Consider the following 72,089-nt stretch of genomic DNA (forward strand, 5'->3'; position numbering starts at 1 on the left):
CCTTGTAAGACTTGTATGTATACTTAAAATAATAATATTATTATTATTGCTATAACTATTCATAATAATGTCTAAAAATATATGTAGAATATGCGTACAAGTATATAATATATTCTTATTAATTTTTGTCTTAAAGAATCTATGTTTACCTGTGTTACTATTATTACCATCAATGTTAAAAGAAAAATTGTGTTATGTACTATTGTATTGATCTAGTATGCTGTGTCTTATATGGCAACCTATGTTTTAGGCAGCCCGCTTGATTTTTTTTTAATAAAGTTGCTTCTCTCTCTCTAATAATATTGTTTATTATTTTATTTTTTCAGATTTTTTCATAAGTGTTTGGCTGACGATCATTATATTTATTTGTAAGTATTATATGCACAATAATTATAAACGGTTTTTTAAATTATGTTTTACCTGAAAAACTCAATTATTTTCCAAGAAAATAAATATAATCAATACTTTTTAATAGCTACTACCATTAATGATTTAGACCATTCATTAAGCGCAAAACTTAATACGGTTATGCTAACAAAAAAAATAAATTGAAATTGAATGCATTGAAAAAATGTATTGTTGTTCAAGTTAGACCATAAACCAATAATTATTTCTTAATTTACAAACCTCAATGAGGATGGTATTATTTTTACTAAGTATCAACTAATTAAATAAAACTTATGTTAACTTAGATAAGATAATGAACGATTCTAATGGAAATAAATAAAGAATGGATATTGTTTTTATAAAACCATCTAGATTTTTGTATTAAGATTTTTTATATAAAAGTAAATAAACAGTACAAAAAATAAAAAAAAAAATACTATAGTTGCAAATTTTTAAATGTATTTTGTACTGTATTAATACTTGCATAATAATTTAATCATCTATTTAAATTATTATTAAGATAAATTATTTTTTAAATGTATCTTGTTAAGTTATCTAAATAGAACAATCAAGATAATGCCTAACACACAAAAGGTAGGTTATTCGGCTAAAAATAAAATACTACAAATAAACGTGAAAAAAAAAACAAACAAAATAATTACCAACGCTGTACTTTATATTTTTTTAACACGATATTTTCATGTTATTATTACTTTTTTTTTTGTACATACGATTCCGGGTTTAATTCGTTTATTTTGTAAAAAAAAAAACATTCTATTTAGGTACCTACATAATTATAATAATATAATGTAAAAAACATAGAACCCTGTTGGGTTTTTTAATTGTCCTCGGATTACTTTTCATAGTTATTACATAATCATATTACCATAAAATGAATTTTTTATAGTATGAACCTACGGTATACTATGTGCGTTAACTTCTACTATGCATGTACATTTTTATAATTATACCTATGCAATGTCCGCCATACCGTTTAATATTCTGATCGGTGGTTAATATTTTGCATAAAATATAATATTTATATGGACGTTTCGTGCTACAAACTGCAGTGCTGAGAAAGGGTTACATTCGCATTTGTTGTTGTTAAAGTCACATGATAGTAGGTATGCAGCGTTTTATTTTTTTCTTGTAAACCTTTTTTTTTACACACTGTAAGTACTGTGCTTGTATAAAATCGGTATAGCTTGCAACTAACATATGGCACACGATTAAACGGATATTGAACTCAATAAATGGATTTTTGTATTTGCGAGCTATTGATATTTTGTCCGTGATATTTATTGAGCATATTATAATCATCACTTGACTTAACATTTTAATGCGTATCATGGAGAGGTAACGTATCATTTTTACTTTCATGAAATTGGTACACAAATAAATGGCTGCCTTCCGGGTCGGGAAATTTTTCAATCTGAACAAGAATTCCATACATATTGAGCTCAGTGTCCGCATCATAAACTTATGAATTTATTATTCTAAGGTAGATAAATTAAACGATACCTACATATACTTATTATGAACAATAATATGAGTCTAGTGCATAACATCGGTGGTCGGCAGTGCGATAATTACATTACACCTATTATCGTTATTGTTGTTATTATTATAGCAACACATTTCATGTGCTATTTTGATGTTACACGAACTCGGTTGCTGCAGCAGGTATCATTTATTAGTATTATTATCATCATGGCCGGTGCAAAGCGGATATTATATTGTATTTGTGTACCTGCTATTTTGTGTGGAAATCACATTACCCGCGCTTTTTGCACCGTACAATCATGATTATCGTACTTAAACGTGTTATATTTTTGCCACCGTCATAACATACTGCATGTACGAGCATCGGCACAGGTACCCATCAAAAGCGCATTACAATTATTATTATAAGGTATTTTATTTCAACCCGACGACTTACACTACTAATACAGTGTTGTTGTGTCCTTGTTGTATGCGCGTGTACCGGATTAAATCGGACACATGGTAAGTGCATCACGATTATTAAACTGTATACAATAGTATATATTTTTTTTATCCGTGTAAACTACATAGGGGTTCGAACTGTGGCACAGTATGTTTTTATTTGTAAACAGCCGCCCCGTTTCGGTATTGATATACGAACGATATCGATTGCTAAGTGGTACACATTAATAAAAAAAGTTATACCAATAACTCGGCTTAGTACTATAGAAAATAACTTAAAAAATTCCTTTTTTTTTTTAAATAAAAAATCAGAAACGTTAAGCGCTTTTGTCCAATACAAAAATGACCATTTACTCTAGATTAGGTATCCCAATATTTGTACAGAACATATTTTAGCTACGATGCAAAACCCGGAAGGTATTACAATGTAGAGTTTTTTTTTCTTAAGGCTTGACCCATAACCACGTACAAAATCAATACTATAATATGGAACCGTTCAACGTAAGTAGACATTAATATAGCAAAAAAAGAAAACTTCACCCTTTCCTTTAAATATCGAAAAAAATACTCTGTTGAGAGAAAAACCTCCTAAATGAAAAACCAAATAAAACGATTATAAACATACTATTATGACCTAATCTATTAAATTATTATTATTTTTTTTTTTTTGTGTGTGAGTACATCGTTACCTGAACTTATAATCTATCCTCCACGGTCTCGCCGGTGCTTTTTTCGTTCAATTCAACGTATTTCGTAAAAATGTAAAATTAAAATTCTAGTTTCACAAACGATTCGACGTCTCCCTTAAGAGGATAGCGTTTTCCTTAGACACGGTGCGTTTGACGGCCGTTCAAAGCGTTCATTGTCGATATTTCAGATCACCGAACCGGCGGAGACGCGCCGCCACGACAACCCACTGGGAATCCGTCGAAGGTGGGTTTACATGTATATTATGTGCGTACAGGGTGATCCATCTGATGTAAGACATTAATTCGCTCGGAAATTATGAATACTTTGACATTTTTGTACCTTCAACCCTTATATTATGTACCTAAAACAATGGATGAATAATATAAATTCAAACGCTAAAAATTGTTCTCTACATACTTATGGAATTAAAAACATGTGTTCCCATTTGAAAAACACTAGGTCCATACTTGTTTGAAAATGTGTGCGTCTTAAATCAGATGGATCACCCTGTATGTATGTATAACACTTCCTATCCGCTTCCTATTTTCCCTTGGATTGGTTTATTTATTTTTTACTCCATCGACAACAACGTGTTTCGTTCCTGTACGTTTCACACGAGCTTATCACTGTATTAACATAATATTATTATGTATTTTTCATCTCGGACATAAAAATCTTAACCTAAGTCACGCTGTACGTTTGACGTGTCAAAAAAAAAAACACCGGATTGTTTGTTTTATCCAAAGCCACAGCGTTGGCGTGGACCGAATCAGTTAGAGGGGCATAAAAGAAAACAAACTTGTGTGTTAATACGTTCTTAACGCCACTTGTCGACTCGGCAACAAGGCGAACCCTCTGTTATATATTTATATCTTATATGTATTAATATAGTCGACCGCTGTCGCAGAGATCATAGCGAACCGTGTCGTTGATTATTTTTCCTGTGTATACAGCCGCAGTGTTTTCATTTTCCAAAATAATATCTAACTTTGACATGACAAAATTCGTTTTGGTTAGCCGTTTCTGTGACTTACACATTATTTTTGTTATGATAATATTGTAAAAATGTTTAAAAAAAATGTACAGCTAAATATACCTTATAACAATACTGTAATGTGTGTGATAGATCCTTGATAGAGTGTGATCTTCATGGGCTCATCGAGTTCACTGGGTAGTACTGAATACACGCGAAGCGGACGGGAAATCGTTAAACAATGCTTTATACTAAAATTCAACGCAAAAAGAATGTACACGCTTTTATTTGCTTTGCTTTTTTTATTACAAACAATACATGTGCGTTTCCTCGATATCGTGTACACGACATTTATCGATAACAATAACAACGCCATATTATGTAAAAATGTTTTTTGTTGTTATCATTTCAATGTAAATATTATTATGTTTTGTGAATGCGACCTGGCGGCGCCGTTTGAATTTTAAAAATTCATACCGCGTCACTATTAAATAATATAAGGGATATTAAGGAGATTTGCATTTAGTAGGTGTGCTTATTATTCAACAAGATGTAGAATATTTTATATGCATTACCATGCTAAACCGTTTAACTTCCGTGAAATTAACGGTTAAGGAAAAACTATAAAAATACCGAAAGTTTTTTAAAATCTTTTATACTATAAAATTGATAGTCTATATCAATATGATGATTACCCATTGCCCGGTATTGCGTTGTTGTAATGTTATGTGCATTGTACGACTGTTTTTTTTTCTTTAATAAGAATAAGTCATACAGAGTCGTTACAAACTATACTTGTATGATAGGAATTAAGAAAATACACAACGATTTCAGTTGAGGTAAACAAATATCCAAATAGACATTGTATAATGCGATGAATTTGAACACTAAATACGGGATTTTAAAAGCTTAAACTACTACGACGATTTTTTTGACCGATAATACTCTTAATACTTTGTTTAATACCCCGGACATAATATCTCTGCTTTTGAAAATACCCAAAAGTGGCCTTTACAATTCCACAAAGTACCCATGACCCTTCAAGGGACAAATATAAGGCGATTTCCTTCCTCGGCCTCCTTCGATGTTGTTAATTCTTTGCTATAATGTATATATATTGTGTCTTTTCATTTCAGATGTAATATCCGTTTTATTCTTTAAATCGCCGATACTTATTTTTCGACCCTCTTTGTGTATTATATGTGTAAACATACAATTTCCTCGTGAAACGCATTATAGTTTTCATTACATAATAATTATTGTAAGTACAACATAAATAATGGGAGTTAATATTTATTGTATGATGCAACCAATTGGTAAACATATTGGGTGATTGAGAAAAACGTGTGTCAATAATGGATGTAAGCATAGCGGAGGATAAGTTCGATTTCATTATTTGGAAACAGTAACGCAAAGAATGGTTGAATCGAAAAAGACAATGAGCAGCTTAAAGTGCGGTTGAATGAGGTGGAAATAGTGCCAAGAGAGGCGTTGAGTGACGGAAAAGTGCCCGGTCCTTTGCCTTGAAAGAAAAATTGTATAACGGTAATGAGAAGTAAGTGTTTTGTAATTGAACAAAAGTTATACAAGCAAATTGGAAGTAAGTAGCTGAAAAGAGGATAGTTGTGCGCTGAATAGGCCGAATAACAATAACAATAAGAAGATAAAACATGAATAATTAATTTCGACCAATTGTCTGGTAAGAACAGAGCGATTGCATGATTACAATTTGATTGGGTAAAATTTGTTATTTTCACAGTTGATGTTCATCACTCGAAGGGTACACCAGGTGTTATTTTACGGTTCATATATTTCTGTAACACTGCTCTCGGGGTGGTTGTATTGGACAGTGGAAATATATTTTTCAATCAGATATACTGTATATTACAAAGAACGGAACACGGTCGGATGAATTGCCTTTTTACGAGACTATGAAAATACTCATCTGCACTGCACGGTAAAAGAATTATTGCCATGGCGAGATGGAATGTGAGTCAATACAGACCGAATATACTTTGATTTAACATCCAGAAATATTTTGCATTCCGACGTTTTTCTCTTCTGTTCGTTGTGTTCAACAGAGTATTGTTAAAAAATTTCTTACGGACAAATAGGCTTTATTATTTTTATAACTACAACCGTTTATTTTTTTTTTTTTTTTGTGATATGACACCCCTTTGCCACTTAACGGAGATGATGGACAAAGTTTCAAAGTATGTCCATCGAGAAACGACCGTTATCTTTTGAAAATCTAAAGGAAATGGTTGCCAAAAATCATCCCTAGTAACTATATTCTATTACCAATATATTTTCTTATATGTGTATATAAGATTATTGGAATGTTGCCCGGTAAATGCATTGAATCTCTTCTCGTTCATCCGATAAATTTATTTCGCCAATTGCTTCCTTAATAAGATGAACTCTGACGTTTGAAAAGTTCTGTGAACTCCTTCAGGGACATCCCTTCGCTAAAACAATTCTGTGAAATCTCTTTGTGCGAGAAAAACGCTGAATATTTATCGGAAATGCCGAATTTTCGTTAGCCAAACGTGGCTGAATGTAATCCAGACCGAACGCAATAAGTCCTTTGGCCAAACAGAGGTGTGTCCCAATTAACATAAACGTTTTAAACATTCGCGAAACGTGTAAAACTTATGAGATGAAATATGGATATGAGTGTACAACATGAGACGATTTCTGCGAAGCATATTATACGTATCAAATAGCAATCTATCAGCATTCAACATAATAATATTTACGTGATAAGCACCTGAAAGCCTTATTGAGCAACGAACCAGTGCAGCGCACTGTTGGTACAATATAATGATATATTGTCGGAGGAAAACATTTTTTTTTTTCCATATTCAATGCACGTAGTACGAACCTTATGGTGTGCGGTTAGATATACTCGAATTTCCGACAAACCCAGGTCATCAAAATGTGTTCAACAACAACAACACAAGCGGTACTGTAATGTAAGAGCTCTTGGAAAGGAAAAAAATTGTTTTCCATTCGGTCATAATTCACACGAATCCGATTGGGACCGCCATATCCTGTATTCCACATGTGTGATCTCAAAATATGATTTATCATACTGGTATTTAATTTAGGAAATTCGCGGAAATTGAATTTGGACAGTGACTATACTAATATAGTGTGATAAAAAACGTTGTTCGACAAATTACTAGTTAAACTACGGTTACTAGACTATAAAAAACCAGCGTTAAGATGAACCTGAAATCGTTTATAGTTCTTCGTCCTTAATTAAATTATATACCTAATAACGAAGTACGCAACGTTGTGTACTGTTAAATAATAATACATTAAAAATAATACAACCGAGGAGAGAATTAAACAAAATATTAGAAAATATATATATCCAACGATTTTTAACCAGTCGACACACTAACAAAAATAATTATTGTGCATAGAACTACAATTTCACTATACTAATTTTAATTGGCTATTAGCAATTTCCAGTGGAAATCAGGCAAGATTATCAATCGAAACAAGATTAAGTATTGAGTTATACATGCAAACCGGCAAAACAGTCGAAGAAACAACGCGAATGTATTTTGTTGGCTAGATTTAAGAGACATAATGACTAATAGTTGAAAAACTCTACAAAGAGATAAGGACATACTCGATCAAACCTAATAAATGTAGAAGATAGAAAAAGTTTTTAAAAAGGGTATTGCAGAATATTTCGGAAAGTTTTTAATGGCTGCTTCGTGAAACATGTTAAACTCTCCAAATGGATTTAGTAGACACAAACAGGAAGACTTTGGCGCGATAATCCCGAAATCCTGGGAAGCCGCCTTTTTTTTTTTTTTACACCGTCGAAATAATTCATATACTTTCGAAACGAAAGAATTCTTCCAGAAATTTTAACGTTTCGCAAATTGAATTTTTATAATATTATTATTGTTATTGTCATGTTTAAGCGAAACCGTCGGTCGTTACACATGCCGACAATAACCGATAAATAATCGATAATAAATAATATGCACTTTGACAGAAATATAATTGAAAAACCGACATAAGCCAAATGGAATCGGTACCAATATCCTTTTAGCCACACCGCAATAGCGTATACGGCAAAATATCAAGATTTGTATTATTTTATTGCTTCGGACGGTCTATACGCCAGTAATATTTTATTTTATTAATACAATTTTAAATGAGCGATCGGTAATTTTGCAATTATAATCATGTCCAATTATCCGTTTAATATATTCAAAAGTTATCCCAACCGCAGTGTCATGTTTTACACGTTAAAATGTAAATACACGTTTTTTAAATTGATTTATTATACCTATAAATATTATGGTAAATGCGATTTCGGTTAACTATTTTATTTGCTACCGTTTCCATATAAAACTCCATAAATGATTTACTAAAGGCCAAAGGTCACATTTCGAATCTACTAACTTTTCTGTTGTATGGCCGACTCAACGCGAGATAAAAAATACTTGAAAAAAATTTAGCTTCCAGTTTCATATTCCAAAAAAGGATAAAAAAAAAACTTTGGGTATTGAATTACTAAGTGTACTCTTTTTTTTTTTTTTGTGCGCTCAACCGACATCACTACACGCCATTAATATTAAAAGCAATTTGTTTCCATTTTATGCATTTAGTTTTACTTCGGGTTATCCGAACAAGTCCATTTAGATGAGGGGGGGGATTACTGAAACTAATAAAAAGGTATTTTTAGAGGGTATGGTATAAAATATAGTAGGTACAACAATAATAATTTAGGGGCGGCTCGGCTCCAGTGTTAAGTTGCAAGCCTAACAATCTGTCTCTGAGCTTCAAAATCCTTTTGTCCTTAACGACGAAAGTCTAACGCTGAAAAAAACGAGCCAATTACCAACTTAATAATGGCTATAGACAATTTTCTGATACAGTTCTTAGTATTGCTATTTTATAATTGTTTAAGCTATTAAAAAAATTTGATCGAAAAAGCATTGGGTATTCGTTTATCAGGTGACCTATGGACACTTTCTAAGGTTTATATAGGATTTGCTTTGGTTCGATATGTGACCTACCGGAAATTATTTTCATTAGAATGTCCGTATCTTGTTTAGTCAGAACACTTATGTTAAGACAAAACTACCGTACCGACATATTATCACTCGCGGTACTCCGAAGACCATAATATTATTATTATATATAGATCATAATGTTCATTGATATATATATACCTTTTGCTAAATCCGGATAAGCCGCAATCCGCATGATTGTGATGTGCCCGGTATATAAAAGCAAGCTTGCCGGATATGATTATCCAAAAAAAAAAAGCGCGGGCGCGGTGACGATGAAATATAGTTTTTTTTTTTTTCAATTTTCATCCTAAATCGATCACGGGGCGAGTGACGAGGGCTAAGGGGGTAGGATATGGAGGGGTTGCGATAGGAATAAAGGGTTTCGACATAGTAATTGGCATGCGACGATTGAGAGAGAGAGACGAAGCCAAGATAAATGAACTTTTCCGGGACCTTTTAGCGCAGAACCGTGTATTTTTGCGGCTATATATATATATACAAAATAATTGTCCGAAATCACTTGGGCCGTCGTTCCACCATCAACCGTATATAATGTACACACACACACATACTTAGGGAAGAGAAGCGCCGTTTCATATTGACATAATGAAAATTGATGTGACTGCGGCCCACGTCCCTGGCGTCAGCGTTCAATTATTACTATTATTATAATTGTATATATATATAGAACTTTAGCGCCGTGCAAAGCAACGCGTCTAATTCGTATTCCGCATATTATTATAATCGAAATCCACCGCAAGATCAACAGCTTTTTTTCCCATTGTCACTATCCATACTGACGGTGGTTTTTTTTATTTTTACAAAAAAGCTGGAAAACAAACGTTGAAAAGAAATATAAATCATATCATTTCCATGGTCCCCGTGGTATTATGACGAATTTTAAAATAGGTTGGTACGTTCAAATATAGCTCAATTGATTGTGTATGATCGCGCGCACTTGTGTAGCCAATAGCCACAGCAATCGTTACCGCCAACAAGAGCTGTTTAATTACACATGTTTTGTGTGAATGATTAATTAATTCGATTTTCTTTTCATCTCCATTCGACAAAAACAGCCACGGGTTCGACGTTTTTCACCGTTGGGAACGCGGGCAACGTTGTGGAGATTAATCGTGATCGGATTAAACAAAATACCGCGGCGGTGTCCTGCCGCTCGCTGATTTTGTCGTTTGTTAAATATTTACTAATCCACTTGGGTTTGGTTTGCCATGACCGTTTTTAAACGTTGACTAATTGTCGTGCCGGTAATAGTGGTAATTATCCAGGACATCCAGGTATAATGTTGTCTCCTAAGCGGGGATTTGTTTTGAACGATTAAAAAATTTAACAATAACTATTACTCTCTCTTGTGGCAAATTAGCTTTTTAGTCCTCAATGTTGTTTTTCCATAAGGTTAGGAGTTAAATTTTTAACGAATTTCTTTACAACTTACCTATCTATTCAATTTCTGTCCCGGAAATAAAGTTTGTCTACATATTTAACATAAAAGAGCGTTTTCCTCTTAGACGCCCTAGAGGTTTAGGACCCTCGTTTTTGTCATACATTTTACATTGACCCTTTTAGACCCAAGATACAGAAATATATATTTCATAATATGACTGTTTAGACGTTCCGGTTGGTTTTGTACGAAAAATAACAGAAATGTTTGTCTCAAAATGCGGTGAAACCAAATGTTGTTCTCCAGTCGGGTTTTCTACAAAACACTAGTTTTACAGCCAACAAAAAAAAAAGGGTAGGTAAGTGTCAGTAGCCTTTACTAATATAATCGACTAATTAAAACCATAACAAAAATAATGCCCGGTAGATAGCTTAAATACTTTTTTTAGATTTCACCATTTAAATTTATAGGCGATTCTTGAAGTGTAGTGTAGTAAACAAAGTATTTATTACCCTAAAACTGTCTACTTGTAACAAAAAAAATAATACGATTAACTACAACGATACTTTTTTTTTTTTTAATGTTTAGACAATGAGGATTTGATTCGAAACGGTATTAGCTAAAACAATTATTTTTTATAGAAAAAAAAAATAGGTATTATCTATATCTACAATTCTGAATACTCAAATCACCGCACTTTTACTTATCCGGACTTACAATTTTCTCGTGTACACGTTTAATTTTGTAAAGATTTAAAAACGCAAAATACGAAAATCATAGAAAAAAATGTTTAGCTGGTGTTTGAACACAAAATCCAACTAAATCCAACCGGCGGTTGTTCTGCTTAGCTTCATCATACACCGTCGCTACTATGTATAACATATATTGAATACAGCGTGCATTGTACATAGTTATAATTATAGTTTTAATTAAATCTTGTCGTGTCAAACCTACGTTGTAACTGAACATATTGTAATAATATGTTAATACCTTAAACTATATTATGCGGTTGAAAATCACTATAGCCGCGCAACGTTTGCCTAATAAAATATTTAAAACCTATACGACCGACCGGTAGCGGCGATTTCCCTCAATTATCCTCCTCCTCCCCCCCCCCCACCACAATTTAAAACAATGACAGATCGATAGTCTGATTTTCAAACCAACTATTTTTTTTTTTTTTGCCGGATGGATATATGTACAATATTGTGGCTAATTTTATTGATATTTAATCTTTTTTCCCCATCTTCACGTTATTTGTTTGCGAGTGATTTTATCACTATCATTGCCCGCTGTGACTTCTCCGGCCCCTCGTTGTTTCGGGGGTTTTTTTTTTTTTTTAATTTTAATTTGACAATATTATAATATTATGATGTCTATTATTCGGCAAAATAATAAAAAAATGATTAACCATTTTTATCGACACACTGCCAAACTATGACTATCCCCATACAGACGGTTAGCAATTTAGGCATATTTTCGGTGTCGAGCGTTGGGTTGTTTAACGCACGCGGCGGGTACTTACTGGAAAATATTTGCTTCAATACCATTAATATGTTCAATAACTAGTGGTATAGAGGTCTAATAGTCTAAGGTGGTCTGATAGTCTAATAATGGAAATACTGTTTACCGTACAAACTATTGTTTTCTTTAATGCGATTTATGTTCGATTAGTATCGCTTAGGGGTACTTCATTTTCAGATAGGTGTAATAAAAGTAAGAACATCGTGTTTAATGACATTTGAGAGTTCCCTTATCTCTATAAGCTAAATAACATTATGTATAAAGTTTGTTTAAATTCTCGAAAAAATAATTAATCACAATTGAATCGCAAACAAAGTTTTGCCCTTTATTATGTCGTTATTTATTCTATATAAATTGTTGGGGCTTAAGAAAAACTCAAAGATTTCTGAAGGTATTAACCGAATACATTTTACAGTACTAATTTATTTTCATCCTCGCTTAAGCATCTCATATTTAAAACAAACATTCAAGGTCGTTTTAAATTAATTATTCAAAAATCTTTTATACATATATTTACACACATTTTTTATTCCTACCGGCAAATATTATTAATCTTATAATAAAATGTCTGTTATAAGTGAATTATAAGCAACGATTATTCGAAATTAAAATATATATCATACTATACATTAAGTATTATGGTTTTTAAAGCGACCACGATAACGATAGCTGTTAGAGTGTAAAATCGATGTTGGCCAAGTTCGACTGCACTATTTATTCTATTATAGAAGTATCTATAGTTATTGGTATTATAGTAGTAACCTAACCATATTGATTTTGTTAATTTTAATAGATGTGTTTTTGTATCGAGTGGGTTATCTCAACTTGGTTACTAGGATTTCAAACAAGCCATTTTCACGGGTATTATAAACAGAGTTGGACATAATTCAGATACAAATATCGTTCGAATAAATTAGTTATTAGAATAAAAAATGTGTAAAAAATTATTTAAGTCAATGTGTAAAACACTCTATGGTTGTACTAGAGGTTGTGCGTTGACTTGTGTGACTTATCGACGAAAAGGCGTTGGATACCTCAAATGTAAAACATAAATATATATATATTTGGACAACTAAACTGATTGTGTCCAAACGGGTCTCGCCGACAACACCACAGCTATTCTAATGATAAATTGCAAATTGTATACTATATAAGTACTTGCGTTGTTTGTGGAGTGGCATCGCGGTTAGGTAATTAGAATACCGAGGTTATCTCCTTTGAGTATTATTATATTTTGTTTTACTTTTGTACAGCGTCACTGACCATTATTCTCTCTGGACTTAACTACACTTATTTGACCAATCTCACATTTTATAGATGGTGGCACCGTATGATTACAATATTGGCATTGGGAGTTATTCGAACGACTTCAAAAAATTACCATCGTTCGGTATTTTATTCATTTATTCGCGATTAATTTATCTATTTATATTATTCTCAAATACAAGTTGAAAGCTGAATCATAATGAATGTATCCGTAAAAAAATGTTTTCAATGTACATGCAATTGAAAATACAGATATTGATAGTGAAAATTTTTTGTTTTTTACAAACTCGGCGAAACTAGTTAATCGTTAAATAACTTTCAATTAGACAGATGTTTCCGAACACTGATCTCGACGCAAATTCTATATAGTCCAAACTTATATGACATATATGCCATATAAACCACTTTTGCATAATATACATTGTATTACGGAATGAATTACTTAAAGGACATTTAATGACTTTTGTGTACCCACATGATGTTTTTCGGATCTTATCGTTTCGAAAAAACAGCTGTCGGGGGAAAAACATCATAACGAATCGTTGCTTCGAGTACGATTGGCTTCGGTCGCTTTCTGTGTATTTTATTTTTACATTGTCCGTACGGTATATTGTTATGTATAGCGACTGAGCTGCTCTGTGCACGTGGATTTCATGACGGTGCACTATCGTTTCGGTCCGGCGAGTCCAAGATTTATTGGCTTGTCCGGTAGGTCGACCTGGCACGGAGAAAAAAGTGTACAGGGTGATCCATCCGATGCGGGTTACTCATTTTGCCGGATAAACATGATAAATCAGATGGATCACACTGTACAACAATACATAAGCATACGTACATATAAGGTAATATTATATTATTATGGTCTAAGACCGTTGCCGGACATTGTTACACCGTTTGGCGGCCTCTTTTTGGCGCCAAAATACGTCTCCGGCGGGTCTTGGACGGCAGAGAGTGCATTTGGCGGGAAGAAACCTGCCCGTACATTAAGAACTTTGGCGTTTTACGTGCGATGGCGGTTTAGAAAAGGAAGGGGAAAAAAAAGAATAACCCCACACAGCATGATTTATGCACGCGAGATTGCCCACGGGCGTCGCCGCGCCGGTCAGCGGTATATAAAACGCAACGTTTTTCCCGGAACGTGTATAAAAATATAAAATATATATGCGTATATATTTTTTATTATTATTATTTTTTACGATCAGAGTATATATTTTTTGCCCAACAGCAGCGCCGGCCGTCGCCGTTAATGCGGTCGGTCTGGCAATAAATGCGCAGCTCGAATATTATTTTCGGTAAACGTTTTTATTACGAAGAAGAAGATACCCTAATTTTTTGATATTTTCATGCGACCCGAAGACGGCCAATAGTAATAATAATAATAATAATACCGCGATAAGAGTACTAGAGCAGTGTATGTTATGCTTGTACGCTTTTAATGGTTTTCCGGCCAATGTGAAAAACGATACACGATTCCATAAAACCAAAACGGCGCCAGAAGTTGGCCGTCATACTGTTCGGGTTTTCGGTTGTCTGTGTCGTTCCCCCAAAAAAAGAGTATGTAAATTTACTGGTTGGATTTAATTTGGTTGGGTTGGTTATAGTAATGTATACGACGTTTATCTTTTACAACCTGTGCCGACCATTGTAAGATAATCTCGGATTCGAAGAGTTCCTCTTAACTAAAAAGCAGGTACAGAAGATTGCAGGTTGCCGGGATTAAAAAACGAAGGAAGGGAAGGGATGTGAAGGGGGTGAGAGGACTGTCAGTGTATGGTCAAGCGACAGGAAATACGTGATGCTATATATATACATACCCAAGTACTAAAATAAGTATAAAAGTAGTTTTTATTTTATAATAAGGCGCATAGTGTATGCAAAACAGGTACAGGAATGAATTTTTGATTTGTCATTTGTCTAACTCGTTATTAAAACATTCCACTGTTAGAGCAGTCTGTGTAATAATATAATAACAATAATATACACCCGTTGTACCTACTATTTTTGTGTATAATATTAATAATAGTGAAAAGTTGTAAAATAGCTGTTTACGGCCGGTCAATAAGAGCCGAGGACACGGTGTATGGCATTAAAAAAAAAAAAAAAATAGTACATTTATAATATGAAATCCATAAATCTTTCGACCAGGGAAACAAATCACCGAAGCGACAAATACCTACTTGATAGTATTTTTTGATAATACCTATTTATTATTATTATTTTTTTTTACCCTGGAGTGCTTTACCTCCATTCTCGACGAGTAGTGTCTAATCCCGGATTAAAGTAAATAGCACGACTGGCGTAGTCTGGCCTTCGAACCGCCCGAACCCGCATTTTGTGATTATCTACTTACATGACATGGGCAAAAAAACCCGGACAAGATTTGGCAGTGTATTAAATTTGAAAATAATTTATCACTTTCTTAGAGTGATTTAATACACAGTGTAGAAACTCTAATAAGATATTGAAACAGCTAATGCGGTTAAAAATGGATATGTTTTTTTCGTGCGATAAATTACAAATTTAATTACATTATAATGTTAACAGGGGTTTTTTTTTTTTTTTAATTGTTATTAGTATTTTTGTCAGAATTATAATTTCTCTTTTATTGCGTAACGGAGGCCGGTGTATAATGTGAAGTGTGTGCAAGAGGTATGCCTGTTATAATAAATATAGTATGTAAGCAAAACGATTATATCGGTTTTTGTAATTTTTTTCTTTGTTCGCAAAAATTAAAAAAAGAATTAAGAAACTAAGTACCCCTTGACCGAGCGTTTTTTGATTATCGATAATTTAAAAGCTTAAACGTCAGCGGATATGAAAATGAGAACGTTAAGCACTCTTTAAGCAACTGCCAATTGAACGTAAATGTATTTTTTAAAAAAAAAAGGTTACTTGAATAAATCTAACGTCGTTCGCCATTTTTTTTTTTTTTTTAAGATGTCCGACTTTAGTTATTTTAGTGAACAATAATATACGAGTCTAGGGATAAATTTTCAAGCAAAAAATGTCTAAAATTAATTTTTTTCATTTCAAACAAATTAGATTTTAACTTTTTGCTGGGTAAGTATTTTCAAAAACCCATTTTCATTTTTCGCAAAATGTTTAGTTTTGATATTTTTGTTTAAAATTTCTTTTGACATGAGAAAAATATACAAAAGTATTTTTGGCGGAATAAAATTACTTTAGATAACAGAGTTTCTTCGTTGGACATTTTTGTATTTGGACATCTTTTGAGATAGATTTTTTTTTTACCGAGTTTTTTAATCAGTTTGACATTTTTGTACTTGGACATGTTTTCCGCTGGACTTTTTTTACAGTATACAATGCACGATTAAATAATATATATATATATACTTTTTCTTTTACTTCTCTCTATCGGTTTGGGATTTCGACGCTTAGAAATCGTCATTATTTTGTTCTAAATTTAATTTGATCATTCGATTGTATGCGCTTTTGTGTATATTACCCGTTTATGTCTAGTTGCGACTGAAGTAGTGTGCAGTGTCATTCGACACACCTACGATTTGGGCAACTCGCTTAATTTTTTATATTATTGTATGTGGTGGCCCGAATGAAAATTGGATAGTTATATTAAATATATATATTATTTAAATTATAATATGTAGCAGTTGTATGGAATCTCGTTGCTTTCTCCTCCGGTATAGGTAAACATATAAGCTGGTATCATGTCCTCTTACCGGGGTTAAAACGGTATACACATATATATATATATATATATAAGTGCGAATCTCAGCCGGGTTTCCAGGCCTACTTAAAATACATATAATATATTGTATATACCCTACCTGTAGGTATATACGCCTCTTTAAACAAACAATAGCCGTGTGCTCCGGTGGTAACCACTCACGGTTTATGACGGTGTCGATGGCGCTTAAACGCAAAACGCATTGTTTCGACAAGTCGCTTACAGATTTTGCTGATTATCCGCAATGAGGTTCAGGGAAACCTCTCCCTTTGACTCGGATAGGTTCGACGAATAACGATAATATAGCATAATAATATAAGAATCACATAGCGGCTTGCAAAGAATAAACGCGTCCTTTTCAATACCGCACGCACGGTTAACCCAACACAGCCCCAATATTATATTGTTGTTACCGGCAGACCCTCCTATAGTGGATTAAAAATGGGAAGGGAGGGGGGGGGGGTTGGGGTTTCTGAAGGAAACAGAAGGACTGAAGTCAGTAAGTGCAGAAGGTCTTGGGAAAAAAAAAACGCTGATCAAATAAAACCGCAGAGAGTGCACTTCACGGGGTAAAACGATAGGTTTTTTAAATAACGATTTTTGATTTGGTTTAAACTTAATATCGCAGCAGCGCCAAATTATAGTTTTCCGAAAATATTGTACACTAATTATAAAGACTAACGTAATGTGATAAGAAATACATGATAACAAGACGTTGATTAACGGTGGTTGATAACATTTCTTATTGACCATACTGTATATAATAGAATGATCATATTTGTTTACATTTTTCGATTTTTTTTTTAGAGTACACTATCAGGTTTTATTTAATCTGTGATAATATTTTAAGATAGGGGCAAAAACCTATTTGATCATATAGCGTAGTACCGACCGCTCAACAATGAAGATTTTTGTTTTGTCTTTTGTTCGGTCATACTGGTACAAGTCCTTCTGTTTACTTCATTATCGCATGCAAGCCAGTATAATGACGTTATGTACTTGTATAGTGTATTCATCTCTTTATATTGTTACTCTAAGGATTTAAAATGTATAATAATAAAAATAACAAACGGTAACTCGCCGCACGACCATTAAACGTTTATACTCTTGTTTGCGTTTAATATTATTATTAGCGGTTGATAGCTGTTTAGACATAAAAACCTCGTCGACGACACACCGTTTAATGGAAAAAAAATATTTTAAAACCAAATTTAAACATGGTTTTAAGCGATGCGACGATCAAATATTCGTTTTAAGTAGGTACGACACCGTGAACTTTATTGCCCGCATGATTATTAAAACGTTAAAAATGTTAAAGTACATAAAGTAATAAAGTAGTAAAATTTAACATGCACACTAATACTTGAGATACATATTCATATTGTGTAATAATTATATTATGCCAACAGTAATTTAATTATAAAATTATTTGATTGGTATATTGAGTGGTAGAGTTAGTATTTTGATTAGTATGTTGATAAGTATGATGTGTCCATCAGATTAAAACGGGGTGATCAACGTGAATATTGTGAATAGAAATTTAAAATAAGAACGTTGCAATATGCTAAACTCCGAAGGACTGTATCGTTTACAATGTGTTGAAATTATTACTACCTAAAAATATTGTTTTTTTTTTTTTATTGTGGCATAATATATTATATCTCCGCCGTTTTTATAAAAAAAACACCTCTGACTTCAGCGTGCAATACGCTTGCAATTTATTACCAAGAAAATTGATGAGAATGGCTCTGTCTACTAATGTTTTTAAAACTACCCCTATGTGTTATCTACGTGTTAACGGTAACTAAATGCTTCAATGAAAAATGACACGGTCGTGAAAAATTAATGAGTTCTGTATAAAAACCAGACGTACATCTATCATTTTTCTTCCTAGCCATTACTCTCAAGTCTCAGCTAAAATTGGAGTAAGATGACTTTTCAGTACAATGCAGTAAGTATCCTAATTGGGATACCGACGATCGGTCGACATCTGTTAGGCTGGGTTCCTAACGTTTATAATTAATGATGATTATCTAAAACTAGAATTATGCAATTGTAATGATACTGGTCGACAAACAAACTATCGACAAGTCCAGAGGCTCCTTGGCCCGCAGATAGTGCAAATAAGTACAGTAACTGTTATGATGAGTTGATAAATACAAAGAATACATTTGTGTCGGTTCTGAGTTTCTTATTTTTTGCGGTAAAAAAAAAAAATACTGTCATATTTTTAGGTTCTGTGTAGTTGAATGTTTTTTTTTATAGTTAAGCATAAGAAATCAAAACTGCCTCATTTCGATTTGAGGCGTTTTAACATAATAATTCTTCGCCGGATGACACCCGTGAAAAAATTATTAACTGACACATCAAAATTATTTTAGCAATAAAAACAAAACCGCTACACTTCTCATTATGGCTCATAAAATATTTAGTCTGAAACAGCGAATCACCACAAAAACCAAATGTGGCAGTTTACTTTTTTTAAAACCTTTTACTGTATCGCCATAACCTCAATTTCTGGGTTGAGATTTAGTTGAGTGGCTTAAAATTAAAATAACATAAGCATCTGGTAACATATGAATAATTGCAAAATATTAAAGTTAAGTATTATTTGTTTTTTGTCTCAGGTGTCTGGCGGCCACTAAGTGCGTACACGCGGTACACCGTGGACGACGTACCGGACCCATGGACGGCGGTGGCGGCCGTTGAATGCATAACCGCGGCGGCGGTGGCCTAGGAGGCGGCTGGTGCGGCGGAGGCGGCGGCAGCGGTAGTGCCGTGAAAAGGCCGTGGCCCGTGCCGGTGGTGGCGCTGGCCCAGCCGGTGGTGGCCGCGACGGCCGCTTCGTGGCCGTTGTCGCGCCAATAACCCGACACCACCGCGCGGCCACAGCCGTCGACCACCACCGACGACCGTCTTACAACATACTCGCAACAGTCGCCAGAGACCGATAAAAAAGTGTTGGTTTAAAAGCTTAAGACAAACGACAGAGCTATCTTGTAATATCTTTGTGGACGTGCACGGCCCCCCGAGAACCCACCGAGCCTGTTCGGACTGCCGGCGGCCCAGCGCCGGACCCAATGAACGAGACCGAGTGCCAAACGTTGCGAGACACGCTGGTGTGGAGAGACCTGCACGTGTTGGGAGCCCTTGCCGGCTTGTCGTTCATAGCGCTGATCGTGTTCATCGGCAACACGCTGGTCGTGGCCGCCGTGTTCAACAGTTCCAAGCTGCGGTCGCCCACCAACACGTTTATCGTCTCGCTGGCAGTGTCTGATCTCATGGTTGGCGTGGCCGTACTACCTTTTAGCGCCACGTGGGAGGTGTTCAAGGTAAGCGGTCGGTTATTATTCAATAATAATACAACACACGAAATGAGTGTTTTAAATCAGACGGATCACTCTGTATATCATGAATCTACTCAACCAATATCGGTTGACAACGTTTTCAGCATACAAAAAATTCTCGAACATGTGAAAAATATTACTCTGTGTACAATATATTTTGTAACGAAAATAATTTAAACACAATTATTGAATTTATAACATTCGGGTAATACCGTCGGAGCGACCGTGTTATTTATATTTTATTTTCTGTTAATATAACGTGGTATTTAAATATTTTTACTGCATTCAAATATTGTAACAATTGTTAAACAATCGTATTAATGGTTAATTAAATGTCATCTTAATGTCACCGCATTTCTGTGTGGGTTATTTTTTGGTTGCAAAAAAAGGGCGTACGTTATACCGCTTTCTACCTTTTTTTTATTATTATTATTAAGGGAATTAAAAAAGAAAATAATTGGCGATTCTACTGGCTTTGGAGCGTGTATTCGATATTTTTATTAGTACCTTTTTTCAAAAATACTATTTAAGTGGGTTTTTTTTTTAAATTTTTCTACCGAATTTAAAATTTCCAATACACATTATGATTGTATGGGTTAAATTTGTTTGCAAAATTATCGTCGAACCGGAATCGCTCGTTTTCAACGCAATTAGGTATTCATTACCGTGCAAGCGTACCTACACCGTACTCAGAATAAAGGATTTTCTATAATATCCTATTGTTGAACATATTATTATATATATACCTACACCTACACGTGTACCTATTCATTTACATAATAATATTTTCGCATAGCCATACCCTGTTATTGGGCTGCTCTCGAAATAATAGCCACTTAATGAATCACTGCGCTATCATTGCCAGTGCTCACGATCCGAATCATTTACCTATTCAACTTAACGCGAATACTATTGTGTGTTCTGTGTAAAATAATTGAACTTGCTGGTATTTGAAAATATTTTCATTATGTTGTCAATTACGGTATAAATAGGTAATTACGGCGATAAATTATACTACAAACAGACGATCATCCCTAATCGTATCCACCCTAACATCGAAAATACATTATTGTCTTTAGGGTAGGCACATTAATGCTTCTATCGATATGTGTAGTTATGCCATTGCACATTCTGTAACCGAACATTTCTCTGTCTTGGTTATACGGGAATTGTTTGTACGGTTTAATATCTGAAAACGCAATAAGTAGTCCCGGTATGATGATATTTTTTTTAGAAAAAAACCATTTTAGTGGAATAGTTTATGTATTACATTGTAAACCGATGGCAATAAAATCATTTCAAACGATAAAAATATTAATAGCTTTTTTTTATCGCTTTGTACGATGGGATAATATAGTTTTCAATTGTTTTTATCTTGTAACCGACCATTGGCGAGATGGGAAACATTTACGTCCGGAATTAAATAACACAATTAAAAACTCGGATCGTTATCGTCGAATCGTCCCGCTAGTGTGTTTCGCTTTAATCTTTCCAATTGTACGACCATAAAGCGTTTATCCGGTACATATTATATTATTGTTATTATGTTCAATCTGGCAAGTACATCGGTTCACTTTATTTAGAATTGCAGAAATTATAACAACAGCAATGTTTTGGTTTCGGTAAAATGTGTATTACGTTCTCAACCGCGATTTAGATGCTTAATAACAGTGTTTCAAAACGTTATTACTAGTGCGTTATACCCTCATTCCATCTCTAGACAAACGTTCTATGTTTTTGTACTTGGCTGTTTGATTTTCCCCGTTTTTCTCGAAGACTTTACTCGGATTGCAATACCGGGAATGGTCTTAAACGCCAAGCACTCTCGATCAAGCGCTGTGAACAAACAAAAATAACTGAACGAATTCACTCGACCGCCATTAATACACGTATACTTCCATAATGCATTAATATATATATATATGTTAACCCAATAGTGTTTACCTAATCCGAGACAGGGAAATAAACTCGTTAGACGATCACAGTCGTCATGTTGTAAGTTTTGGGACGGTAGCAAATGCAAAAAGAGCACTCACAAGTTACTACATATCGCAAGGACCTGCCCCCCCCCCCTTTGGTTGTACTCTTGTCGTCTTATTTTCCAAATCAGACAGGCTCATGCCCTCGACCACTATGTCTAGAGAAACAAATAAATAGCCCCTTTAGCCTTCCGAGGGTCCTGTAAACTTCTATATGATCGGCTCAGCTGTTAGGTCACTCGGTGGCCGCAGCCGTAATCCTACCGAAAACCAAAACGCCGCCTAATCCCGTCTGGTTGGCAAAACACAAATATCGAACAGACCGGAAGTTCTATAAATTATTATTGTACTTACGGCATTTCAGACTAGAATATTTAGTTGTTTACACGGAAGCAGCTTCACCGAGTGCCGTATAATATTGTTGTGGTAATCTGTAGTTTATGTCGAAGGGCACATAATAAATTTGTTAATGTCGAACAAAAAAAGGCAATAATTATTGTAGTCGACGGTTTTTATCTTAAACAACGGCCAATACACAATAATTATGTAGTAAGTAGTGTGAGAATTAAAAGTTTGGTTTTGGTTTGGCTTAGGTTACCCAATGTACCTAATTGTAGGTTTAGTGTACTTAATTATAGTCAAAACATGCTTTTTATTATCACAGATCTTGCATTTTTTTTTATATCATCAATTTTCATGTACTAATTTGATAAATTTACTACTATTGTAATTGTAATTTATTTAAGTCTCGTCGCGTTAGGTCCGGTGACATTATAAGCCAATGACATTAGCTTGTTTTTTAACGGAACCGTGTTGGTTTTTTTTTTTTTGTTTACCTCGGACTGAGGTTGGGTTGTAACTTTGCAAATTATTATTAAACGATGTCGGCGTGGGTGAAAAAAATCCCTAAGATATTACTTTTATTATAATGTCCGACTAAATCCAGTTTAAACCCAAAGTTGAGACAACGGTCGCCGCCTTTAATCTGGGAATTATTATAAACTACCGCAATGGGGAAAAAACGCTTATATAATGTTATTATTTTCAGCGGCATAAATCCCCACGGATGTATCGATTATTGTGATTTATATACATATAATATAAAGCTTGGCCTAGGTTATATTAATAAGTTTTAAAAATGGAAATTTGATTAAACTTTTCTACGTTGGACTCGCCCAGTTTATTAAACAATTCATTTTTGCTAAGCGTTTTCTTAAGATTTGTGACTCATAATAATATTGTACGATTCTTTTTTTTTTTGTGATAACAATAATGTACAATTTTAACTTCGATGCGTAGCCGAGAAGGTGTTGTTTGAGGTTTTAGGTCAGAAAATTTGTCAAAATCTGTAGTCAAACTTTTTTTTTATTGAGGAAAAACTAAAAATAGGGTAAAATTACACTGTGAGTGTACCAACAATCAACCGGTATTAGAAAAATATTTTCATAATGTTGTTATTTACGATAAATGGGTAACTACGGCAACAAATTTTCACAGACAGACGATTAACCCCAATCGTATCTACCCTAATACTAAAAAAAGAAAATACAATTTTAGCACATTATTGTCAACGATTTTTAACATAAATTTCACTCATTAATTTCGCCGAAATCTTTGTCTAATGAGCTATGTTTTTCGTTTGAACATTTCCTTATAATATCAGGTTAAGTAAGAGTATCAGTATCAGTTAAGTAAGAAAATAAATATGTTAAGTACATATTTATTATCTTTTGAACGTTTTACTTTTATAATTTTTTTTTTTTTTTTGGTACAGCTAATCGGGGGGTTGGGTCAGGTTGCTGATCCGTTGCTGTGCAAGCTCTCTCTCTCTCTCTCTCTCTCTATTAGCGTTTGATTGATTATTTTTATATATCCCACAGTTTTGTAATATAGACGGTGGTTCTTTTGTTTTCATTATATAAGTGTCCATGACGTATGACTTATTCGGTGACGGATCTTGACACCTCCGGGCTTATGTACGTGTGAACGGAATTCCAAACTTTGTACAATACCGAGAACGCTGATGTATCGCACACCCCTCTCGTCCCCTTGATTTATCCGTCACTGTATTAATTTTTTAATGTACAACGGTTAGTAATAAATAGAGTGAGCGAAAAATTCCTCCCGAAACATGCTGTTGTTTTCCTAGTACGATTAGGTTACCAATGTATTATGCGCTGGTAATATTGTATTTTTTTCCCCCTCAACGTTTCTGTCTCGTTACCGGGGCCATATCTTCAATATGGCAATAATGGCGTTCGCCCACAACAGCTATACTTGACCTAATGCGCATTAAGAAAGTTCTGGTTAGATTACACACAAGCGGCGTGGTCCCGCAGCTATATAATATATATTAATTTAAAGTTTAAAACTACCGCAACGTTAAGTTGCCCACCACCGCGCGCCGCCGTCGCCATCAATTACATTTAATCGGCATTCGTGAGTGTGTATATTCAACGCACACGGCTATTATGTAATATAATATATGCGACCGGTGATAACCATAAGTGTAAACTTTCAACGGTACGCAAAATATGCAATATTTATTCACAGCATTTGTTTCACGGAATAATACTTTATCGACGGTCGCAGACTTGCAGCTGACAAACATATCGAATTCCTAACAAAAATACAATACCACAATTAAGTGACTTGTTTATGCCAGATCTTGATCCTTGATCGTCTGAATCTGTCTGAAGCCCTTGTCTTCTAAGGCCCTGTACATGCATACAGTTTCTCTGAAAAATTGATATGTACTCAGTGTGACCAAAGAGTACTGTAACTTAAAAATGAAACATAAACAATAAATAAAGTTGGTTTTTGAATATTTCATACTCGTGTCCCTAATCACGCCGATAAGGCGCCTATATCTAATATTATACATATGTCTGAAAGCAAGGGAAAATCGACTAATAAGAGTGACAAGGTGATGGATATGTAACCTAATTTTAGAATGCTATATAACCGTTCATTTGTAGTAGCAGTAACTAGAGAAACTATACGATACAAAAATACCATTTTTTTTCTTCGACAACTTGAACACATTCTCAAAACAGCATTTATTTCGAAAATTCAAAAAATATTCTGATGAACAATTCTGATAAATAATTGATGTTTTGAGACGAGAAGAGTATTAATATGAATGAGATATTATTTTTTAAGACATTTTTTTGCTGTTGATCGTATTTAACAATAGTGAGATGGTTTACTTACTAGGAAGATATATTATTTATATTTCTTTTTGCGGAAAGTTGGCCTCCACCGAGAAAAATGTCTGCGGGCCCGCTTGTGATTGTTAATGTTGGTCTATCGAGGCGGCGCGGCGTTGTGGAGGAATGAGAATAATTTCATTATCCGATTCATAACCGAGTTGCACATAAAAAAAATATACAATAAGCAAATGCGGTGCGCTAGCTGTGAACCCAGCCAGAGATTTTGTCAGCCTTTTAAACTATATATACAACCGCTGTGGCGGTGCCAGAGATTTGTCTTCTTATTATTTAATTTTCTTCGTCCCAATTAATTAAAAATACATTAGCGGCAGACTTGAACGCCAGAAAACCCCAACGACTCCCGCTGGTGGTATATTATACTGCGATTTCCACCGCCGCCTTTGCCCGCACACAACGTTTATAAATTACATTATACATATTGTACAGAACGCCGCGGTCGGGTCGACTCAAAAAACCACTATGCTACCCCGTCCATTTCGGTAATTAAAAAATTCTTCTCAATGCATTCGGAAGAACTGGCCTTGTGCAGCAGCCACTGTCAATACACCTACACAGGACCGCGAGCTTTAGAGTAAACACAGTCCGTTAGATAGTAATATATTATTATACATTCATTAACGAAGCAAAGAGCGAGAGCGAGAGGTTTGTGGCTCGACTTACTCTGGACAGCCCGATTAACCCCTATTATTAGTAAAAACAACATACGAGAAGTAGAAGAACCTCTATGGTGTTGTTCAATATGATGTAATATGTGGGATATCTGTCAATAGCAACAAGAAACAGTTCTCACAAAATAATAGTATCAATATTTTTTAATCCAGTTATTCAACATTATGAGAGTTACTGGATTGATTGAATTCCAATAATCCTAAACATTGTATTTAAATTATTAATTACTTGGAATTAAATTTAAAATGTATTTATAATTATTGTTTACCTACTTCGATGCTGAGCTAGGAGGTATTTTACTTAAACTCAAAAAATGTGTTTTTCGTTTTTTTTTAAGCTGTATTAAATAGATACATTCAAAGCACATATTAAAAAAAAAAAATCATGCAGTGAAGGGTTAATGAAAAACTCCCGATCATACCTAAAATGTATTTACTTCAAGTCACAACTGCACTGACCCGAAAAGTATATGGACTTCAGTAAGTTTATCTTGTACCGTCCCCGGTCGTTGACGACTAAAGCAAAGGCCGTTTTCGAAACTGCAGTTGTAAAATGTGCCGACAAAGGGAAGATTTATTTTCTTAATTATTTTTGTCGTTGCGGTTACCTACTAAATTATATATACCGTAATCAAACACGGTGCGGGGCGGCCTGCACGGCCTTCTCGAATATTAGCTTCGTTATTAATTACCGTTTTCATAATATTGTTATCTTTTCGGCGAGACCCTATCAATCACTATGTTTTTTTTTTTTTTATCTCACCGTCTCGGCCGTCTTATCAGCCGGTTTCCATTTATTTCGCGTGTCACTTTCTTGGGTTTTTTTCCCTTTCGACCACGGTTTTCTTCGGCGGGGTTCGAGACGCTGCTCTAAAAACACAGACAACAACCATAACGACGCACACCAGCCGAGTGGTCCGCGCGCTTGTTGTTTAATACCGTTAATTGCTGTTCGTCGCCGTTATCGCCCCGGTCGGCGGCAAACTGTGTAACGCGATTAAGTTTTTTGTGTTTGTTTTTTTTTTTTTTTTTTAACCATCGCTTTCGGCAAAGCTCGACCGACCCTCCCCCCCCCCCATTTGCGCTTTGGAAGAAGCGCCGACTGTCGGTGTATAAAGTCGTTAGTCTCGCGTGGATTGAATAGGTCACGTTTACGATACACGCGGGCAAAGGGTCCCTCGTCTCGGACGTCAGAGCCGGGCACAGCGTGGGGTCGGTCGGGTATACAGGCGGTAGGTGTATAATATAGCCGCTGCACAAATAAATACAGACACGCCGTGCCCACACCCCCGACCGGCGACCTGTCCTCCCGGGGCGAATAAGGTCAAACCCGCCGACCGTGTACACACGTATAGGTACTACATACAGACCATAGACCCTTCTTCTTCCACTTCTTCTTGCCGCTCGGTCGGCCGCGCGTCTCACCTGCAGCAGGCCGGAGACGTTTGTTTTTGTCACCGACGCCGCGGGTCGCCAAATGCCACGCAGGACGCAATATTGTCGTTATTATATACCGGTAAAAATAAAAATAAAATAAAACCCTTCAACCACCCCCCCCCCCGCCCTCGACCCTTCCCCCCGAGACCTACAGTCCTGGCTCGGTCGAAACGGCCGTCACCGGTATAATAACAAAGAGTAGGTACTAAAAAAATCTTTAAAAATTAAGTCGCATACGACCGATGTATAATATGTATCGGACTATGGTTGTACTTGCTAAACGGGGCCAATGTTGTTTGTTGTCGAAATGATGATATTTTTTGAGTGCCGAACAATATATACGTATATATGAAAGCCAACAGCTACGGTACTGTTGAGAACCGCACTACCGACAGAGTAATAATTATGAAAAATATTTTTGGACACTGATATTTACGAGCTCCGGAACTTTTAATTTCCGCCGTGCATCCCACAGGTTTTTGCTTATACACTATACCGACGCCATAGTGTGGCACTAAAAAAAAAAAAACAGTGTACACTTTGTGAAATAATTTCTTTTTGCGTTTGTCACGCATAGCGACGCGTCGTAAAACAAAATACAAAAAAAAAAACCCCTTGCACTCGTTTCATCAAATCGTTTTGTCAGACACTCAAACACTCAGGCGGGTTATACCTATCAATACCACTACAGCTATTTTACTTCGGGTTTAAGTAGCTGAACAAATTTTAGACAGATCACTTTCTTCATAAGCGGTGCATCTTCTTCTGCGGCTTTACAATTCTGGCCGCCACCGTCACTTCCGGTGTTTCCAAATCCTTCCTCACCTCATCTGGTATCACCTCAAGTGGAATCCGTACCTAATGTCGGGCTGTTGTTGATTGTTGTTTACTTCTTTCTTCCAACCCCATCGCAGTCGCCCTCCTCTATCGAAACCGAAATATGATCGTCCCAATCTAAGCATCACACACACAGCAATTCAGATGTAAAGTTTTTACTGAAAACATTCACAAGTATAATAAAATGTGTGTCTCAAAAATAAAAACAATAAAAGGATTTGAGTATTTCACATTGATTACACGAAAAAAAAAATGCCCATAATAATATTTAAACAGAAAGTAATAATACATATTCACAGCGACCATTTGTCTGTACATAAAGCCACGAGCGTTTATCCCCCGACTGTTTAAGATACAATTTTACAACTAGTAATATAAAATGTAGACTCGGTTGGAATTTGAAAAAAGAAAAATGTTTATTTTCCGGCTATTGAACCATCATCAGAGATGGCAATAACACTACATAAAATAGTCTATGCGCCAAATATAACATCTTATAATATTATGTGGACAAAACGCGACGACCGATTGCCGGCTATTAAAATGCCGAGTTAAGTCTAGAGCAAAGAAAACCGAACGACCGTTGTTGGGAAATAAACTTTAACGACGCATAAAAATCGCTGTTGGCCGGAATAAACAATGTTAATGTTTTATCGTCGCCGATGTGCCTGTGCAAGTGCACTTAAGACCCGTTGTAAAGATAATGGATAGCTGCTCCGATGTTGATATGTCTGGTAATCTTCGTTTGATTTCTTATATTATTCCACTGCGCCAGTTATAGTGGACGAGCAATTTTCTCGACTGAATCGATTATAGACGCATTGTATTGTTAAATGAAACTCGTTTTCTGCCACTCTTTTCCGACCTTTAATGAAAATATATAAACTATCGAACACAAAATCCATTAACAACCCCCCCCCTCCTATTCCCCCCCCCCAAAAAAAAAATTATTTGTATGTTTTCTATACTATATTATATTTCATTCCATACAATTGCGGATCGATAAGTTTGTTTAAGCGCTGGTTATCGGCAACAAAACCGTATTGTCATTATTATAATAGAAAAAAAAAACAATTTCATTTAAATAAAAATTGAACTAAATCAGGAAGCTGCTTAACGCGGTTTCAAAATCAGTATTACACTGCGCGAGGGTTTTGGAGTTAAGATTTTAAAGGTAAAGTGATTAATAATTAAAAACCCAACACTACAACTAATGTGACAATAAGCCAAAACGTTCAATTCGTATTCAGTGATAATAATTATGAATTAAATTTTAATAACATAGATTAAAGTTTATGATTTTATTTTATAGTATTTACACAATGCCAGTGGTCGACCAAAAAGTTAAACGCTTCAATCTCCTATAGGTAGTAAGTTTTGCAAGAGGCCAAAAAGTTTTTTTATTAAATGTCCTACGCCGACAACAATGTCGTCACCATTTTCCGCGTTTTTCGAGTCAACGGTTTAGCATTTAGAATGAACGAAAAATGAGAATTTTCCTACACCTACTACCGTCGACCAGCACTGTCCATTTCTCAAGATGTCAGACGTGATTTTATCTCTTCCCATAACAGCCCGTGTAAAAAATGTTATATAATTCCTGTTCTGTTAGTTCTGTGTTAATATGTTGTCGCATCAACAAGAGCTTGGTCGCATCCGTGACAATCCAGTATTTGTAGTTGCACTACAGTTTGAATAGTTGCATACTGCACTCAAGGTATCCTCACTCCTCCCTCAGGCCCTACAAAATAAAAATATACAATATAATATACTTACACGAGCATATGATGTTAAGTGGTAACTTAAAAGTTCAAAATCGATGAGAGGACGCCATTGATCCAATGTTATTTTTTTAATTTCCCCTATGAGGCCATTTTGTCGGACACTAAGTCTCGGCTCTTGTCAATTGGTGAGATTAATCGTTGATCTTTTTACTTTTTTAAACTCAATTACTAGATTCGATCAGATACGGGTTAATTTGATTACGAACAATGACGTTCTACCATAACAACGAATAGACGACTGCGGAGTAACGCGCAGAGATAAAGGGATTAACCAAAGACCGCCGTAAGAAAATTATCATATAATTATTAATCATATTATTATTATTATAAGCGTATCGCGCGTACGGTATTTAAGACTTGAGTGTGCATAATTATAACATTTCACTTTGGAAACGTACGACGGCGTACATTAAAAGTGTAATATATTTACGAATCGACTTGTTCAAACAATAACGATATTAAGTCGTTAAAATAACGTCTGGTCTGTGATAAAAGATAATTTAAAACAGTACCCCCCCCAACCCTCAACCCAACGGGTTCTGCGACGCCAAACTTATGTAATTGTCTTGAGCAGTCGTGCCCGTGTGACGAGCACCACCACTGTCTATGGATTAGTTATTATAATGTATGTGCAATTATTGTTCCTCGACGGTGTAAATTCATACAAAATACAATATTATCTGCTACATTATTGGAATGTTTTTCTATAAACAATTTGGTTTTTTATTATTTTTTTTTAGTAAAACTATTCATCACGCCGTATATACTATATACTATTATTATGACGATTCGACAACGACACAAGCGGAAATCTATAATCGAAAATGTATAGCGCACCATAAATCTCCGTGCCGCCATCGGGAAGTCGTTCTGGAGAAAACAGAATGGCGCCTCATAATTTTAAATTGAATTGTCATGCAAGGCGGAGGCGACGACTGAAAGTTTTCGAAAATATAATATTAATGTATCATACCGGAAGTTGTACGCGTGTATAATATAATATAAAAACCACTCGAGGGCGTTGAGCTTAGAAAAAAAAAACAAAAATATTATTATTTTTTAATTTAACCGAATCTATATTTATGCTGACGACGAATATGTACGTTTTGATAATACATTTTTTAATAATACTAATACATACATATATAATATGTTTTTTATGTGAAAAAAAAAACAGGTAAGTAACGGACGACAAAATTGTGTTGCGATTTAAGCATCGTCGCAGGTTTTTCATTGTTAACTCTTTCTAAGAAAAAATATTTTTATAACGTTCTTATGAACTCACAATCTTGTTTTAATTGTGTATCAATTCACGTTTGAGTCATAGTCAACGAATCGCTCTACATATTATTAAAAATATCTATCGACTTCTTCTTTGATCTACCTATAAAGCGCTCCATGCTAATTTAGCTTGACTTTATAATATTATTTGTCACATCCTTTATTTACACATTCCCAAAGTATACAAATTGATTTTCTCTGATTTTTCCTGCAATTTGCGTAGCTCGTTACATATTTCATGTACTTTCACTACTTATTTCTATTATTCTGATCGAATCCAGTCGCTCACGTTTATCACCACACTCATCAACAACTGATTTAAATACATTATATTATATATACTACGGACCACCGAAGTGACCTATATAACAATGCTTCCCGGACATTATATTGTGTATATATTATTATACACACACCGTACAAAATCAAAATCGACCCTTAATACGAGTAGTATAAATTTATAATATAATAAAACCCCTGTATTTTGAACGCATATATAATTATCAGATACGAGGGATTTTATTAATAGGAATATAATAACAATCCTTTTACCCTTAATGGAATAAAAAAAGCGGAACACGCGATTACCAAAAAAACTTCAACGCAGTAAAATTACTTTAAGTGTGAATATATATAAATGATTTAATATTAAATCTAATTGCACACACACATATATAGATTATATATATATGTGTATATATAAATAAAAGCTGGTGTTGCAATGTGTCCCCAAAAACATTCATTTTTCTATTTTTAAACAATTTTGTTCAATAACTCCTCCCTCGAAGTACACACTGGTAAAGGTCGTTTGATAGTTTTTTTCTCTCAAAATTTGAAATCTTCTACTTACTATCAGCTGCAATAACGCAATAATACAGAAATTAGAAAATATAATACAACAACATTTTCTTGAAAATAAAAATACTCTCAAAATGCGTTTTAATAGTTCTAAACACAGTCTGGCCAGAAATTCATCCTTTCGAAAAAATGTACTTGCAAAATTGTATTGAAATAACATAAAAATATAACAACGTATTATTATAATACAAATCTAACAATAATAGAATATTTTCTCAAAGTCATTTTCAAATGCTGTAATACGAATAAAACCACGGATCAATAACCAATTTCCACGGTTAATGCGGAATAGAGTGCATATAGCAATACAAATGAAATCCATAAAGTCTCCGCCGTTCCTTCGGCCAAATCTTTAAAGCTAAAGGAAATATTATTCAAAACTGGTTAACGGATAACGCACAACCGCTGTATACGATTTTGTAAGGCGCAGATAGAAAAATCGATGAGATTTGTTTTTGTTTTTTTGCTTAGTTTCCAATTGAAAGTTTATCCTATAAGTTTTGGAGATAAGAAGTTTCCAAGTTCAGTTCTTTTTTTTTTTATCATCGACTTGGAGATTTTTGTAATAATAACGGCAAATGACCGTTTCGCACGATTGTCGTCGGTGTTATAATATTTTATACGAAAACTAAAACTACAGGGACGGCTGCCGGCTTTTATCTGGTGCCGGTGAATCATACCGTGTATAATAATGTACATACAGTATATTTTATAACGTTATATTATATTTATACCGAAACGCAATTCGTAACAAACCATAGCCGGATCCAGTCGGCCCGAAAAATATTCATTATGCAGACCACGCGTGCCGTACCTACCTAACCAATGCGAAAGCGACGTGTGCCAAATCTGTTTAGACCATTCGGTTTACCTGTCAGTATAGGTACGTGTGCTTAGTGTTCACCCGACTGGTATGACAATCCTTTTCTCCACAACACCGCCGCCATTACCACCATAATGGTCTCCCGAGATGTTATCCGGGTCCTCTCCCTGTTCAATCCCGACCACACACACTCACGCGAAATAAAACCCCAGACTCGGCCAAACGGACGGTACATAGAATGCAAAATAGTTTGCATATTATTATATTTCATTGTAATGTCCAAGAATCAAAACGGATTGCTAGACGACATAATCACAGACAACTGAACCGGCGTGACCGCAGATTCGAGTATAATAATATCACAGATTAGATAAAAGGAAATTGTCAAATATTATGTGATAATACAGTCAGTTTTGCTGCTTGTCGAGTGAACGGATTCGGCAAGGCAATCCCGTTAGTAACTCCAAATTCTGTAAAACCACACTTTAGGGAAATTTGTAACCTGTGTTATCGTTAAGTTTTGACCTTGTTTTGGTATAATGACAATCACTGTGCCACTGCTAATAGTATATCATCTGTGGATTTGTTCGAAAACAACCAGTGGATACTTGTTAATTATTACTCAACACCTAAACGTCCAAACCTTATGGTTGTCAATCGATTATTGGTTTGGAATATTTTCTAATTTTGATTAATTACTAACCGCCATATTAAATATCAAAAAACACTTGTCAAAACGGCTTCTGTCGTGCCCATCAGCATGTTATATGTATATTGTACATAATATTTTGTGTCAGTCACTATTGAATAGTCTATAAAAAAAAACCACGTGGTAAACTTATAATTACTATAGGGCGGTACCTGAAGTTATCCCATTGAAATCAAATATATATTATATATTATAATTATTTTGATTTTACCATAAACGCGCATTAACGGCATAGGCGGTTTCGGTATATTGTTTGCATGTCTGTGTTTGTTTAGTAGTTTTTATTTATTTTTTTTTTTTTTGTTAACAAATGTATAATTATCAAGTACGAGCTTTGAATGATCGAGTGCCGATCACTTGACGTTGATGGATGTGTCGGTAATAAAATATAATGTACATAAGAAACGCCTCGGTATAAATCATTATAATAATAATGTACGCTTTGTTGTAATTTCTCGAATGTATTTTCCGGTTTAGATTATATACGTATCATTATACACTTACCTGGTCGTTGGTATGAGTATAACAGAAGAGGAAATAATATATAGTTTTTACACGGGCTCTTATGGGAAGAGATAAAATCGTGTCCGACGTCTTGAGTAATGGACAAGTGCTGGTAGTAGGTGTAGGGAAATTCTCATTTTTCGCTTATTCCCCGGCTAAACTGTTCAATATTGACAAACACAGAAAATGGCGATGACGTTGTTGATAATAATAGCGCGAAAACAGGGAAAATATCAATACACTCGAGTAGGCCAGAATCAAAACTCACATTGATCCAAATTCATCAGCCGTTTTCACGGATGTAGTCATATTGCCTATACACGTCGCCGTGTTCCTGTTAAATGTAATAATGATATAAAAATGGCAATTTTTATTTACTCAACTGTTTGGCTCCCTTATTGCGTTTTTGTGTGCGTTACGCATTATTTACTACCAATTCTAATCTTCGATATTAAATTATTACAGTAGAAATATAATCACGTTTTCAACGTTAACTCTGAAAAGCTATTTGTTGGTCAGCAAACCTGAGTTTTGTATGATTTATGCGTTTATCGGAAATCACTACTTTAGTAAACAGACTTTACTCTTATAATCAGATGAAGACGACTGTAATATATTTTGTTATCTCAAATCCTCCAGGTATGTGGTGACTGGTGGCAAACACTTGTGGTTTCATACAGACTATTCGAATTATTCCATTCATTTCTACAACAATAACAACAATATAGTCCGCGTTATAACGTGACACGGCATTGAATAGCATCGCGTTCACTAAAGATTTCAACTTTCCAATGCAAAACGTCGTCTTAAATAAAAACCGTGACGTTAAGTATTTCGGCCATGTTTAGTTTTTTTTTTTTATAACCAGTAAGTAAGTACTGTGTGGTGTACTTCGTTGGGAACATCGAATTTACTTCAAATTAACAGGATTTGGCCCAACTGATTATAATAACCAATAAGTATAATTATTCAAAACTGAGCGGTCTCCGCAAATCAAATATATTTCATTGTAATAATAGCTGTTAGTTATACCGAGTACTTTTTAGGCGGTCGTTCGTGTCAATCATCATGTACATAATATTGGAGTGAGAGCGTCGACACGGCCATTAGCGACGGTAGGTATATGCGGAAATAATGTTTATTTAAATGATGACAGTTAAACGGGCGACAGCGGGACAAATACAAAGCCAAAGGGTTGACCGGCAATCCGATCCGTCTCGTGACGGTCGAGTTTGAAATCCAGTTGGGTAAAAAAACCTTTCCCCCCCCCCCAAAAAAAAGAAGGGGAGGTGTACAGGCGGAGAGAGCATATTTCCAATGCAAATGCGCGCGACAGTCAAACGTCACCAGACCCGCAGTGTGTATACAGGGTGATTTTTTTTTTATCGTGAGCAACTCAATATCTCATAGGGTTTAATTTATAAGTTATTGAATTTTTTTTTTGCATAGTGTTTTCAAACAATGTGATCTCAATATCTCACAATTTTTTATGTTTTGAACCCCCTATCTCAAACTAATTGTTTTTATATCAACTTTTGAAAATTAAATGATAACGTATACATTTTATAAAGTAATTAAATTAAGAATATTTTACTAAAAATTTCGACAGTTTTGAACAACTATTTTTAAAGTTATAATAGTTTAAAATTAGGACAAAGTGGAAAGTGGAAAGTGCGCGCAGATAAACATAATATTTCCATTGCTGCCCTAAACTTGGAACTTCATTAACTTCAAAAATAGTTATCCAAAACTGGTTATCGACTATTTTTGGTGAATTATTCTCAACTTGAGAAGTTGATGTAAACATATCTAGTTTGGGAGGAGGGTAGGAACATAAAAATGTATGGAAAATTCAAATAAAATTTTATAAAAAAGTAAATTAAATTACTAATTAAGAGGAGAATTAATCCCTATGAGATATTGAGTGGCTCACGATAAAAAAAATCACTCTGTATTCGGATTAAAAACAAATATAGGTATACAAATATTATAAAAATATGTACATTCATTTTATTGGCGAACCAATGTAATAATATGACGTGACCACTTTGTTTACGTCATCGTGTCGCCTATTTTTTTAGATTTTTCTATATATTTTTTTTCCTCCCCTTTTTTTTGTTTCTCCGCCCAAAACGTTTTCGATTTCCGTTAAACACACGGCGACTGTTTCTCCCTCACACAAGACCTTCGGACCCAAGGGTTATAGGCTATGTGTACACCGGGGGAAAGTATACTGATAATTATGTGAAGCACGCCATTCTGCCGGGTTCGGGTTCAAAACGGAAAAACAATAATCGCCGGCCGAGCAATAATTCACGGGGGCGACGACGGCCGAGGTCCCTCAGGCGCGATATTCCACCGTACAAACTAATTTACCAGTACTTTTTAATTTTACTTATATGCAAGTACAGGATGATCCATCTGATTTTTCAATACTTTGGAATTTTTTTTCGCCTCCATCCCTCACGTTTCAAGTATAAATATGGGCCTCGTTTTTGTCAAATGGAAAAATATGTTTATAGGTCCATAAATATGTAGGTTACAATTTTTTATTTTTTTCTCTGTTTTGCTCTCGATTCTTCTGAATACTTTTTCTATTGTTTTTCGAACAACTAATATTTTATTAGTTCACAAAGAAACCGTTCAAAAATTGTTTTTTAAAAAAAAAGTCCTCCGAGGTGTTACCAATGAGGGTGGCTTCCTCGCATGTTAATTATTCAAGCTATGCACATAATATCCTCGACACAAAAAAAACCCTTTTTGTAAATATTGTACAGATTGTTTTGTTAATATAGAGAAAAAATTTTACTCGTTTTTTTGTTTGTACAAATAAAAAACTTAACAATTCGATGCATACCTTAAGGTATAATAATATATTTTAAAGTTTACGGGCACGAACCCGTAGAATCATATTGCAATTAGAGATGCCATTAAGGTGGTGGGCTCGTTACACAATTTGAACGGAGAACTATTAAAATTAAATTAATTTTAATACTTACCATGAACCCCGTGTTCCGCCGGTAGAGATTTAATTTAGACATTCAACAGTCTTATAATATTTTTCAGATGTCGGCTCGAATACTACACTCTATTGTTTATAATATAGTATTATATCTTGTGTAGTTCTTACTGTAATTAGTGTACACAAGCGTTTACGCGCTCGATTAAGCCCGAAAGGGCTCGTTCAATATCATACTAATTGAGTGTGAAAATCTGATAAAGTGAATAGTATTTAAAAATAATTATTATACTATACCTACACAACACAAAAGTATTTTTAGTACAATAAAATCCGTGTGATTTTAGGCGGCCGTTTGTTTTCGGCCTTATTATTATAATATCACTTTGAAATAAAATTTAAAAAAAACGGGCGGCACTTAATTAAACGACTAATTGAGCGTGCGGCCAGTGGCAAGTGCAGTCACCGCGGACCGTTCCAGGTACAAATTGCGCCGTACCCCAATTATTATGCTGTGCGAGCCGCGTTAATCGTTTCGGATGATAAGCCGGGCAATTCAATTATTAAGTCTTAAACGTCTACGGCAAATTATAAGGCCCGACATAGGTCGTGACGGTCCTAATCCGTTATAGCGCAGAAAAAATAATATTATTTCGGAAAATTATTAGAATGGAATACAACGTTACCGCGCTGCTGCCTCGGCACTGTATTGGTCGCATGCAAGTTATGGATACGAATTTTACAACCCCTTTTGACAGAATGGGGGGGGGGAGGCGTGATAGGATGTTATTACTAAGAATAAAAACACGCAGAGAGATTTGTGGAAAAGAAGGATTCGACTAGGATTTCATCGTACGGTTTATATTGCAAAGTAATGTTTTTTAAATTTTTTATGTAATATCCGAGAGATTTATTATATTTTGTCAACGTCCCGTTGTCCACGCCGACCGTGTCTAGTACGCGCTATTGTTTATTATTTCTTGTTAATTTTTTACCTCCGACCAGAGGTTTTTTTTTTTTTTTACAAAATATACATACTAACCCCCCCCCCCCCCCGAGTCGGTTCGATATAATATTCACTCCGGGGCACAGCACGTTGACCTGATGACCCAGACTGCGCTCAATGACATTTCCCGATTGCAACAGCTACAATACACACATACACACATTATAATATACCGTTCGCATTCGATTCACGGGGCGGATTCGGCCCAAGTGTAATATGTACATATTGTATTATACACACTAATAATATACACATTACAACTGTACATGTACGTTGCACTGACGTTTGGGATGTCTTCTCAGCTCGGTTTTCGCGTTTGTTTTTCCACGCCGGGAAACGCTGTACCATTATTATTTTCCTATTGTGTTTTCCGGCCGTCGCAATTATAATAGTCAATTGTTCGGTATTGAATACACGGTGTCCTATTGCAATACAGAGACATATTGTATTAACGCCGTTGCACACTTTTAATAATTTGATTTTCACCGCCAACCTCGGTCCGACCATCGTAGGGTATACATACATACGTTAAAATGATCAGTCTAATCGGTGTTGGGTTTGCATCTTAGAGTTCTATCATAAAGAGATGGACTAACATGTACTAGCTTGTATGCGTTAGTGAAGTAAACAGAGGGACTAATTATTCCAGTATGGCCGCGAAAAATAAAAAAAACTCCTCATTATTAAGCGATTTTCTATATTTGTTATGATTTGTTTGCACGTTGTTAATTTAATTTTAAAAAAATTCTACAAGATCCAACAGGAAATCCTAAGCTAAGGGTTGCTCGTACCGTTTCCAGTTAGCTGGGATAAACTAAAATTGGGGTTTTTTTTTTTTGTACAATCAAAAGTTTGGAAAAAGATTTTTAGCCGTATCGTCGCATACGGACTCGGTATGAAATGTGCGATTTTCCATAAAGTTTTCTAACGGCGACAAAAACTTTTTGTATCCGGACGACCAGACGTCATTGATTTTCACAGAGTTTACCTTACAATATAAGCGACCGCCGACCCGTTGTGTAATTCAACGTCGCTATATATGTAGATAAAGCCATTTTGCATCTGCTTTGGCGAGCAATACAATTTCCGTCCCAATAAAATACATGCTCTGGTACCAGAGATGGTTTGAAATTTTATAAAAATTTCAACCTAGCCGGAGTGAAAAAAAATTCGATTTACATCCCATTGAACGATTCGTCTATAGAGAAAAAATAAAATAATAATCTGATTTAAATTTATAGTTCAACTTTCCTGCGCATGGATGATCAATAAATGCATTTGCGCCGTCAGACTCTGCGAGGTCACCTTGGCTTTGGCTTGGCTTCTTAGACATACATCTTCATGGTTCAACTCAAAACCCACAATACGATGTGTAATTCCTAAGTTGATAAAGCCGAGTAGACCCTGGCCTGACCTAATGTTCCAACAAAGCCTTAACAACCACTCAGCAAAGTTAGGTTGGGTTAACAGTCGTGTACAATTTATATTATACATCTACAAACTTATAAACGCCTAGCTCAACACTAAATAATTAAATTCAATTATTATTGAACCGCTTTATAACAATATTTAAACTGTTGGCGTTTCTCTTATAATAATAATAATAATGGCGGTTCGGTGTACCGGTGTCGTTACAAAGGTCCGTCCGGATCACATAAGCGTTGTATTATTATTATTATTTTAGTTTTGTCGAATCGACGTTTCCAAATCCGTAATCCGCAATACACCATATGGTTTGTAATGATAATACTTAAGTAGTTTCCGATCCGTTCTGACGACGGTTTAATCGGCTTAAGTATAAGTATAGTTTGTCTGTCTATTCCGGTGATAACTTGATTAGACTCAATAATTGAAATAAAATGTGTTAACCGACCATGTTTTGTCAATGATATTAACTATTGTTTCCACACCCGTTTTATGCATGCGGCTCTCGCACTATAATAGTTGTTGTTCTGTATTCGACCCACTGTTATTATTATTCGTGCCGGTAGGGTGTGTATAAAAAATACGCAGAACAGAGTATAACCTATACCAGCGGGTAAATTAAACGGTCGTTTTGTGTACATAATATCCGGCGCATCCCGCTAGACGACCCACGAGAACCGCGGATACCTACTATGTAGTCTCCATGTGCCAGACAATAGGGGTTGTGTTTTTATAAAAATTCGGGCCCAAGATCCTATTATTGTGTTTTTTTTTTTGCTTTACTTAGAAAACGCATCGAGTATACATATTTTGTTCGCTTTGAGTTTGTAAAGGTTTAATTAATGTACATTCGTTCGGTTTTTATAACAGTAGCACAACAATTTCCGTCACTGTGTCTGGTTAAGATAGGTGTTCTCACCTATCGGATAATGAGAACATAAATATATGAATCTTATAGGCTACTGGGCTACTGGAAAACCAAAGAAACCGAAGAAATTGACGAATGTTAAACATTGGAACGCTAACATTGTTTAAAAATGTTTGTCTGAATATTTATGTAATTAAGAGAACATATAATATGCTGCCATGGAAAAATAGCAAAGTCCATAGTTCTTGATGAAGGTAAAAATTGTCTAAGCGTTGAGAAATATAGTGAAAAATGTACAATGGGCGTCTCGTACATGAGATACTGATCACCCTGTACTGTTGACCACAGCACAAAACCCTTTTGGCGGTAATATATTTTTATCACTCTCGCGTTGTTCCCGCCAACACTGCTGCCGAGACCTCCTCGACCTATCTGCGGTGTTTTTTTTATTTTTCCCAACTGTATTAATGCGTTATATTGTCTCTAGCGGTTCCGACGGGGGCAAAGCGCGTGCCGGGAATAAAAGCACCTACAATATTCTATTATTGTCCGTTCGATCGAATGAAACATTATTTTATTATTCGGCGAGCGACGGGGCAGAGTCTAAATTTAAGTGAACACAAAAAAAAACCTGTCAAACGACAAGAATAAAAAAAAGCCGGTGCTGGCGCCGCTTTCGGATTGTAAAAAAAAAAAAAAACCCCCACTAAAACTTTTATCCGACACATGCAAGTCGCCAAGTATCCTGTTATTTCGGTAAGTTTTTTTTTTTTGTTGCTCAATCGACCGACCGACGGCGTTCTCTTTTTTTTTGTTGTATAGTTTTCGGTGTATCGTTTCGATACATCAACCCGAAGTTAAACCTTCAAAGCCTTTGAAAGTCAGCACCGAGCACCTTTGAGGCCGGGTACTCGGAAGTCGGATTGCCAGAACGAATAACCAAAATATTATATTATTATAGATGGAAAAAAAACAAATGAAACAAAACCCTCGCACGCTTGCGAAGGGAAAAGCCGACACTGCCGTTAAGGCAACCCATCGCGTGTTGGCCAAAATAAAAAAAAAACAAACAAATTAACTGCCTTTTGCTTAACACGACTTTTGGTGTTTTGTTTTCCATTAAACACAACATTAACATCGCCAACGGTGCAATTTAATTTTACCATCGAGGGACATCAAGGACTTTGAGTGGATAAGGATATTTTGTTGCCCGACGAGTAGTTCTTATCGTTCGATCATGATCTCTCGTCATCTCGGTCGAGATCGGTAATTCTAAGAATAGATACGTCTTTTGGACTTATCGCTCGATTAAACTTGCTATTTAAGAGCAATAAGCTTGTTGGACTTAAAACAATAGTTTTGTCGTCATAATTGTTAATACATTTTAGCATAAAATTAATCATGTACAAATTATATTTTAATATAGTGTCAATTTAGTATATTTTATTGCATTGACTCGAGATACGCGTACTGCTGGATAGTTTAATTGGTATTTCTTATTACAAGTTTCCATAAAAATATAAATATAAACCAGACAAGTCCGGGAACTTCGGTATCCTCCGAGCAATTATACCAAGAACTTCTGGGCAATCGATTAAATTATGTATTTATTAGCTTATACAAAAAAGAACATTCAAACAGCTGATTCTGGTCTTATGTTTCTCAACTCGTATTCATTTTTCAATCTTCTCGCTCTCTCATCTAACAATATACACCAATTAGAGTATGGACTTTGTTAAAAAGAAATATGACTAATTTATTTAAGAAAGGTTAGATATTGAAAATATATAATATTATAACCTAACGTAATAATTACTGACTACGATATTATTAATATTAATCGTAATCAAACGACATTAATAAAATTTGAAAAATAAATTAATTAAATAATTTATTCAATTGGACATAATATTATTTTCGAGTAATAAAATTGCTATACTGTTGTTGCAGGTGTGGCTGTTCGGCGATTACTTGTGTTCCGTTTGGTTGGCCGTGGACGTATGGATGTGCACGGCCAGCATTCTCAACCTTTGCGCCATTTCGCTGGACAGGTACTTGGCCGTCACCCGTCCGGTGCAGTACCCGAGTCTGATGACCAAATTTCGGGCGAAGGTGCTGGTGGTGATCGTCTGGGTGCTCAGTTTCGTCATCTGCCTGCCGCCGCTGGTCGGCTGGCGGGACACCCAGATCCGAACGGAAGCGTCCACCGTGTTGGTGCGGAATTCGTTGTACCAAAACGTTTCGCACAGCCCCGAGTTCGACACGTTGCCGTCGTGCCCGTGGATATGCGAACTGCCCAACAACAAGGGCTACGTGGTGTACTCGGCGCTGGGCTCATTCTACATACCCATGTTCGTCATGCTGTTCTTCTACTGGCGTATCTACAAGGCGGCCGTCAACACCACCCGCTCCATTAACCGGGGATTCCGGACCATGCGCAGCCGCCGGGCGTTCGGTAACCGGTTCGACGACGAGCGGCTGACGCTGCGCATACACCGTGGACGGGGGTCGTCGTTGAAGCAGTCGCCGTCGGCCACCGCGACCGCCGTGGTCACCGCCGTCACGACGCCCCTGAACGGCGGGTCGCCGTCGTCGGAAGTGGTCAGGAGTCGACGGCCGTCGACGCGGCGCAGCAACCACGAGCGGATCCAGATCAGCGTCAGCTACCCGAGCTCGGACTGCATAAGCGCGGCGGCGGCCGCCGCTGCCATCAACAACGCCGCCGTGGACGCCAACGGCAATTCTCCGCCCGAAACGCTTAGTCAAAAGTCCCGGAGTTCGTTCTCGTCCACAACGTCGCCGACCAGTTCCAGTCCGTTGTACGCCGTCCACTACTCCGCGGTGGACGACACGTATCACCACAAGCGGGCCAACACGACCGTGGGGGCCGGCAGCACCCGGGAAACGTCCAGTCAACTTCGGGTGGCCGGCGGCAGCCGAAAGGAACACCGGCGGTGCAGTACTGGCGACACGGTGTCCTCGCACTCGCGGCTACTGAGCACCGCGGAACAGCGGCTACACCGGTCGTCACTAGTCAAAGAGCAGCTGTCCCCCTCACCGTCGTACGACGACTCTACGGGCGGCGGCGGCGGCAGTCCGGGCAACGGCGGTGTGCCCAGCAAACCGAAATTCACGTCGAAAATGATGGGCGGCGGCAAGCGGAACATCAAGGCGCAGGCGAAGCGGTTCCGGATGGAGACGAAGGCGGCCAAGACGCTCGGCATCATCGTCGGCGGGTTCATTATGTGCTGGCTGCCGTTTTTCACCATGTACCTGGTCCGGGCGTTCTGTCCCACGTGCATACAGCCCACACTGTTCTCCGTCATGTTCTGGCTGGGGTACTGCAACAGCGCCATCAATCCGATGATCTACGCGCTGTTCAGCAAAGACTTCCGGTTCGCGTTCAAGCGGATTATATGCCGGTGTTGCTGTTGGGCCGTGGCCGGTGAGTCCGGCGCCACCGTCGTGGCCGGACTGGCCGTGGCCGACTACGGCCGGCGCAAGGGTTCGGACGGGTCGCAGCTGGGCAGCAACGCGTCGCCCCGGGCCCGGTACAACGGCGGCCCGGACGCGTGTAGCAACCGCAGCTTGCGAATCATGCAGTACTCGGACTGCGAACCGCTCAACGAGCCCAGTTTCGACGACAGGTGACCAACGTGATAATTCGGTCCGCCGCATACTGTCTCTCCTCATCACGCATATAATTTGCTGATAACAAAATATTTACATGTATTATATTATATTATTATTATTATTATAATTACTACGATAATAATATAACGAAAAGTACACTACTTCACATACACTTACACGTGTACATAATTTACACACACTCATTAATATATAACAATCGCGTTACCTATTTTATTTTACATATAATATATATATAATTGTTTTTCACGCCGTCACGGTAATACTATATAATTATATTATTATTAACGGTTCTTATAAAAATAAATATAAAATTGTTTAAAAAAAAACTTGTATGATAAATACATAAGTATTATAATATATACATACAATGTCAATATTATATTATTATTGTGTTAAAACGTTTGCTGATGTTTGATCTTTAACACGAATGTAATATATAATATTATATATTTATGTATTGTATGAATAATATAATAATGAAAAACAAAATTAAATTAGTGTTTGTTGTAGTCGTTTGGAATTTATATAAATGTTATGTATATTTATGAATATACATAACATGTAAGTATTATATTATAAATTGAATATAATACTATACTATAGGAGAAAAAAAAGCATTTAAGAAATATATATAAACTCTGTATTAGGGTTTCTTTTGTTACCCCAACGCCGTCTTGCTGCAGTTTAGACGGTATAAATCGTGTCAAATCACCGCTGTCGTTCAGACTAAAGTAAAGTGAGTGTTTTGGCAAGCATAAAAAAAAATGGTGGCACCATATAAAGATGGATGGTTTCTTAAGAGTCCCTTTAAAAATATATATATTTATCGGTTACAACAAATCGGGAAAAAGAAACTGAAGATCAAAGTTTGAAACTAACGTTTTATATATAGATATATACTTTTTTTTTTAACAAACGACTTTTGTGGGTTTTGTCTTTATATATTTACTTCTCGATAAGAACAGAGTACTTGAATGACTATCAGTATACAATATACCAAGTTACGGAACCAAACAATTTCCACTGTACCATAACGATAAAATATAATCAAAACAAACGTCCGAGGACAGGACTGACTAGGCTGTATAAAAATCAAATAATTAGCGTTTGTAGAACTCAATATATATATATATATATATATGTGTATGTGTGGATATATACATCCGAGACACATCCGAACAGCGACGCCAGAGCAGATTTAGCAATATAATAATATGCTATAAATTTTTGTAAATTGGTTATTTTCTCAAAAGGACTTCGACAGTTTAACGGCTAACGTGAAGTATTACACACACACACATATATCTGTATATATATATATTTTCTATATGTACATGGAACACAACGAAACTACGGCGGTTGTTTCGGTGCCGTTGTCGGTTTTTGGCAATTTTCCCTTTGGACGATTATGTGTGCCTTTGCCATTTGTTGTCTGGTAAACGCCAAATCGGCAACGGTCCGGCGCCGTTGTAAAAGTACAAAACTTCTGTTTGCCAAAACTGATATTATCTCTTCTCTGCTGGCTCTCTCTCTCTCTCTCTCTCGTCCCACATCCCATCCCGCTCTTCCGCTTCCGCCCGTTAACGGCCCAACAAATAGATAAACGTCTTAGAAATTCGGCGCAGATGGACCTTCTGTTAACATTATAATACCCGGGGTCGGTTTGCAGTGACACGTCTTGTGCCGGGGATAGTATCGGCCGGGGGAACGATAAAAAAAACGTCGCCGCCTATCGATAATAGTCGTGGTAAAAAAAAAAACCGATTACCTGATACTGCGAATCCTACAGGAAACGTGTACACGTTGTATGTGTTTGCGGGTTAAACAATTTATATAACTGTATACACAACCGTATGCGTTCAACTCCTTGCCAACCCGGCGATTGATCAATAAACGTGTACGAACAAAAAATAAAAACCGTAAAAAAACGGCGGCATGAGTGTTGGGTAGGTATGTGTGTTTGTTAGCGCATTTTTTTTTTTTTTTTTTGTAAACTGATCATGTCGTTTCTCGCAACAACAAAAAAAAAAAACGCCGAATCGGAACAAAAAACAAATAGAAAAAAAAGTTTGCCAAAAACTACAAAAATAAAACCTCTCTTCGGACGGTGTATTTTTTTTCTTTTTTCATTACTTACTACATAATGTGTATAGCAATGAAATCGGATTATCTCATTAACGTCGCACCGTTCGACTACACCTTTATATATGTATATATATATAGGTACAATGGATCAATGTGCGAGAACTAAGTGAATTGAAGAAAAAAAAAACACCTATACACAATCGGTAACATTCTTGGTAAATTATTTTTTAATATGGACAAAATAGATCAGTAGTCCAGTAAAACTATTAGTGTATAGGTGAAATATTGTCGGTGAAAAAGCTGCGAGGATCCGCACAGTTAATTATCATAAATATATTTGACCCGAAAAGTTTTTTTTATACATTATTGAATTGCGGTGAATTTTTATGAAAGCGAATTAGCAACATTTATTTATGTGGAAATTGATTTTGCTTGTATTTTCAATTTTTATAATGATCCTGCAAGTGTAGAAAATAAAACATAATATTCAACAGACAAACCGCTACAATGTAGTTACAGTTCATATCTACTGTGAGAAATCATCAAAGCCCCGTTTCAGCACAGTGTTATATTATATTATTTTGAAAAATAACATCGTCTTTGACGTACTCTACCTTTGATATAATTATTATGATTTTTGAATTTTACAAAGTTAACAATTAATAAATACTACATTGGTAAAAGAGGTTCCTGTTTCCAATAATAATAACAACAATAATAATAATTGAACAATTATTAAATAGCGTTGCGCAATGTCAAAAGTGCAATAATGCAAATTTCATGTAAAATAATAATCAATTTTATACAAACGAGGTTAGGTTCATTTTTACTTTGTAATATTATTATATTTTATTGCACAAATAATAATGTGTAATTTTACAAACAAAAGTTAAATACAATTTTAATTTTTACAAAAGATGAAAATTTGTTTTTTAACTACTACGGTTATATTACAATGAAAAAAAATATCAGTGGAAAATTTTCATCAAACATAAATAAGTTAACACAGATGAAATCAAACTAAATTGTGAAGTGCACTTCATAGTAAAACAATAGATTTTTCAATAACGATTTTTGATTGGTTTAAACTTAATGCGGTAGGGCCAAATTATAGTGCCGAAAATATAGTACACTATTTACAATGATAACGTTAACTGATAAGAAATATTGATAACAGATTTTTGATAAACGATGATGGATTGTAGTAACATTTCTTTGACCACACTGTACAACGGAAAGATTATTTTTTTCATTTCCTGGTCACACTGACCTGAGATTATTAAACATTGTTTACATTTTTCGATTTTTTTTTAGAACACTATCTGATTTTATTTTATCTATAATATTAATGTGTTTCATACAGTTAGAAAAATGATTTTATATTAAATGAAAAACTGTTTTGGAAATATCTAGAAAGTGTGTGCAAGTTCAGTCATCAGTGCGTATAAGGTACATCTGTATGGTAATATGGTACATCAATCATCATCTGTAGCGTGCATTCTCTAACCGGTATTGTTTGCCCAATGATATATTGTATTTTTTATTTTTATTGGATAAATCAAAATAATGGGAAAAGTGCGATAAAATTATGACAGGGGTTACCTACTTTAAAAACCTTCTCCAAGCGGTCCAAATGTATTTTTTACCGTCGAATAATTGACACATTTTTATCTAGAATAATGCCGTTTTCATTTCCATATTCGACACCCTATCTTTTATTTCATTGCAACGCTGTACTTAGATTTTGTCTAACAAAAAATAGTTTTATGGAACTAAAAATTAATCTCATTTAAGTCACATATTAAAATTAAAGCTGCTAAGATAAGTTTACAATAATATATAATCTCATAACAAGAAGTCGGCTAATAAAATAAATATTGGAATTAATTAATACTATAGAAGTTGACGTATAATTTAAATTAATCAACAAACTCATATAAATTGCAAGAACCACAGATAATATATAGAAAAATACACTTTTATTACACTTCTAAATTATTGCAGACTTGGGTTCCAAAAGTTGAACGCAAGAAAATAAACATAAAACTTCTTTCGACTTAGGATGCAGTATGTACAGTCAACTATTTTTACCCAAGATCTTTGCGACGTTCAATTTGAATCCACTTGTTTGTCGCAGTAAGTACTATAATATATTATAATACTACTATAACGGATGTAACGACGCCTCTAACGCGAATCACTGTGGTAATAATAATAATAGTAATGACTAATAACAATATTATATTATAGTGTTTGCATACAGCATACAAGCAAACGTCAGTTACCCAAAGAAAACGTTTCCGGAGCATACGGTGAAGTTTGTCCAAACTTGCGCGCTTAAACTTTACGGTTAAATCTATTCAAACCAAAGTTACTGTACTTATAACATAATATATACAAGGCATTTTTGTAAGACGCCTCGAGGATAACGTTGATGGCATTCGCTGGGATTCGCGGGACGTCGTTGGGCTCGCATCGACGTAGGTAAGTATATAATAATATAAATAAATGAAAAGTAGAAAAACTAGAAAAAAATGTATGTCCGCGACATCCGATTATGACGTGAAATCTAAAGGACGACACGAACCGCGTGACGCCCTAGCTAACGATCCAATTATTATTATTGTAAAAAAAGGGGGAAAAGTAAAAAAAGAAAGGTATACTTACTATGTCGAGTTAAACACTTATATAATATGTTATGTGTGTGTGTTCTGCAAACGATAGTTGTGTTCGGCCACCCCCCGGAACGACTTTTGTTGAAAATAATACATTGTCTTTACACCGTCCTCGCCGTCGTTTATCGTTTGACAGCGACCAATAAGTAGGTAAATAAATAGGAAAAACCTAATTATTTTCTCAGCTCCACAGAAAAACATTTTTTAATCGTGGGTATGTTATCTCTTATCTCTAATTCAAAGTGAAAGTGCAACGTGAAAATGGCGACTGGAAATTTCTCGTATCCAGCCCAATAACATATCCATGTCAATGGCGTATCGACTGAAAACAGTAAAAGAACTTAACCTTTTTTCACCGTATCCTGTAGCGGCGAGTTTGTTTTTTTAAGTTCTATGTTATTTTGCCTTTGAATAGCATTACAGCGGCTGCCGATGCGAGACGGCCGAGATTCAAGTAGGTATCTACCCACTAGTATTACACTGAAGCATCCCTGCCGTGGTCTCGGTGTATTGTTTTTCAAGCACTATTATACCAGCGTTTTCATTTTTTCATGTATTTTTAAACTTGAGAGGGAAAATATATATTTTAATTTCGCTTTTCAATAGTTTTCATTCAAATCCTGCCTAAGCCCAATGACTCTTATTGCATCACTAGATCAACAACAACTTTGTACCTGCTAGCACTTGTACCCAACATCATATTATTATCGTCGGTTTTAGAATACAAAGCTTAACAGCTAAGGTGTTTAATTTTCAAAAATAATGGATCTACATTTGAACGCATGTTGGTCGCTGCCATTTTTTTACAAAAGAATATCATGTATGTGATGGGCTTATGTCACAAAATGTAGAAAAACTGAGTACCAAACTAATTTTCAATGTATCACTTAAACAAGCACTAATTTCGAAGATTGTCTACTTCACACTAAATAAGCGGTATACAAATTTTAAAAGGTATAACATTGGATAATATTAAATATTTAAAGTATTAAACCTATTTAAATGTACCTATGTAACAAATAGATTCACAACCAAATTCACATAACCGAAATGTGTGGATATGATAGAATAAACCTTACACTTTAAAAATAGAATCTAAATTAACTAACTTACTGGGTATAATTTAATTCAACGTTTTATAGGAGAAACTGACATTATATTTATTTTACAGTATTATTTTATTTGTCGTCGAGTTATAACATAACTTTTTTTTCAAACATTTTTTTAATAATTTAGTTATTATTATAAAAATGTAACCGCATCAGATGATTGTAATCGAATTAGTATTCGATTTGATTATACAAAGCAACAGACTAACCAAAAAAAGACTTTCGCTTCCGATTAAACTAACAAGTTTAAAACATATTTTAATTATTTGCCAAGGTTGGTAAACTTTATTTTGTAAAAAAAAAAAACTCATGGCAAACCTCTTTCTTAGTAAGGGAACGTTCAAAATTGTTTAATGTAACCGAGTTTTCTAATTAAAATTACAAAAACAAAACAATTAAAAATTCCCGGACACCGTAAAGTTTTTATTTTTTAAATTAGATTAAATAAAAAAAAAATGTTAACGCGGTTTGGCGGTTCTGAGAGCAATAAAGTCACTAGTACCAGGAATATACCGAGAAAACATAAGTTAATTGTATATTATAATCCGTATTGCATGACACGAGCTTAATTTCCACCTCACTCTGTTGCTTTGACGATGATCAAGAACCGAAAATCCCACCTTAGAAATTTTGAAATGTTAATATACATACCTATCTAATAATTTCTTTTAATTATATTTGCATACCATATTATTTGCATTCAATTGGCCTTTGATCGTTTCACGCTGTTTACTACCAACAGTCATCTCCGTGGCCGTCCTTTTTTGTCTATTTAACACTTGTGCTTCACCATATTTTCCATTTCGGCTACTTCAATTATTTGTCTTTAATCTCTTTTCTTTTCCACTCGCATCTCGCTCGCCGTGTCTTCTGTTCTGTAATTTAATATTAGACATACCTTTACACAAACCTTTTGATACACGTTTGCTGTTCTTACAACACACGCGCCACCACCAATGGTTGTAATGGTATTCTCATATGTGGCAAATTATTCCACGGTGGAGCGCGCGTGGGTCGTAAATTCCGGACACGGCGTCTTAAACACAACCGAATTATTTATACCATCGGATGATTCCCCTTATATCTTATCCAGACTGGCAACAGTATAATAATATACAACACCTTGTTGGCAAACCTTTTTTCCTCTCTGCCCGCTCTCATCTCCAGCCACAGCCCTCGCATTGTTTCCTGCGCGTTTCTGTTCATGGTTTATGCAATTGCTTTATACCTACCACGCCGGTATCCTACCGTATTATTATTATTATCATGACCAGTATAAGACAATTATGAACAAAAACTCAAACCACCCTCTCTAGTCCGGGCTTTAGGTATGCAAGCTACTGTTTAACATATTATAATTTATAGTTTACAGCTGTTAAATTACAATATTAGTCGTATTAATATATATATATACATATTATAGGTACATACTACATTTTTGTGATTTGCATGTCTTCCGTTTTGGTTATAATCTCATATCTTGAAGGAAGCAGTATAAGAGAGCAAACGCCTCCCTCGAACGTGGTAACCGTTTCTTAAAAGATGTATATTAACTTTTGTTGCTAGTTTTATTCTTTTCATAACTAACTTTTTTTCTATAATAATATGAAGAGTTCAATATTCATGCAAATTCAATGGCCGTTTTATTTTTATCTCGTTGCTACACAATGTCATAATGTTACCTCTCTGTTAAGTTTGCATCATGCCAAATATATAAAGGCAAAAGAGGTGGGTGTAGAATATAATATGGAATAATATGCTCTCCCACGCTATGACGTAAATTATTAGGGTATAGATGTTATTAATTTCTCTGTATCGAGCTTATAGCTAATTATTACCAAAACATGACGTAGATAATTTGTCAGTGACCGTTTTCGCAAACAAGTATCGAGTTCGGACATATTATTTTCTAGGTAATTGATTTAAAGAGTTTATTGGATTTTATCGCCGACCGTTATTCATCGACCAACAGAGGAGATTGGGGATGAAAACCCATCAACGAAATGTTCCAATCGGATGGTCTTTTAGAATATTTGAAAATTGTCCCTAATAATTACCTCCTTAAAACTGATAGGTAAATAAGAAATGCAAAGTGCTACAAAGAGTCGCATGCCTTTTGAATTATAGAGTATATAACGGTACATGGCCCTGACTCTAAAAAAAAAAACAATCTTTTAATCAATGCAGATAAATACCTATAAATAAATAAAAAAGTTATCATCGACATTCTCAGCTGTTTAAAAAATTAAGACTAATAATAAACGTGTAAGAGTGACCTTATTAAACAAGCGTCAAGACTGATTATAATGTTAATAGACCAACAATACAGCAAAATTAAAAAACAAAAAATAATTGTAACAATAACATCTATCCGATAAAAAAAATAACAATAGTTTAAATTATGATTTTCTTAATATATCTAAAGTTTAAAATTAAATTTTCAACGTAACAACTCTAAAATTTAATTTTAAATTGCGAATTTGAACGTTGTATATTTTATTTTGCTGAATTCAGAACGGTTCTAAGAGATATTATAAATAATAGTAAGTTTTTTCAACGTCAACGATAATAATATTATGTAAATTGTTAATTTTGTATACAATTATTAATATAATAAACCGTAATTATTATTTTAATAATTACCAAAAATATGTTTGATAGTATGTAAAAGTTTTCTCAGTTTTATGATATTAAATAAATAATAACGTTTGGAAGGATTGAAAAACAAAAACTTATAATAATATTTCAAGAAGTAGAGCTCAAAAAATGCAATTTAAGACTGTATGAAACATAAAATTTTTGCAAAAAAAAACTTGGAGGCGCCGGGCATCGATCCCGGTACCTCTCGCATGCTAAGCGAGCGCTCTACCATCTGAGCTACGCCCCCAGGTGAGCACTGAAGTCGAAATCTGGATTATTTGAGAGTGTAGCAAATTATAATTTAAGAAAATATGCTCAAACTTCATTTTTAAGGTTAATATTACAGCTAGTTTCGACAGTCGCTAAAAAAAGTTTAAACGTTTTTCAAAATAAATACCATTCATGAAATCCGTATATTATCAATAGGTAACTAATTTAATGTGCATTTTTAATGAATCATTTTCCCCATATAGTATATAATATATATAGATCAGTGAGGAATAAGGAATGGTCTAGGGGTACGATACTGGACTACCGCCCCCTCCAAAAAAAAAAAATACAAGTATTTCTTTGGTGCTATAATTATTATTGGTGTCTGTTGTTATACGATTTCCTGACATTTTAAACGCCCCAGTAAAGTTTTAAAATAATACTCCACTGATGTAGATCATTAATATATATATATTATCTAGAGAGTTTAAACATTAAAATTATTACAAATCATAGGCACTTTTCCGATAACCGACACCTATCACAGTGTTATCAATTGGAATAACATCCAAAGAGGATAATAATATGATGATCACCGATGGGCGATGAGTGATGACACCGATGTGTAGTTAGGTATTATTTATATTGTTATAATTAAACGATAAAATATATTTGCTGTTGTAATAAAAAATAGTTTAAAAGATATACTATTGTAATACAAGTAGGTATAATTTGCAAGTAACGTGCATGTACTTTTTTTCACTTTGCTTATAAATCATAACAGAATTATTTAATCTTAGTAAAATTAAACTAACATTTGACAACAGCTGTCATTTTGAAATTTGATAACATTAAAAATGAAATGCACAATAATAATGAAAATTGATGTGCATTTCTTTATAATATGTATAGACAAATAAAACAAAAAAAATGGAGGCGCCGGGCATCGATCCCGGTACCTCTCGCATGCTAAGCGAGCGCTCTACCATCTGAGCTACGCCCCCAAGATGATCGACCAGCTGAAATTTAGAGCATTAGAGAACTCGGTAAAGAATACAAATCCCAAATACATACCTAAGTCAAATGTAGTACATCTATTTAGAAACCAAACTGAAGGATTTTTAGTTTTTTTAGCTAAACTATACTCTTTTGGTTCTTACCTAATATTATTACAACGTATAGGCTTTTTTTGCGTCTACTCTCATTGGCGTTGCTTTGGGTAAAAATTTAAATTTGTGGTTTTCGGTGCAATTTTATTAGCAAAAAAATATATTATAGGTGTTATTGAGTAGCAAAAAATTTCAATCGTTGGAGGCGCCGGGCATCGATCCCGGTACCTCTCGCATGCTAAGCGAGCGCTCTACCATCTGAGCTACGCCCCCCGATGAAAGTACAGGTAGACTTGTGAGGTATTTGAGTGTAGACCAGTTTACATTTTCAGTACAGTGTCTGTAGAACATACCATTCGAAATCAAAACAGTAAACACTTATGCGACGTGTACAGTAGGTTTAGATATAGTCTAAAGAACAACCGCTATGCCTGCAGGCTGTTACGTTCAAACATGGCATTGGACGACGCGCGTGGCATGTGGCCAACTCGAAGTGAACGGTCGAAACAGTAAACTATACTCTACTTAGTACTTGATATAAAAGTACTATAGTCTATACCTCATATAGTCTATAACCGTAAAAAAAGTGACTGATACAAGAGATCTAGCCTCGAGGTAATGTTCAACGTCGCTCTAAGGAATGTGACAAACTCTTCCTATAATCCAAACATGATTTTTTTGGTCGTTTGACATGAACTTTTGTCTTCTAAATCGTTTAACGAAAGGAGTTGCTTCATCTCCAAAACTGCCATTTTTGTGTCAGGTCAACTAAAGGACCTGCTGCGCCTTAACAGTTGGCAACACCTATCGCAAGAGTACCAGTGCTAATGTATAGTGTTGAGTGAATAGGCTGCAAATTTAATTTAATATGTATATCTAGGTACCTAATAGCTAATATAATATGAGCTTGGACGTTACTAACAGAAGTGAGCAACACTATAATTATCTTGTCAAGAACATAATAAAGCATTGCTTTTATCGGTCAAATGAACATAACTAGTATATAGTAATATAAATCATTAGATTATAAGTAATTTAGAATAATGACAATTTTGCCGTTTTCTCTTGAAACTGGTTTTAAAACGATTTTTCGCACCATAGTTTTTCTATCATAATCTCAGTCCTTGTTTCAAAGGATTTCAACCACTTTAATATAAAATAAATTAGGTATCAAATTCCCAAAATTAATGCATATATTAATTATGTAAATAGATAACGTAAGTACCTACACAACAACACTGACATCAATTTTTTTCGTTTCAAAATTCCTGACCGAGTAATAATTGATTTTATTTTTATTAAAAACCTTTGTTTTTTTACTAAGCTCTATCAAGCTGTGTTTTTTTTTAAAGAGGTAGATTGTCAAACTATGAAATGATAATATGATAAATCGCTTCTTTTGGATATTGCTTTTTGAGTGAAAAGATTGATTTTATCGGATCGGCTGTAAATTTAAAAGTAACAACTCCGATGAAATGCTCATTTTTCATAAAAGAAAGTTAATATACGGAAAACAGCCGTTAAAATATAAAAAAAAATAAACGTTTATTCTCGAAATTCCTAAAATAAATTCCCCAAATGGCTTCTTGTTTCATGCATAGCAGCACAGCTCTCGCGTGTTATGACTATAATACCGTTAACTCGATCCACAAATTGCTAAATAATAGCAAATTTTATCGCAAAAACATATTTTACAAGTCGGGTCTGATATTAAGCCAAATTGATTTTTAATCTCGCTTTGATCACAGTCAACATTGTATGTTTTTAGTCCAACGCGAAACAAATTATGTTCATACTACGTTTTACAATAAACATTTTTATAAAGAAATTGAAAAGAAAAATGACAAGATCAATTTTTGCAAAAAAAGTGGTTCTGGAGGCGCCGGGCATCGATCCCGGTACCTCTCGCATGCTAAGCGAGCGCTCTACCATCTGAGCTACGCCCCCCAGACGTCCAAGTTGACCAAAACAAACATATATAACCCAGAAACGCGGGTAACGTTAAACTGCTATGGTAATAATAAAGTTTCTATAATACTTTTTTTAATTTACTAAAAATCTAATTGTTTCAACAAATTAAAGATTTTACAAGCATGTTAAGTACATTAATGTGTAAAAGATGTAGAAAAAAAGAAAGAAAAGAACAATAATAATTAGGTACCTACTTTGGCGAAATATGAGAATTGAGTTACAAAAAGTATGTAGACTGTACAGTGTACTACTGTAGTGTCTATAATACTTAATACTCAACAACAGCTGTTGTAAACAACTTTATATACATTCTTTTATGTCAACATGGATTTTTTTTTAAATATTTACCAAAGACAAATTATTTTTATTTACAGAACGCAAGAAAAGCAAACGCTTCTACAGCCTACAGCATAATATTATTATTTTAGGAGATTGCCAAAAACTAATTATATATTTTATTAGTATTTTGAACCAAAGTAGGAACTCGATTTTAGTTTTTACTTAATATTTATCGTAAATAAAATATTGAATTAAAAACAGACTATTCTCGAAAATATATTTTAATTTTCACAAATCACATTATGAAACATGGCGCCTCTCTGTAAGAGTATTAAAATTGAAACCATTAAAAATACCTAATAATCTTTCAATATTACCTACGAGGCTAAATGTCGTTTTTGATGTTATTCTGTTTAAAGATATGTAGTACATTTGTACAGGTAAGTGTAGTTGAAATAAAATAAAGTATTCAGGCAATATTAATGTTTATAGTTTATTATTTATACCCACCTAAAAAAAATCAACAAATTAATATTGTCAACGTTTTAGTTCTTAAAAAAAATTGCCTACGTTTTAAAAAAAAAAAAAAACATAATTAATCATAATACGTTATACAGCTAGTCGACAAAATATTAAATTGGTATCAAGTGAAAATTCTAGTCATAAAATATAAACTTATCCAATCTTGGGAAAATGTATGACAATATTATTGTTTATGTTAAAATATATATAGGAATCAATTTTTTGGAATTTGGAATGCTAAGAAAACATAATAATTCATAAAGCGGAATAATTAAAAATACTGCGCTAAAGGTAAATACCTAAATCTATAATACTAAGAATTTCTAATTGCCAATTAAGATGTAAGAATGTGCTTTTAATTTGTTTACAAAACGAGTCCCCAAGTTTACAAAACATAATAATAAATATTTTAATAATTTGTATCGGCCAAAGTGATTTTATTATAAGGAACAGAATAATTACATAGTCAATTAATGAAAAAAATATTTTTACAATACTTATATCAGATGTCAACTTAATGAACCCCGTTTGTCTGATTAAGTCTGACTAAGTAATTCTATGAAATTTTTTGGGTTATATAATTATTATACGGCAAAGTTCGTGTCTTTAATGTAAAATAAAAATAATAATCAAATATCAAAGTACTGCTCAAGAGGTTTATAATTCGGAGCGGTGTAAAAAAACGAGGCAAGTATATTTTAATTATATTATGCAAATAAAAAAAATGGTATTATTAATTTTTGTTTTAAACTAAAAAGTTTGTATCGACACACAACACTTCAATGTTTTGACAGACTTTTAATGTTATAATATAACTTTAAATGGCGACGGGTGAGTGATTCTGGTTGTATAACTGTACAATCCTATTTTTACTTTAATTTAGTTGTAAATAAATATAAAAATGTTTTGATTTGTTGAATGAGATTTGATTTCCGAAAATGATCGAAAACCAATAACTTAATAGGTTATAGTAGATGCTTAAAGTAAAGTGCGGCGTTCGTGAAAACTAAATTAATTATTAATAAGTACATTAGCGTTATTGCAGTTCTTAACGGTTTGGAGAGGTCTTAAAAGTTAATGCAAGAAGGACGAGAGGGCAAAACACACGAAGAAGTATTCGACAATGTAAAATTTGATACCTATTTAAAACGAGTAGAGGGCAGTAGAGAAATATAAGTTTTAACATTTTCAGCAGGTAGACAGTCAACAGTGTTCAACGGATTTCTTTCACAATCTTACCAAAAGTGCTTGAACTGTCAATTGTTATTCTTCATAGAGCGAACAAAATTGTTTATTCTAAGTATTCAACCGTTACTTTAAATCGTTCAATTTAAACAAACCAACACTTTTTTCTGACTTATGCAAGATCCATAATATTTATTAAATATTAACCAAACTATTAATATTCAAGAAGAAGGACTACACTATTATGCTGTGTGTATAGTTTTACAATCCGCTCAAATATATTTAACAAATTGGACATGAGCAAATGAAATAGTGGGTAGATGATAAAAATATTAATATTCATTTTTTTTTTTTTTATTGTCAATTCATATTATGATTTGCGGTCGTAAAGTCGTTCCAATAGTTTACAAGCAATGTTGGAATTACTGCCAAGGAAATAGAACCGAGGACGAGCGTGCAATAAAAAATACACTATGAAAACATTGTAATGTATTAACGAATAGTATGCAAGTTAAATAAGTTAGTTGTATCTATAACTTAGGACTATACCCGCGGTTAAAACGTTGCGCTTTATGACTATATTTACGTTAGTCTCGCCTTGGACACGTTTGAAGGGTAAATAGAGTGCTATTATAACGAGCAATGTGTATGGTAAAGGTGTAAGACCAAAAGGGGATGTTCTCTGGTATTTGTAAACGATATGAGGACGGTGCAGGTGTGACTGGAGATGGTGGGAAACGAGATTTCGAGTCTCAACTAGGATGGCCGTGTCATCAGACGGGGAAATATTTTCAACGGCCGCCCTCTTGATGATGGAATCTAACCTCTATTAACAGCTTAGGGTCTGTGTAAAAAAGTCGTTAGTATTATTTCCAGGTATTTTTTAGTCGGCTAGAGTTTACTTTTTTTAATGAATAATTGTTCAAATATACATAATATAATATGTTGTTATTCGTCGAATAATTCTATTTTTATTTCAATCGATATTATGTTATTTTATGTTTTATTTGTTCGTTATTTAATTAAATTTTGCCAACTCTTGCCGGGAAGCGGTATATACACAGCAATGGTTTTTGTCTGTACGATCGTTCATCGGCAACAGCTGATTACAATATTTCCCTTTTTTGCCCGCTGGCGATCCTTGGACTGTAGGCGGGCAATGTTATGCAAATATACAGGCCGGAGTTTCTATTGCTATTTCAAAACGATATTATATTTTAAGGGTATAAAAATATGTAATAAAGTGGTCGCAGTAAGTAAAATATTAAGAAGTAAGTGAAAAGTAGAGCTACAGTCTGACCAGAATAACGAAATTCTATTGACACGGTAGCACAATGCTACAGCACTATATCGAAAGTCTTTGTGAAAACGGTGTCAAGTCAAAAATATAGATTTTTCACGAGACAGCAAAAAACGTTGCTGTCTTCTTCGAAGAGTTATTTTAATCGTATAAGACAAATACATTTTCAGAATTTTATTAAATTTTAAGCGTAAAATTATTTTTAAACGACTTGACACTAATGACACAAACAATATATTTTGTTTTACCCGACTCGACACCTTTTGCACAATCATTCGGCGACAACCAAAATATCCCACACCAAAATAACAAGACAGTGTTACCAGCCGGTGCAGCGAGTATAATGTCCAATAATTATTATTTTGATGTAGGTACAACGTCGAAATAACCAAAAAGCGACTCGACACATTTTTCACATGACAGATGACAGTCTGATGAATAATTATTATTATCATCATCATCATCATCATGGCGGTTAGGTTAGGCAAGCACCAACGACGGAGGCGACGTCGTTGTGTATTATTAAACACCGTAGATTTGTCTTGTGCGGCAGAATACCATAACCGGGACAATGATAGTGTATTTGATCGTCCACGGATCCGGGCAATTTCAAACGTGAATTATGTTATGGCAATTATTTAACGCCAACCCGCCACCGGTAGCTCGCCGGATGTATGATAACAATATTAATCGCCGGTGCCCGGAGGGCTCGGTTAACGTTTACCCTGGCGACGTTTGACGCCCCACGCCGTCGACCCCGAAAGACCGTCGTTGCTCTACAATGCACACTGCGCCATTTGGTTATAACATAATAATAATAGTAATAGTGTACCTGTGTCGAAATTAATTATTTTCAAATTGACCACCGCCAATTAGTGTAATGCCGCACTTACGACGGAGGGCGCGGGTTAGCTCCCCGAGTATTTATTCAAAACTCTTTATCCACTTGTAAATACTTGCAGAAAATCATGTTATTCAATTTACCACGATCTTGATTTTCTATTTATTATATGTTTTTTTTTTATAAAATATATGTATTTTGATTTTTTCAATGAATAATTATCCTATAATAATTATGCTGTCTCTTTGACATTTAATTATTGTACTAATTCTCCTACTGCGGTATTACTACAATATGTTTCACCGTCAAACGGTGATTATAAACTGTGTCGCAGATTTTTGACATACCTAATCTGAACCTTACAATACACAATACGTGGTAATTATTTATGAGTTATACTCGCTATATTAATAGTATATATAACTTACACGAGTTACATATCATACGGACATAATATTATTATGTTCATGGAAACGTGTTTAGTGCTGTCTTACGGCTTACTATCTTTATACGGATGACGCTGTACGTTTGTTTTAAATTGTTCTCCGGAGACTATATCCGAAGATTAATAACACAATAATGTATTACACAATATCAGAATAATCGCAGCCGAAAAGTTTTGTACACGAACAGCTTTAGAAGGTGCACGTGCGCGGGCTGGCCCTAACAATATAAAGGCATCGAGGTTTATATTCTATTAATAACCCCACAGGGTCGTTTTGGTCCTACTAAAAAAATACCAATAAACATCTGTAATATTTTATTAAATTCGCGCATTTTTAATAAACAATATACTTTTCTATAATGTGTTTGAAGTAAAAAAATATGTAGGTATCATAATTCGTTTTTGACATTAACTAATAACGACAAAAATAGAGACAATGAATTTAATTTTTTCGTGAATATTAACTTAAATCGATTAATTCTAAAACTTACAAGAACAAATTTTAATTTAAGAAGAGAGTCACGGAAGAGATCAAACGAGGAGGCAAGTGATGACAAGATATAAAAAACACAAGAAACTAGAAACTGTAGATTTATGGGCATACAACGGTTGTTGATGTTCCCTTGACATATTTTTATTCGGCCGGTGTGCTTTAGCACATTTTTGTAGATTATCGGTCGTGTTGGGAAAATATTAATATTTTTTTTTAACAACTACAATTATCATTATATTTATTATCTGTCTGCGCCGGTAGTCGTTATGCATACACCACCGTACATGCAACGAAGTAAGTAATATTGCCGCAGGTTGCCTGCGTCGGAGTTAGTTTTTTGTCATCTTAAAGCAATGAGTGTATTACTATTATTATTATCGTCATCATAATTCAAAATAACGAGACAGTATAATAAATTACAGAACATGAATTCAAAACGTCTACTTATTCTTATTCAACTCATCACATATGCACGGACGGGGTCGGCCAGAAATCAATAGCGAACTGTCAAAAAAATAAATAAAAAATAAACATTTCGACCCAAGTACGAAACAAGATTTAAAATAACAATATAAACGGTTGTTCTGAAAATAAGAATTTAAAAAGCATAAAAATACTTAAAAGCCGACGTTGTAATTAATCTCACTGGCATTCCGTACGTTAAGAGTTAGCTGTTCTAGCTACATTACTATTTGACATTATATGGCAAACGCACACTCTTTTTTACTTACAATGCAAATATTTTAGAAACGCTAACAGAGTAACGATATTAAACTATTCCCTCTAAATTGAATTCCAAACGTAGAGAGCGCACATAAACTATTCACTGCGTTAGATTTATGGTTGTTTTGTAAATGTAATTTTCTGTGGAAAATCTCGTTTGTTTAATTTTAACTGCATCAAAGAGTATCTCGATCACCGAAACTTTTCGAATAAAAAATACAGTTTTATATTTTTTATTTCATTCACTTTATCCGCCGCCATTTTGGCCAAACTAAAAATAAGAAATAATACAAACCGCCGTTTATATATTGAATTAAGCCAAAATTAAAGAAAAGCAAAAATATCTCGAGGTTCTTAATTATTTCAATTTAAACAGAAATCTACAAAACTGTATTCAAGTCAACCCTCTGTTGGTAAATAGAAATCTAAAATATTTTTCTTGAAAACATCTTTGTTTATGGGACGTTTTCGATTTTCCAATTCTAAAGTTATCCCATTTCATTCGTACACCGGCCAAGATAAATGATGGCAATAGGTATAAAGAAGCGTAGTTAGATATGGACTTTTTTTTTGGGGGGGGGGAAGGGCACATAATCAAGTGGCGATATAATGAATTATAAAACTCCTATTATTTGGCCGTCTGCGAGTAGTTCGAGTTTAATTTCTATAAAAAAAAAAGTGTTTATAAATGCTTTAAAGTCAAGTGGGCCGCACAAAGCACAACTATTTTTAAGTCGAATAACTGCAGGTAGAGCGTGCAGTTGACAATATTAAAACAAAAATTAATTAATAATAGCTTTACAACCAAAAGATTATTAAACATAACGTCGTTAAAAATGTTTGTTTTAACTATTTACATATTTTACTATCGCTGGCTCGAAAAATAAAAATAAAAATTGAGTGTGCTTTTGGTTTTAAAATGAGAACCAATTCTATTTTTAGTAATTATGTTTCACAAATACCATTTTTAAATATAATATTAGAGAATTTTGTAACACATAAGACGGAATCGTGACAGTTAATTTTATTATATAATTTTTTTTTATTTAATGATACCTACTAAAGAAAAAAAGAAAATGTTTTTTTTGAAAAGCTTTTAGCATGACTTCATTCTGGGCCAGACCTCTTTGAGTGAAGTGGTTATGGTAATTCGATTATTAACACATATCAATTGTATTATAAAACACTTTTGATATTGAGATTATATTTTATTTCGAAGTCAGACCCTCTATTATTGTCCTCGACCGTTAATCTCATTTGTTGTCGTCTACCTATAATCAAATATTTCAATTTATAAAGTCAATATATAATTTGATTTACTAGCTGCTGTCTGACCCATTCGTGGAATATAATATTACACAAATATATTATTACTGTCTTGAGTTGACAGTAAAATCAGTTGTATATCATTCAGCTCCAAAATCAAATACATTTTCATACCCCAGTAAACGGCATAAACAAAACATATTATACTCGTTCATAAATATAATATGATATATTTAAAATCAAATGTACTTGTTGTCGTTTAAGATAATTTACTATACTCTATCTTTAATTTTTATATGTTTCACAAAGACACAAGACACTTCCCCACAAAATATGTAGCTCTATTAAGTGTTGTTTTATACAACAAAATGACACTGGAAATTTGTTCGGAAAAAAAAACACATGAATCTGTAAAATCAATACCTTTACATTTTCGTACCAAAACACATTGTACTTACGCCTATATGTTTTGCGATCAAATATTTCATGTACCTGCTACCATTTTCCAACTACAATTTTTGTTCGACGTTGGCGTTTAATTGATTTATTAGTAATTTTTCTATAGACCGTCCAAAACATGTACTACACAATAGACGGTGGCCAATATATATTTTGAAAAGAAATTTTATCGCATCCGATCATATGTATGTATACGGTTTGCTATTATCCACCGTAATATATTTCTTTCATTCTTCGTTCTTCGTTGCCTTCGTTCGCGGTAGGTATTGTAAAAGTAAATATCAAAAGAAAAAAAAAATTCTAAAGATTCATTAAACTTTCAAAGCTTTTCCGATTTACTGCGGGTTCAACGAATAAACACAAAATAATATACAATATGTATACCGAAGTATGTATATCATTCGTACCTATATATATTTAGGTAGGCAATACCGCGATAGTCGATGGAGTACATTAAACATAATAATATTATCTCCATTATACAATTATCAGTTCAGAAACTTTAAGCCCATTTATATTGATTCTACATTTTTCTACGTGAGCCGTCCAATGTAACATTAATTTGCAGTGTTGTATTCGTTGACCTTTTTAAAGATCATTATTTCCACATATTGTATAAAATATAACGCCATTACAGAAACACTATTAATGTGCACACAGCGTTTGCTCTGAATCAGGGGGTTGCAATAAGTAAAACAATATTATGTAGGAAGCCAAAAAAAAGGCGAACTGCGGTGTGACCGGAAATTACGTTTCTCTGGTACATATTATCTTTAAATTGTTCTACTCCTGCGATCATGAAGTGATACAAAACACATGATCTATCAGCTTATAATAGTATCGTACGGAATTTGAGTTTATCTATTGATGCAGTATTCCTAATTTCTCCAAGACACCTGCTTTATTCCATCTATCCGTCGTTCTCTTGGTCCAGTCCCCGTCGCTTTGTCCCGGTTTTTTGCGTTTTCTGAAAAATGTGATTTTTGAATCTTGTAAAGTTTGACATTCTAGCCTACTCATACCTATGTGTTATGGCCAATAATTGACTCGTGGTCGATATTTAACGGGGTCTCGCGGATAAAGTCATCAAGATGCATTGTGACAGGCGAACGGCTACATCTCTTGCGGGGGGACAAGATAACACGAGGACGGATGGAATGATACAAGGAAGAACGGGCGTCCTGCATGCTCTCCTCGGCGCCGGATTGGGTGGCGCGCAAGAGGGTTAAGAATTCGGGACACGTGTAAAACTCCACTGCCGGCACTGTAAATTTGATTTCGCACCATTGTTTACCGTTGGCCGATTACGTTCAATGAATACATTATTGCGCGCCACAGGAATTGTACGGAAAAATATATATTTGTTAAGTATTTAACTGCGCGTACCCGCCGCTACACGATTGGCAAAAATTTGGAGTAACATTTGGATTGAATCCTATTGGGAATGCCCAAAGCCAATCCCCGGCGCTTTATTAGATATATTTTATTTGTTTACCCGAAAAATATTTAATATATAGGGTAAACAAAAAAGAAAATGTCGAAATTCCAACTTGATCGGATAATAATAATATTTAGTGGTGACTCGAAGCTATTTTGTCCATGTTTTGATTAAAACGTTTGAATAGATCATATCTTTTTTTCTTTTGACCATATTATCTTTTCAATTTCAACAAAAAAAAAATTTTTTTTTTTTAATAGGTCTAATATATGTATCTTTATATATATACACAGATAGGGTTATTCTGTAACTATGAGCCAGTCAATATTTCATAAGATTCAATCATATTATACAAAATATACGGTTTCACTAGATCTGAACATTTTGCTCACAGCACAAGCGTGTCAAAAATAAATAAATAAAGGAATGAACTTTTTAAACTTTTGACTTCACCGATAAATCTTTTGGGTAAGATTTCTGATCGATTGGTGTAAAAGTCTACTACATTGGATATAAAGTCACAACGGGTATAGACACAAAAACATCATTGCAAAATCAATGTCTTCCACGGCCCACGCCCGTTAAAATGGGTTTTTCGAAATGGAAAATTATAATCATCATAAACGCGACAAGGCGAGTAGATTGTAACTTCGGTAGCAAGGCTGTAATTGTTTTCTCAAAATATTCAATTATAAATTAATTAGATATATGCATCGTTGCCCGTATTGATTATTAAAAACAATTACTTTGTAAATTCAAGGTATGTAGATTGATAAGAAGTTATAGCTCGAATAAACAAGAGCTAATTGATAATCGTTATTCATGTTAAGCTTCGATGCGAAGCCCAAAAGGTATTTTTTTTTAAATTACGTGTTTAAATTTTTCTTATTGTCTTTTTGTCGTTTGTATCTGGTCCTATGTTTTTAACTAGTACACCTAAAAACATGAGACGACATTTGGTTTTTGTGTAATATCGATTTTAATTATTTAAGGTGGATATTTTTCGAGTTGAGAGTACACAAGAAAATTATAATTAAGGCAAATACTAAAAACAAAAGAACATAAAACGCCGATATGATAAATTAAGATGCTGCGACACAGATCGCTATAATAAATGAAGTGTCTGATAATTTAAGGAGGGCTAAAAAAAAATGAATGAATCATAAAATCTGTAAAATAAAACACCCGTGCCGTGCAATTTATTACGTTGATGGATTAACAAAAATATTTAACCCGAAGACCCGTTCAATTTTTCAACTTCGGCATTATAAGTAAAACCATTTCTGTATCATTCATTTTGTCCTTGTAAAAATATTTACTTTTAAATTAGAATTTTTACATAACACGTTATTCTATTCTAGTCTTAAAAAGTGTTTTAATCTATTTTTTTATTTTTTATTTATTTCGTAGTTGTATCTAAATTTAAAATATTCGATAAAAATAATATTCCGGAATAGTAGCATCTTGCTCCCAGCGTTTTTTTTTTTGTAAATCTGGACTTCACTGCTGCACGTGTCATACCTTTTCTGAAAATAATTTGATTATTTACTTACACAAATAAGTATAGTGTTTCCTACGACTTATTTAACATTACTCGTTGTCCCTTCGAAGAACATCAACGCCTTGTCGTTACTGCGATGATAACGCTGAAGATGATGATGATGTAATACACGAAACGACATATTTTATCTAGGTATATATGAAAATAATAACGGCCGAATAATACCTTCAATTTTCGAACGCGGTCGACCGGATTACAGTGTCCAGAAGATATTATTTTTCCCGACAAACGGTTACACGGCGGAAACACACAATATTATACAAAACGATTAGAACAACTGCCGCCGAATGGATTTACTAAAAAAAAAAAAAAAAAACAATAATACTAACAACAAAACACCGTCCGTAAGAATTATGACCGATAGATGTGTTTTTTTTTTTTGTTCATCGAGAAGGACGAATTATTAAAAAAACCAAAAAAATGTGGGATACAATGGTCGCAGCAGAGTGATGTGCCTTGGAGACCTTGGAGGGTTCGCCGGTAGAAAGTGCATCAGTCCGGATATGCGGCACACGATAGCCGGAGATGGTGCACCGAAAATTGTCTTAATGTCCAGTCATTACACGGACCCGTTGTTGTTATTATAAATGTATTACACGACTGTTATGCCCACGATACACGTGATACAGGGTGATCCGTACTCTGATGTAGGACGTTCGTTTTCAAATATACGTCATAATATTTTAGGACATTTTTTAATACATACAAAATGATTACCTTCGTCCCTTGTACGCGAAAGATGTATGGCACATATGCTATAACTTTGTAGAAAGATTTGAAATTAACATCCAGAAAATGAGCGTCATACGTCAGACGGATCACCCTGTATAAACATTATTATTTTTTTTTTGGTTTTGGTTTCGGTTTTTACATCGAATATTGCACCTATAGCTTATATATATTATATATATATATGTACCAATGGGTGGTTTCTCGCGGCTTGTATAGGTTGATAATATTACATTATTATTATTATCTATTGCGGGTGGTGTGCGGCAGCGTGTGAGTCTGACGTCGGTAGACCAACAGGAGAAGATAAAGCAGAAGAATAAGAAGGGAAACAAAAAAAAAAAAAAAATCTAATAAAATTCTATAAGAACCGAACTGAACTGGCCGAGAGCGAGCAATGAACCATCTGGCACGCACAAACACACACATGTATGTACAAACGGTCGCACATAGGACATGCACTTTTCAACGGTGGACGTGATGTTCATTGTACGTTTGTGTGTATGTAATAATTGTAAAACGCATTTTTTTAGGATATTTTTTTATTTTCGCGCCTCTCCAGTCCGCCTGTGTATGTGTGTGGTAGCCTCTCAACGCGAAGACGCATCGCATTGTGTTTGGCTATATTATTATGAATCGCCGAAAGTGTTAATAATAATATAAAAATATATCGTATATAATATAAAATATATATTATTATTACTATATTATGATTATTATATGGCGAATACAATGAACGGTTGGCTCCTATATAGATAGAGTGTAGCCGACCACCCCGAATACTCGGAAAGCGCACAACAATAATACCTGCGCCTGCAAATGTATTGGCGAAGGATTGGGAATCCATCATAAACTAGGAAATAATAAATTAATGACTAAAAAAAAAACCAAATCATTACCTTAAGTCCACATATGACCGCCAAACACGTCTATTTTTTTTTTTTTTAACTGGTTGTACAACCAAAACCATGTCAATTTAAACACCCCAAATGATGGGTCTCTTATATGCGGGTGCTCATCGGGGGAGAAAGACGGGTCACTGACTACTCTCTAAGAGTTTTGCTGCCTCTCTCCAGTCTTAAACTCGTTAGAAACGGAGAGAAAGAATTTGAAAACTAAGTTTCTACGAATTACACAATGCTTACTAAAGTGGTTTACCGTTAAAGACAAAATTTGGATTATCCCTACAAAAACCAAAAAAATAATATTGAATTATTTATGTGCTCGGCTGATTGCACGGCACTTATACACGCTAAAAGAAGTTTTCTGAAAAACCAGAAAATCCGCGACGTTTACTGAGAAAACACGTGTGTATGACGACAGCTGATGAATGACTATAATATATATTACAATAATTGTGTACATGATTTATACACGAATACGAAGCGAGAAGATTTTTTTTTTTACCGGTAACGTCAATGTACAAATTGAAAAATCCGAGTGCGGTTCTATTATGCGAGTTCAAAAGCGTCAAGGTTACTGTTACAGGACATCATAATGAAAACCACCGCTTCTGTTATTCACACACATTTAGAACTAAATAATAATAATAATAAAAGCCAGTATTATACGGCAAGACGTTTACACAATGTTGTTGGCGGGGTCGTGTACCTAATGTTTCTACTTTGGAACATTTTCCAAGAAACTCTTTTCTCGAGGAGCTTCTACACTAGCAGTCGTTAAGGCACATACTTGGCCACTATCGATTCCTTGAAAATGTCATGAAGAATTCAAACATCTTTTCACTTCTTAAACGGAGTGTTCTTAGGAACAGTGCGTTTGAAGTAGAATGAGTTGTGTTAGGTTAGATTGCAGATGCCATTTGCTAGGAAAATCGCAGGACTTTTTACACTTTAATTTTTTTTTTTTTTTTTCCATTAACCCGGCCATGGAATTTGGACACGACTACCGTTCTAATTAGAAATGTATTTTAACAAAAATCCAAAAAAAAAAAATATATATATATATACCTACATATACTATATAGTCTATACTCTGTCTGTACAATATGTATATATTTTTTTATTGTCTATTTCTTTTTGGGATTCGGCCAATTCAATTACTACATCTCGTACTGGTCGTCGTTTCGTGTGTTCGGCCTTCCGCGCACTATTTGGACGGGTTCCAAGTGCAACGAGCATATTATTATTATTATACATCGGAGTGGATGCTAGATGGGGAGGGGGGGGGGCTATAGTTTTTTTAAAAACAACCAAAACCCAAAACCTAAGGAAAAACGACCGGTGGACCATCGAGTAACCGGGAAAAGACTAAGTTTTGATTGGATTAACGACCGATGTTTGATGTACAACTACAGCTGCACACGTGATATTACATAATAATACAAAAATCATCTTCTGCCCGCACACATTACGCGGTGCATCTATCCGTTAATTGAACTCACGAAAAACGTATTGCGGTGTGTCGTGTACTGTACTGTTATTACATATACATATAGAAATAATACACCCATATCGTATATCATATCCTTCGCGGTGAACCTAGACGTCGTTGTTCAGACAGACAGACAATTGCGTTTATGTTCTAATATGTATACTTATAAATACGAATATTTTTGTTAGAGATGGTGTAATTTTCTCAAAATTAGTACCGCTTTAGGGAAGATAGTTCGTGAAGTGACGTTGAAGTGAATATTCGTCCAATCGACACAAAAGTCCCAGACCCCTTCTATTAAAGTCAGCCTACCAAGGTAAGAAGTGGTATCTGCATTGTGGTCAACTGAAGTGTAAAGCATTATAAATTTAAAAAAACAGCGTTACTCTAAATAATAATAGTATGTATTTATATAAATTATAATTATATAAAGCTCTATCCGCTGTGATTCGTGCTATAATGTTCCACAATTGCCACCATTATTTTATGTTTTTACTAGAATTTTCTTAGTTGACAATGGGGTTTCTTGGTTGTTACTAAACTTTAATGCATCCAAGTTAGATGTTAATAAAAAAAAATTGAAAGGTATAAGTCGCTGAGTGTTTTTTTTTTTTTTGTAATTATAATAGAAGTTATGCATGGTATATGGATCATAATGCGTTTAAAAGCCATACTTTCTTGCTTCGATGTAAAAAAGAAAACAATAAATCGTTATAAAACAAATAACATATATTAAGGTAAACCTATTGCTAAACCCTGTAACTGATATCATCGACAAATCAATATATTATATTTATTGAAAACTTTTTTTTTACTAAATAAGACAATACTAAATGTTTGAGTTTTAAGGAGAGCGGATATCCATATTGAACAGGGTTGGTGTGGATTTTTAAATATGTCTGTCTTGTTACCTGCACAACGAAGAGGTCTTATGTTTCTTATTTTAAATATTAAAAACGTATGCTTTTCTACAACGTCAATCCAAAAAATATGTTGCACTAAAAAATAGACACAGTATAGCTTTAAATCAAATAAAAGTCATTACCGCAGTATAATATAATGTTCAACAACACACAGCACAACAACAATAGGACAGTTGTTTTTTACATGGCCGGTATTTGTTCAGTAAGGTATAGTGTCAAATACTTCATTTTTTATTAATATTCCTTTGAAAAATTTTGCCATACGACTGGCTATTGTAGAGAATAAGAATCATTTATATAACGGTTTTCGTTATGATATTTACAAATATCATATATATTTTTATTATTTAAATGAGCTCACAACACAAAACAATTTTTTTTTAAAATTATTATTAAATGTTAAATTATTGTAGTCGGAACTATTAAAAACGATTTGGTCACAATCCGATGCAAAACAAGTTTATTATTTATGGAGATATTAGGATATTTAGAATAGCAGCGTGAAGTCATTGGGCCGAGCTCGCCATAATTGCCTATCTTACACGTGTAAAGTAGCTCACTTTACACAATGATTTACGAACATATAACTATACATTTTATTTTTGATATTTCATTTACACATAGAGCTTATATTGATTATTATATTATCAAGTGATAATGAATGTTAAACCGTATATCAAGTAAAATTATTCTATAACTTGTTTAGAATATGTTTTACCAAAAAAAAAAAGGTAAATTACACATCCACAAATTTCCATGTTAAAAATATAGCCAATTTCCAGACCATAAGGCCCAAAATAAGGATAAATTATTTTCTAAAAAAAGTTGTTAAAAGAATCTGTATCATAAATGTTCAAAAATAGTTTTCTATGTTAACGCATACTCAGTATTATTTTCTTTAAATTATCAGCTTATCATTAGTTATTGGCCGATGAAGCTATTGCAAATTCCTTGACACCAGTAAGAGTTTTGAATTGGAATAAAAAAGTAAATCGACCTTCTATCTGGCGTCAAGTAAGTTTAGCATAAAGTCCAATAGTCAAAAATATAAAAATTAACTTTTATTTTTTCATTTTAAGACGGAAATAGAGAAAGAATTATTGCTCTTAATTTTTCACCTAAACTTGTGGAAAATCTATTCGAAACTCTGATAAGGATTACTGGCCTGCTAGTCTAAAATCATATAACCCTATGAAAGACCCTGACATCGACGAGGATGGTCTTTTCGATGGATATAAGTGTAAACGTATCCCAGGAGAAGAACAGGAAGCAGTAATCGTGTTCCATTTTGATAACACAGATATGCCTGAAAATATGAAGGCTGAGCCAGGATTTATAGTATTCTTCTATGATGGAGCAATTGAAGTAATATAAATTAAGAATATTTATTTTGTACATGGTTATTAACATTTTATGTTAGACCTGA

At 34.4% G+C, this 72,089-nt stretch overlaps 1 protein-coding gene and 4 non-coding genes across 5 annotated transcripts; 1 reads left to right on the forward strand and 4 right to left on the reverse strand.

Moving 5' to 3' along the window:
* The first annotated feature begins 19,769 nt into the window (after nt 1–19,769).
* Nucleotides 19,770–44,612, forward strand: LOC126842811 (probable G-protein coupled receptor No9). Its single transcript, XM_050579980.1, has 2 exons — nt 19,770–20,266; nt 42,603–44,612. Exons 1-2 carry the CDS (start codon nt 20,015–20,017, stop codon nt 44,301–44,303), a joined length of 1,953 nt encoding a protein of 650 aa, XP_050435937.1. The 5' UTR covers nt 19,770–20,014; the 3' UTR covers nt 44,304–44,612.
* Nucleotides 44,613–52,989: 8,377 nt separating this feature from the next.
* Trnaa-agc (transfer RNA alanine (anticodon AGC)) lies at nt 52,990–53,062 on the reverse strand. The gene has a single exon. It is a non-coding gene; the product is annotated as a tRNA-Ala (tRNA).
* Nucleotides 53,063–53,956: 894 nt separating this feature from the next.
* Nucleotides 53,957–54,029, reverse strand: Trnaa-agc (transfer RNA alanine (anticodon AGC)). The gene has a single exon. It is a non-coding gene; the product is annotated as a tRNA-Ala (tRNA).
* Nucleotides 54,030–54,334: 305 nt separating this feature from the next.
* Trnaa-agc (transfer RNA alanine (anticodon AGC)) lies at nt 54,335–54,407 on the reverse strand. The gene has a single exon. It is a non-coding gene; the product is annotated as a tRNA-Ala (tRNA).
* A 1,601-nt stretch (nt 54,408–56,008) lies between these two features.
* Trnaa-agc (transfer RNA alanine (anticodon AGC)) lies at nt 56,009–56,081 on the reverse strand. Its single transcript has one exon. It is a non-coding gene; the product is annotated as a tRNA-Ala (tRNA).
* Nucleotides 56,082–72,089: the final 16,008 nt, after the last annotated feature.

Source organism: Adelges cooleyi, unplaced genomic scaffold, assembly GCF_023614345.1.
Source record: "Adelges cooleyi isolate 19-005CV unplaced genomic scaffold, UGA_ACOO_1.1 ACOO_flye_CR_arks_rails_tigmint_CR_PRNA_574, whole genome shotgun sequence".
Classification (NCBI taxonomy): domain Eukaryota; kingdom Metazoa; phylum Arthropoda; class Insecta; order Hemiptera; family Adelgidae; genus Adelges; species Adelges cooleyi.

Coding starts and splice junctions, on each gene's coding strand:
- LOC126842811 (XM_050579980.1), top strand. CDS start 20,015: ATGAACGAGACCGAGTGCCAAACGTTGCGAGACACGCTGGTGTGGAGA. Junction 20,267..42,602: donor CCACGTGGGAGGTGTTCAAG/GTAAGCGGTCGG, acceptor CTGTTGTTGCAG/GTGTGGCTGTTCGGCGATTA.